Source organism: Colobus angolensis, unplaced genomic scaffold, assembly GCF_000951035.1.
Source record: "Colobus angolensis palliatus isolate OR3802 unplaced genomic scaffold, Cang.pa_1.0 Scaffold92, whole genome shotgun sequence".
Taxonomy (NCBI): domain Eukaryota; kingdom Metazoa; phylum Chordata; class Mammalia; order Primates; family Cercopithecidae; genus Colobus; species Colobus angolensis.
The window spans coordinates 4484028-4556116 of record NW_012123154.1 but is presented as its reverse complement, the minus strand read 5'-3'; positions in this window follow the sequence as shown (position 1 = coordinate 4556116).

The following is a 72089-nucleotide window of genomic DNA, read 5'->3' as shown; positions in this document are numbered from 1 at the left end:
AATGTAATGAACAAGGCAATAAAACTTATAGAAACAATATAGAAAAATAACTTTATGGCATCACAGTAAAGGATAATTTCTTCAGCAAGGGGAAAAAACACAAGCCACAAAGGGAATGATTGATTAATTTGACTTCATTTAAATTAAGAATTTCTGTCTTTAAAACAACGTAAAGAAAGTGATGTATTCCAAAAAGTGACGTCCCAAGGTGCTATATGGGCTGCTAGTGGCCGGCTAAGGTCGTTTATGTATCCAACTTTTGGAGAATATACAAATGACCTTAGCCAACCACTAACAGCGCATATAGCACCTTTGGCAAATTAGGAAAGGCATCATTCCTGAATTTTTTTTGTTAGTATCATTTTGCAGAACTTGAACAGTTCTAATTGGGAAGTCTTCCAATGCCTCAGTAGACATAATCTCTGGCTTCACATCCCTACATCCCATACTCTCATGTATACACACTCTTGCCTTCAACCAGATTATGGGACACACATACCAGCAATATACACACTTCATGCCCTCTTTTGACCTCCAGATGAGGCCATCATTTTAGGCAGAAGTAGAAACCAAGCCTCCAAAATTGGAGACAGCTTATAAAAACAACTGAAATGGATTAAAAACTTAACTGGAAAATCTGAAACTGTAAAACTGCAAGAATAAAATAAGAAAAAAGCTCCATGTCATTAATCTAGACAATGTTTTTTTTTAGCTATGACCCCAAAAGCACAGGCAACAAAAGCAAAAATAGAACGTTTCAGCACAGCAAAGGAAACAATCAACAGTGTGAAGGGACGATCTATGAAATGAGATAAAATATTTGTAAACTGTACATCTGATGAAGGGTTAATATGCAAAATACCTAAGGAACTCAAACAATTCAATAACAGTGAAACAAAAAATCCGATTAAAAGATGGCAAAGGACCTGAATAAACGTTTTTCAGAAGAAGACACACACAGGGCCAACAGTTATATGAAAAAATGTTCAACATTACTAATCATTAGGGAAATGAAAATTGAAACCACAAAAGTATCACTTCACACCTGTTAGATTGCCTATTATCAAAAAGGTAAAAAAATAACAAATACTGGCAAGAATGTGAAGGAATGGGAACCTCTGTACACAGTTGGCGGGAATGTAAATTGGATTTACGGAAAACAGTATGGAGGTTTCTCAAAAAATTAAAAACAGAATGACCATATGATACAGCAATCTCACTACTGGTTATATATCCAAGGGAAATTAGATCAGTATGTCAAAGTGATATCTGCATGCCCATGTCCATGGCAGCATGATTCACAATAACCAAGATATGGAATCAATTTAAATGTCCATCAACAGATAAATAGATTTTTAAAATATGGTATGTATACACAATAATTACTGTTCAGCCTTTCCTGTCATTTACAACAACATGGATAAACCTGAAGGATGTTATGTTAAATGTAATGTGCCAGGCACAAAAATACAAATATTGCATGATCTCACCTATATGTGGAATCTAAAAGAGTTGAACTCAGAAGCAGAGAGTAGAATGTTGGTTACTAGGAAAGTAGAATGCGGTGTGGTGGGATGGGGTGAATTGAGGAAGTGTTGGTCAAAGGATACAAAACTTCAGTTACGCAGAAGAAATAAACTCAAGAATTTGTTGTACAACTTGTTGACTATAGTTAATAATAATGCATTGTATACTTGAAAATTGCTGAGAATCAATTTTTCGTGTTCTCACCATAACAAAATGAGGGTAAGAGGTAATGCATATGCTAGTTAGCTTGATTTAACCATTCCTCAATGTCTAAATACATATTTTCAAAACATCATTTTGTATACAATAAATATAAATAATATTTATTTGTCCATTAAAAAAATTTTAAACAATAGTGAAAACTGGCTATAATGGAGTATAAGTAGGCCTAAACAGAGGCATGCAAATTGAATTGAGTCATAACAGGAATACACTGAATGATGGACTCCAACAGGGGCAGGAAGGGGAGACTTCCATGATAGAATTGGATCTCAGAGGATAAGAATTTTCAATCGTATTCCAGATTCAGGGACCACTATGAATAAAGACATAGTTCTGAGAAAATTAGAAAAATTATGAGTAGTTGAGCATGATGTTGTGTACAGAGGGTAGAAGACTAGTTGACAGGGGTGCTGGGAAGGTGATTTATAACCAGATGATTAAGTGTCTGAGTGAAAAAAATTTAGAGCCAAAGGAGACATATTGATCCTGAGGTAAAGATGTGGACAACAGTTTTAAGCAAATGCCTACCGAGCCTAGTACAACCGTAGGCACAATTGTAGGCGAAAATGTATGAACAGGATTTGCTTTTATTTTTTTTGGAAGAAAAGCAGAATGTGGAAATTTTAAGGCCCGCAGACACTATTGATATCTGTCCCATTTCACACACATGCTGACTTTAAGGGCCTGTGTCTCTGAGCTTCTCTGACTGAGAACTTCCTCTAGTGCTACAAGTACTTATGCAGTTGATGAGCAGGGCTGCCTAGATGTGAAAGATTTAATGCCACGGGGCAAACTTCAACAAAATAAGAGACAGAAAACTGTGGATAAATACTCCACTTCCCTACCTATTGAGGGAAAATTCTGAGGCAAATTCTAAACGATTTCTGAGATCATCCTCAGTGGAATTGAGACCCAGTTGCTCACAGTATTAATTCATCCATTAATGTACAATATATTGATATTTCTCCCTTCTCTGTTTCATTTCCCCACTCCATCACTAGTACTTCCTGAGATCATTTTCAAATAAATTCTCTGCACCCTTTCCTCAAAAAACTTGGAGGCAGGAGAGAGAAGCAATAGAAATGACTTCAGGTGAAGCCCAGAGCTCAGTAAATGCTTTCATAGTATTTACTTTCCCAAGTGTGTATACGGTTATTTGTAGTAGCTGTGTGTACTCCTGTGGGATTTTGAAGGAATTGGCTCTCCCTCACTATTTCAGGACTAGGCCTTGCCTGCACATTGATGTAATTGATCAAATATGAATGGTGTGTCTTCAGATGTGCCATCTTGTGTAATATATCACCAATCCTGTATGTCCACAATATGTGTATGCTGCCCCTGTAAGCTTCTTATAAATCAAGAAAAACAACCTAATAGAAAATGGGCAAAAGACATGAGTAGGCACCTTACAAAAAGGAAAATGCCAAATGAACATATGAAAATACGCTTAATCTCATTAGTAACTAGGGAAATGCACATTAATACCATATCACGATTCTAGTTCACACCCACCGATTTGGCAAAATTAAAGTTTACCAAATTTTCGCAAGGCTTGGTATAATGGGAGTGCCAATGGCAGGAATGTAAATTGGTATATTCACTTTGGAAAATAATTTTGTGTTAAAGTAAAAAATATGTTCATACCTTAAGACTCAGCAATTCTGTTTTGAGATATAAACCCTTTCCCATGAGCACCAAAACAATGTTCAAGAACGCTCATTGTAATGCAAATTATAATACCAAATAACTAAAAATGGGAAGATAATGTCATTGAGCAGTAGACAACTGAGAAGTCTGAAAATGATGCTACTTAGTGCCAGCCTTCTGGGCAAGGCTTTGAAAGGCCTCACTCTGACCTTCCTTTACAGGGTGATAAGTTCATTCAGTTAAAGCTAGAGAATATGTTCCACCCTCATATCATGCTCAGGGAAATTGGCATTTTACAAAATCCCAAGACTCCTTCCATGGCCCGTGCTGGTATTTGTCTATGTCTGAACCAAGGTGAATAATGCTGCTCAATAAACTGAGGAATGATCAAGGATGGCTCTTGGGTGAAAGCCAGGAGGGTGGGTTTAGACAGAGCTTGGAAGAGATCCCATTGTGGTGGACATGTATGTGCCTGTGAGATGCGGAGAGGACACAAAGAAAGCAGGCTCCGGAGACCAAGGGCTAGGTGGCAGTCCTTCTTCTTCTCTATGCTTTTGGTGAGGGAGTCTGGGATTCTAAATGTAAACTCACTCTTTCAGTTCCTATGAAGGTATATTTGCCAAGAAAGTATGATAGAAAGTTTTATGACTTGTTAGCTTGACTTACAAATTTCAAATATTAGGTTAGATGGTATGGCAGTCTCTATTTGTATCCCTGCCCTAGGCTTTGAAAAGATAGAGATAGACCTGATTGTGAAAACTAAAAAGAGACACTTTGTTGGAGAATTATGAGAAAGTTCGTTATGATCGTTCAGTATGATACAGACTACATAGTGATCACATTAATTGAATAAATAGAAATATAGAAACAATAGAAAATAATAATAGAAAGAATAAATCACTCACAAAGACATAAGCTCAAGAAATCCAAATGTTTTCACCTCTCTAGGTATCTCTCCAAACCTTTTTATCAAAAACATTAAGAAGTTAGACATAGCTGAACAATTACATATGAAAATAAGTGCTGTGAATTTGGCAATACAGCTTTTATTGTGTATTAGATACAGTGTTGAAATCTCTTCATATCCAATTTCACAGGTAAAAATATGGGTCATTAGCTCAAACCAAGAAATGTAGAATATCCAGTCTCCATTTCACCTATTTTTAATTTTCAAAATCATGTGAGTCCTAAAAACTCTATTTGATTCAGAAAAGGTGACTATTTCTTTCAGTTCAACATCTCCATTATCCTTTATGGAAAAAGTAACTTTTCCACTACAGACTTTTTAATTTTTTAATTGACATATACCATGTATGTTTTTATCATGTACAACATGATGTGTGTATATATATATGTATATATATATTAGGGAATAACTAAATATAGCTAATTAACAAATGTGTTACCTCAAGTAGTTACTGTTTCATGATGACAGCACTTATCCTTTCTTTTTACATTTTTGAAGAACACAAAGTCATCACTGACTATAGTCACCTTGCTGTACAATGGAGCTCTTGAATTTATTCCTCCTGTCTAACTATAATTATGTATCCTTTGACCAACATATCCCCCTCACCCCCTTTTCCCTAACCACCAAGCCTCTGGTAACCACCTACTACTAGAGATTTTTGACTCGGAAGTCTTTTTAAAAAGAGGGTAAAGAGTAAATGTATTTAAAGGTGAATTGCTTTAATAATCGCCAGTGTTCACCCTAAATTTGGAGTTATGTCACACACAAAAAAATACTGCAAAATGTTTCTCCAAGTTCTAGGCATAAAGAAGTCATCAATCAATCTACATATATGAAATTCAAGTAAATAAATGGCAAATGATGGCAATATGTCTGAGCTTTTGCTAAAATATGCTCAAGAGAAAACAAAAGGGAAATAATAGACGTTTCAGCATTGCATTGGGAGGAATTTTTAAAAAACATCTGTTTGCAACCCAGTCCCTGACATTCACTCACCATCTATCTCCTCACCTAGAATAAATGTTTTATTATTGCAGATGCCTTCATGTAGAATAGTCTTGACACTTGGTAGGAGCTCAGTGGTAGATAGATGTTAAATAAATCAATGAATCAACAAATCAGTTAATCAATGAACAAATGTATTTTATTTCTTAAATTCACTTGCTAGTTCTCATTTATCACATTTTTATTTATTTTAGGCTATGAGCACATTAATTAATATTTCTTACAGCTGCCAAATTTTCTACTTTAACGTTTGTTTTGGTGTTTCCTTTCCATTTTTTCCCATGTAAAGCATTTTCATATATAAAATTTCAGAGAACTTAAAAAAGTGAAATGTCATTCCAGATAACATAGTCACAGCCACCACCACATTTATCCTTTTTAAGTAAAGCTAATATAATTCCATATATCATATTTTATTAATAGTATCCTAAATAATTTTTTTCTTTTGAAATTTTATTTTATTTTAGATTCAGGGGTATATATGCAGCTTTGTTACATGGATGTGTTACATAATGGTGGTTTTGCGCTTCTAGTCCAATAGTCTATCATCCAAGTAATGACCATTGTACTCATAGGTAACTTTTTAACCCTTACCTCCAAGAAATGTTTATTTTGCTTTCTTTTTATTGTTCTATATGATACAAACTAGATCGTGATCACTTTAAATAAGTTAAAATGATAGAAAACAATAATTGAAAAAATAAATCACTCACAATGATACCATCCCAAGAAATTCAAATATTTTCACCTCTCTGGGTAACTCTGCAACCCTTTTATCAAAAATATAAACCTCTTATTTTACTTAGTAGGCCAAATCTGCACCAAGTTTCAAGTTGGAAGGGCAAATCACAATTTTCAAATGCTTCTAATGGAACAACATATTCATGTATCTAGAAGTGGACCATGTCACATCTAGCTTCACTTTTTAATTGCTCTTCTTCTGAGTTGGAGTGCTGTGCTGTTTGCCAAGAACTGAGAATGAAGAGGAAAATAGCAAGAGCCTCGTTGAGAAAGAATAGAGGAGAAAGCTAACTAAAAGAGAAATCAAAACTAAGAACTGAGGATAAAAAGAAGATGTGTGAAGTTAATAATGTTTCATTACTATGAGTTGAAGTTTAAAAAACAGTGAATACTTCAGACTTCTGTAAACAAATGCAAAGCAGTATCCTATCCTCACAGATCCAAAATATGAGGTAATTAACCTTCAGATTGTCAGAACTGATACTCAGTCATCGTCACTGTGTTTCTAGTGGTATAAACCCCAAAGGAAAATGTAATTCTTGTTGCTGTCACTCTCATTTGTGGCCCCAAATCACAGAGAGAAGGTTCTTTTCTGCTTCTTTTCCAACGCAGAATGCTGCCTATGAAACTTATTTGTGCAGAATAATAAACCAGCTGAAATGTCTTCTGAATGATATCATTTCAGAGTCCAGATTTAGGTATCACATTATCGCATACTGAAATTCAATTCATACATGTTACTGATCAATTGAGACACTGTCCAAATTCCTGTGGTTGGTTGACATACATTCAAAATAACTATTGTGAGATTCTTAGGAATACCAAACTGATAGTTGACCTCCATATATTGAAGTTATGAGTTTTTAAACATCATTTCTCACCATATGCATTTCTCAGTTTCACACAATAAAAAAATCATAAGTCCTCAAGTTATCTACATAAACTTGTTCTCCACCCTTGATATAGAGGGAGTTGAATAAATAAAATCTCTTTACTTACTTGGAATAAACCCGTCAGCTGTCTGGGCAAAAAATTGTAAGACATTTATGTTGTTTTCTTAATATACACAAAAACTATAAAATGAGTATTTTCCTCTACAAACTTCATGAATTTCCTTGGTACTCATTTTCTTCATTTTAAATAACATTTTAATAAGATTGTGATCCTTCAGTCTATATGCATAGAAATATGCTGCTATTAGTTACATGAAGATTACCAGTGCAATCCTTATGGCTTTGTCTTACCCATTAATATATTAAGCTAAAATAAATGAGCACGAAAAAGCTTCACCTTTTAGGACAAATGTGTCTACCTCACAGAATCAATAATGTATTATTAGTGTGTCTAACAGACTTTCTACCTAAATACTGGTTCTGTTACCACTTTTCAAAAAGAGCATATAAAGGGTTTGTTTGTTTGTTCACTTTTCACTAAAATATTTGTCTCACATTGGTCCTTTTATTAAGTTACATTCCCGTCTTAAGATACTTCAGACACAATGACCCTGCCAAAAGACGTAGAACCACAATAGAAAGTGAATATTTAGTAACAAATGCAACATGAAAAAAAAGTTTAAAGATTTTAGATAACAGGCAGCATTTTTAAAATTTTATTTCTTCTTTGGAAGATAACAAGAGCCACATATTTGATTCGAAAAATGATTTGAGGGTAAGAAAAGGCTTGTTTTATCTTGCCTGAGTAATAGATTTTTTTTCTTTTGCTGAATTCTCTGCGTGAATAACAAGAGTGGCAGCCATTTTCTCCCAGCTCAACATCAAAACCCCTTTCATCTGCTGTCTAAATGCAAACAAAGCAAACCTTCCACCAGGCCTTTCTTTCCAGATAAATTAAAACTCTCATGTCCTGGGGCCTAAATCAAGCCTACAGGCCTTCCCTAGATAAATCCGCTCTCAACCTGAAATCTTCTTGCCACACGTGCTCCTTGTAAGATAATTTTGCAGTAGCTAATCAATAATGCAACAGTAAATTGCATTTAAATAAACATTAGCAGCCCCTCTTAATGAATAAAACCTCATCTGCAATTTGTCAAAGTCAGAAATATTGGACTCTTTTGATATTCATTAGAATATTGGAAATTGGAGCTTTGACAGGTTTTACGTACATTGCAATTACCATCCTGTGGGGGTTGGGGGGGATACTAAAAAAAGGCTTACTTTTATACATCCCGGACGGAATATAGTGGAACATACAGCAGGTTTCTAGACTGGAATTCATATGTCTGCTACCACCCTGGTTAAAAATATATTGAGATAATCCTGCTTTCCATTGCAAATTATGAGGCAACCAAGTTGTATATACCTCATTTGAATTTTCTGACTTTAGAAGAAAAAAAAGTAGAAATCTTTATTCTGCAATGATGAGGAAGAGGAAAACTACTCTTGATTTGATATTGCGTATATGATTATTTTTATATTTCACTTAAGAAAGTCATTATTGCTAAGAAATTCTGAAATAATTATAGAAATTAAGAATAATCATTGACTTTAAGATCTAATATTTTAAATTTATAAGAATCCTTTCTAATAATGTATATTTTAATATAGATTATGAATGTTATGTCAGGCTTAGTAAGTATAATTCATTGACACTCTCTTCTATTATTCTACAGAAAGCTCACTTAAGAAAAGAGAATGACTATTATTTAAAAAGGGCTTTAAACAGAACTGAACAATGCTAAGACATATGTTTGAGCTATACTGTGGGAGATGGAGCATAAAGTTACATCCATTTCTTGTCATATTTTGAGGTATTCTGTAATATTTTAAAAATGATATTTTTTCTATATCCTAAATGAATTATATTTTAGAGGTCCAGACTAGAACACTCACAATCAAAATTAACATCATTTTAAAGCTATGAAAATAATTAGTGCCTTCTATTTTAGAAAAATTCCAAAGCAATTAGCATGGGAATATAATGGAATAATACTATAACATAAGTATTTGCTTGAAGAAGGAAGCAGTTATTTGGAAATATCATTAGAAACAATGACATTCTAAATTTATGTATTCTTTATGTAATGTCATCAGAGTTAAAAATCATTTTACAGATGGAAAATCTGAGTGTCAAAGGACAACCAATCAGTCAGGGTTACGCCCAAGCACTAATCTTCAAAGTACACAATCAGGGCTTATGCCATTTCCCCAGTTCTCATAACAAATAAACGTTTGAACAAATGACCAAAATAGGTTGACAAAGAGAAATTAAGGCTGAGAATGCAAAACTGAGTCAGTATGGTCATTTTGATCCTATACAAAGCAGCTTTTGAAACATTCACACTGTCATACAGCTAACTATTGGTAAGGATAACTCTAAATGATATATATGTTCAAAAGGATTTAACTTAAACATGAGAAATGGTTAGTGTTTTAATTTGTTAACCTTTCTATCAGCCTCAACTCACGATGACAGGTATTCCAACATACCTGCAGAGACCCCAGTGGCGTTCGATATGTCAAGTATCATGAGGCATGCCTATTGCAAGCAACAGGCATCATAAAAATATCTGCTCATGTTTACCTAACTCAAAGTTTAAAAGTAAATGAAGATGCAGAACCCAGAAAACCTTACAATGGGCAATGGTTATAAGTCAGTCAAAAGTATTGGAATAAGTCAAAACTTATTCCAATTAGTTGTGCCCTTCTTACCTTCTAGAAAAGAAAAATGGATGGAATAATACTTACCACAGCATAAAAATTTGAAGCTCCATTCAAGACTACATTAAAATAACTTAGAAAAGCACTGTATTTTAAGGGACAAAGCAGTTATTAGGAATACCCTGATCCTTGACTATTGAGAACGGAAGTAACCTAAAAGATGTGTGCTTCTATTAAAAATTTAGAAACTCAGTATTATTTTCAAAAGCCCACACATTTTAAATATTAGAGCTAAAACTCTAAAACTCTTAGGAAGAAACACTGAAGCAAATCTTAGCAAACTTGAGTAAGACAATGATTTCTTAGATAAAACAACAAAAGCACAAGCCAAAAAGAAAACATAAGTTTGACCCTATCAAATTAAAAACTTTTGCATGTCAAAGAGCTATCATCAAGGAAATGAAAATATAAACTACAAAATAGAAGAAAATATTATAAATCACAATAAGAATAAGTAAAGAACACAACTCAACAGAGAAAAAACAGAAAAAAAAAAAAAAACAACAGTTAAACCATGGGTAAAAGATTTGAGTGGACTTTTGAATAGAGGGGATACACAAATGGCCACTAAGCACATAAAAGGATCCTCAACATCATTTGTCATCAGAAAAATCCACAACAAAAATCATAATGCAATACCCCTTCACATCACTAGTTTGAGTCTAATCAAAAATAAGAGTAATAACAAGTGTTGGTAAGAATGTAGAGAAGTTGGAACCCTCAGAAACTGCTGGTGAGAATGTAGATGCTGTGGATTTTTTGAGAATTCCTCAAAAAGTTCAACATGGATTTATCATACGACCCAGAAATTCTACTTCTAGGTATACACCCAAGATAAATGCAAACATATTTTCACACAAAAATTTGTGCACAAATGCTCACAGCAGCATTATTCAGAATAGCTAAAAAGTGGAAACAACCCAAATGTCTATCAACTGATGAATGTATAAACAAAATGTAGTATATTTATATTATAAAATATTATTCAACAATAAAAAGCAATGAAGTACTGATATATGCTAGAATACAGATGAACCCCGAACACATTATACTAAAGTAAATAAATCCAGACATACACATACACACACACACACACAGATAAAAACACATATTGTATGATTCCATTTACATGAAACATCCAGAATAGGCAAATCCATACAAACAGAAAGTCAGTCAGTGGTTTACAGGGGCAAGATGGAAGGGGAAACAGGAATGACTACTAATGGGTATAGAGTTTCTTTCCAGGGTGATGAAAATGTTCTAAAGTTAGATCACTGTAAGGGTTGAGCAACTCTGAATATTCTAAAAACCACCAAATTGTACATTTGTAAAGGGTAAATTATATGGCATGTAAATGATATCTCAATAAAGCTATGATTAAACACACACACAGAGGAGGTGGGGGAGGGGCTAAATTCAAGTTATTTCTTAATTCAGAAATTGCTCAGATGCTCAGCTTTTTCATTCATTAACTGGGTCATTCTGGGGATGGGATCTTTTGTTAGTAATAAACCTAGAGCCCCTACGATCTGGCCAATTATAAGTATTCAAGATACAGGAACATTGCAGTTAAAAGTATGGACTCAGCAACTAAACTCAATGAAACCCTGATTGAATCACCTAGAGGCTGTCTGTCCTTGGCCAGGTTATTAATCATTCTGTGCTAAAGTGTTCTCATCTGTAAGATGGAGATAATAAGAAGTATCTGACTCATGGGAGTTGTCATGATTTAACTGAGTTAATATAAGTAAAGTGCTGGGAGCACTTGAGATGTTTAAGTCATCGGTATCTGAATGTCAAAGGGGTAATAGTTTCTCAAAATTCCTCAACTGCCCCAGCACTATAAATTCTAAATAATAACTATTAGATCACAATGTTTATATTCAGCCATGAAGACTTTTAAGTAGAGACATTAGAAAGTCATATTTACTGCAATATAGAAATGTAAACAACATGTTAAGATATAAGTCATAGACAAAGTTTGGCCTATCTATGGATGGCGTGTTCATATGGAAAATAGTGAGGGGGCCCCTGTGCAAGGATAGGAGAAAGTCTGATTCAGGACTGAAAAATCAATTTGAGTTGAAACAATTATTTTCTAATTATGTGTTTAAAATGCTAGAATTTCCTTAAAGTAGCAATTTACCCTTCGATGCTTATTGTGGGTGTTCGATTAAAATGTCTCATAAATGTGATTGAGCCCATCCTGGCTAACACGGTGAAACTCCGTCTCTACTAAAAATACAAAAAATTAGCCAGGCCTGGTGGCGGGTGCCTGTAGTCCCAGCTACTCGGGAGGCTGAGGCAGGAGAATGGCGTGAACCTGGGAGGCAACTGCACTCCAGTCTGGGTGACAGAGCAAGACTCCGTTTCAAAAAAAAAAAGTATCCTAAATGTTAAAAAGTAATGCACAAGTAATTTTTCAAAATCATTTAACTTGTTTGATTTAATTTTTCAGTCCCAAATAAAGCTTGTCTCAGTATTTGGACAAGACCATTTTGATAATTTACTCATAAACAACAAAATATTCTCATACACTATACATACTAACGATATAAATCAGAACAAAATACTTATTTTGCTATTCCCAAGTAATAAGGAAAAAAAGTATAGGAAGGGAAGAAGAAAGGTTGATGAAGGTCACATGGCTTATAAGTGGCTAGCTCAGGACTCAAAACTGTCACCTATTAAATCACAGACCCAGTGTCTCTCTGTTGCACCAAGGATCCCACACTTTTCCAACAAAAGAAACTACTTACAACAAAACTGTGATGGTATCATGGGTCACACATCACATGACAGTAATTTTTCTTTTTGTATCTGCTGAGATAAAACAGAGACGAAATGCTGCATAAGCTTCACAGCACTATTAAATTATATTTTATTAATTAAATCCATTTTTACATATATTTGAAAAATATATTAATAATAACATGTGCAATTAATTGTACAGAGTAGGCTACTATGGCTGTAGCCCATTCAAAACTCTCTTCATAATTCTCTGGTGATTTTCACCATCTATCTTCCATATCAAGGAATGGATATTCAAGTCACTGAGTTATGATCGGCTTTATTTCAAAGACTGTAAGCAGATAGAGTTAAAACAGGCCAAGCAGAAAGGTAGCTTGGGATACTGTTTTTAACCACGACATATGAAATCTTAATGCACCAGTAGGTGATTTAAGAGTTAATAGGCTAATAAATGAAGAAGAAATAAGAGAATTAGAATATCCTCACTTTTCAGCCCTTAATGAATTAAGGAATCTAGGCAATGTTCATCAACTACCACTAATGGCACAAACAGTCAGATATGTGTGTGTCCTGATAAAGTAGTGTTAATACAGTCAACCAATAACAAAAAAATCCTAAATTTGGAAAAAAAAAAAAAAAAAAGAGTTGATAGGGCCAGCTAAGCTCGCTGGGATATGTCCAAAGTGAAGCTGTATGGCGTTTGCCGTGGGATTTGGGTTAACTACGCTTACTTGTGGCCCCCAGATGACTCGCAACCTAGAGGATACCTAAGACTTGACTATGAAAAGTTCAATAAAGAAGGAAAGAAACAACAATTAAGCATTCAGCATAGCAGGTGAATCATATACCTTCTATGGTATGAGTTTGCCGTGGCTACTCTGTTTTTACAGTTAAGGAAACAGCCTTGGTGGATTTCAGTAGTCTTCCCTCAATGACACAAGTCATAAAATGCAAAACCAGGATTCTAACCAGTCCAGCTACACTTGACTCTAAATCCCATGATCTTTCTGCTATCCCATGCTGCTCTTCAACAAATCCATTTATGAGGGAGCAAGCAAAGTAACTTTCAAAGCCCACCCACAGTTCTCCAAAATCGAAGCCAACTCGAAATCACAGTTGAGTAACTTCAATAAAGGTATGTAACTAATTCTTCTTAGAGGAAGGAAAAAAATTCCCCAAGGATTGTCAAGGCTAGATTACGGAATGTGACTGAGAGTTAAAGGCTTGGCCTCCTGTACCGAGTTCAGTAATTGAATGTCTTGGATGAACTCATTTAACTCTTGGGTACTGCAGTTTTCCCAGCTATGAAATGAGAATTGCCAAATGAAAATTTTGGACCTTTAAATCTTCACTAGGTAATACAAAAAAAACTTTGCCATATGAAATCCCATTAATTTCTATAAAAACCACAAGGATAAATACAAGACACCAAAAAACACATTAATATGACTTAAATATCTTATAAGGGGAACATTTTAAAATTTAACTTAAAGTTAAGGACTTTCTGTTTTAGGGTGTTATGATTAAGTGAACATTTTAACCAACAAGAATATAAACTTATCTCTCTTTGACTAATAAAATCATCATTTCTGAAAGTATTTATATTACACACAGTGACATAAATTTTGAAGTTTAAAATCTATAATAGAAGCAACTTTAAACATAGATACAACAAATAATGGTAAGTAGTATTCAATTCCTGATGGACTCAGCACTTTATAATATTGGTTTCTGTAGAAATCAAATCAATAATAAATAATCTCAGAGCTGACAGAAGGGCTGCTAATATGTAGGTCCCAGAACAGCAGTATAGAGCTACCCTTAGTATAGAGCAGTATGTATATGATGTATATGTATCTACCTTTAGTACATTAACTTTAGCTTTATCATCCTTCCAAGCCCTTTTACGGGAAGAGGAGAGCTTTTGTTCCATCTGGTTTTCCTCATGTATATATTCGCCAATTCCTTTTGTCCAGAAATTGCTAGATCTAGTAATTTTAGTTGTACTTGGGACTAGCTACTAACAAATTCACATTGCTACTAGGTGACAAGATAAATGGATTACCAAGGGAAACGTTCCACCCCCAAATAATTTTTTTCTTACAGTATCAATCTATTTACTGTAAAACAGTATTATGCACAGTAATGAGAATTTATTGAGATGCAGATAATTTTCCAGACATACAGGGTTTCCAGGGGCACTGGGTATTCACATAACTATCAGTCTATTTTAATCTCCCAAACATCTTGGTGAATCCACCTAAATCCCACTTAAAGTACATAATATTTCTTCTTGCCCAAGTTTCCTTGTTCCAAATGTTATCCCTTTTGAGAGGAAGCAGGCATTTGGTGAACAAAGTTCTTGAAAGAGAGCAAACCAGTCTCTTTGGGGATTCTCATTGGAGCCTCCAGGAAACAGCTGGGAAGACTATGGCCATGAAACAGACCGGGACAGCTGGCAGGCTCTCTTTTCTCTTTTGTTGATTTTTTTCTTCCTATGCAGGGTGACATTCCCCACCCCCACATCTTTCTTTCCTTGAAAATCTTTTTAATCCTCTTTTATAATACCTGCCTCTTCGGTGGGGCAGAACTTTTCTACCCTACCATCAGCACCTACAGAAGCCAGGGATTCTGCTTTCACCTGTTTAAAAAAAAAAAAAAAAAAAAAAAAAAAAAACCTAAACACTTTTGAGTTTTGTGCACCCAAATTGCCATGGACTATCCTGACAAATCTGATAGACTTCATATACCTTCTGTGGGTTGTTCCCAAACTGTCCCTTTCTCCATTTCACCTGTCCTTAACATTTCCAGATGGATAAATATGGAATTAAGAATTTGAACTCTTATTTTTTTAAAAGTGATCAAATACTTTTCTTGGAAAACACTCCCAATTCAATAATCAACTGAGAAAAAAGGGAGTCAATTTATGATGATTCAGTTGAAAATAGTTATTTTTTTCCACTTTCTAACACAAACTTTTTGAATACATTATTTTGTGAGTCATTCTCATTTTTGATGAGTTACAGTCATATTTCATTATTGGTTTGCTAGTGAATCACTTACTAACTAAATTGTTAAAAATACATTGGCACAGTTAAATATATCTTTGTAATAGAAGGCATTCTTCTTTAGGGTTAGGGCTGCTTATTTATTTATGCAGGGTCTCTCGGTGCAGATGGGACATATCCTTGTCTTGCATAGTAATGATGATAAAACAAAAACAAAACCAACCAGCACAGAGATTGATGGCCTTCTTTCTTTAACCAAGACTGGTCTAAGCTTATCAGAGTTTTTAATTTTTGAGTAATAAACAAATATTATAAATACTATCAGTAAATAATATTGGGAGTATAAGAAAAATTACGAGAGAGAATATTCAATAAGAGTAGCTCGACCTTTTTACCAAATTATTTCACTCTGCTAGACCTCAGTTTACTTGTATGAGAAATAGGTGGTTGAATGAAATAATTTCTAAAGTCCATTTCTTACTAGGAAATGGGTCTCATCCTAAGCATCAGAAATGATTCCTTTTGTTATATGACCTTGACTCAATATGAATACGGAATTGTGTCTCTAAATGTAATGAAAATAGCATCTGAAATGGTCTTTCACAACACTTGAATAATAATATAGTAAAATCTTAAAGGTACTGGCAATTTAGGTGAGTTCAAATATTAATAAGTTTGTAGCTCTAAGTAAGCTTCTGTATAATACTCCCAAGAGGAAATTAGGGTGAGGGATTCACTGGTTTCTCCTGGCTATTAAGAAAACGGGGGCCGAACGCAGTGGCTCACACCTGTAATCCCAGCACTTTGGGAGGCCGAGGCGGGCAGATCACGAGGTCAGGAGATCGAGACCACCCTGGCTAATACGGTGAAACCCCATCTCTACTAAAAATACAAAAAAAAAAAAAAAGTTGCCAGGCGTGGTGGCGGGCGCCTGTAGTCCCTGCTACTCAGGAGGCTGAGGCAGGAGAATGGCGTGAATCCGGGAGGCGGAGCTTGCGGTGAGCCGAGATCGCGCCACTGCACTAGAGCCTGGGCGACAGAGAGAGATTCCGTCTCAAAAAACAAAAGAAAAGAAAATGGGTCTACATTCGTCTCAAGTAGTGGAGTCTCACACCTATGCGAGCTATAGATGTACAGGTCTGCATTGCAATGTCTTACACAGGACCTTTCATTCTATTAGGATGAATGTCTTTGGAATGCTGTTAGAACAAAGATATGTTTTCTCATTTATTCATTGCTTTAAAAAATGAACAGAGAAAAAAAGAGAAGAAAATGAAGAAAGAAAAAACTTTTGGAGGGTAGAGAGGTGTAGAAATTATTTCAAATTAGATACTCCTTTTTTTCTTTAATAATAGTTTATCCTTGAACCATAAGCTTTAGTGTATCTAGGATGTCCTGAGGTTACCAGCATGGAAAATTTCCTGTAAGCCAATTAGAAGTCCCAATCCTGATTAACTGAAAGAGGTCAGATACTAACAACTTTCTTTATCTCGTTCTACAAACACCTTAAGCTTAACTAATAAATACATTCACTTTTATAGAATGATGAATTTACTTATTTTGTTAAGTAAATTTTATGACTTATTTTATTAAGTAATTATTACTTATTTTGTTAAGCATATGCACTAAAATTTCTATGATAAAGGAACTTCCAAAAGAGGTTTTTATTAAAATGAGGAATGAAAATGCAAAGTGTCTGAAAGTGTCATTCTAAGATTTGATATGTTTGTTCTTAATAAACAAAAAATATTCTATTGCAAAGTCTTAATGTTTCTTAAATTATCTGTGAATATAGGCACTATGATAAACTTGCATAATTTTGTATAGGTGTCAACACCAATATGTTTCATACAGTTAACAACATAAATGTAAGTTATTAATATGGTTAATAACATAGCTATGGGACATGTTTGCCTGCATTCCTTAGCCTTACATAGGAAGGTCTTGCTAAATTATTAACCCAATGTCATCAGTTACTTCGCCTACTGCTTCCTTTTTAAAAATATATCTGCCTTGCCGTCTGCATCACAGTTTCTCAGAGGATGAACCAGCTGTGACTGGGCACTTGAAATTCTGTTAGTATCGGCACCTACCTAGGACCAGAGAAATTATCAATGAAGGAAAAGAAGAAAAGCTTAAAATACACCAACTGAACTTTTTAAAATAAGACAGCCATACCCTTTCTGTGAATCAACTAAGAAGAATGAGAATAGTATTACGGATGACCTGTGTAGACCAATAAGGAAAAACAAGATGATGAAATTCCCTCCCCATCTCTGCTATTGCAATGATGTCACATCAAAGGAAAAGAATCTCATCAATTCTCCTGCAGTCTCAGGGTTTATGACATCAGCAGAGTAATTTATAGCATTGTGTTTACTCTGGAGCCATTTGATATGTATTAATACATGCAGCAGCAGCTGTCTCTTTTACAAGAGAAGTGTGCTCACATGAGCTCTCTCACCCAAACTGAGAACATAAGCACACTCTAATAGCAAAAGAGGCAGCTGCTGTTGCATGAATTAATACATTATAAGTTACTCTCTCATTTGTTATTCTTTTTAAAATTTTACTCTATTTTAAAAATAAAAATACTTAAGATTTTAAAAGAAATGAAACTTCTACAGAGAACTCATATTATGATTAGAGACCATGAAGTAAATTACATCAGTTTTATTATATTTTTTACAGATCAATTCATTTGCATATCAAAATAAAAAATTTAAGTATTTATTATTTTCAGAACTGAGGCATCTGGTGTCTTTGAAATGCTCAAAGCAGTGAAAGAGAACAAAAGGGTTTCCTATTTTAAGTTTTGATACGAGGCTGAGAATGGATTTGTTCAACAACTTATATATAATTCCAGAAATAGAACTTAGCATTAGTATTCTATTTATTCCATTTACCTTGTAAACATAAAAAAGTTTTGCAAAAAAATGTTAAAAATGGTTTTTAATCTGTCCATGAGTTGCAAATAGTTAAATCTGACATCCATCCTTGGAAATATTTTAAGAATCTAAGTAATTAAGGAATTCCTGACTAGTTATGGCAAGATAACAACATAACAGTCATTCAAACTGCAAGTGAAAAAGAGGAAGAATTGTTGTTTTATCAGCTATCCTTAAACTAATATATAGCTCAGGTAAATCTACATATAGATACATGCTGGCATATATGTAGATATGGCTAATACATAGATCTATTTAGCTATTTAAGATAAATAGATGTAAATGCAATGAAATCCCAAAATTTCTAATTAATTGAGGTACTTCAGATAATACAGATTTTTGTTTTGTTTGGGGTTGTTTTAGTTTAGTTTATTGTCTGTTCATGTGTTGTTTTAATAAACAGGCTTTTAGAAAGCCAAAAGAGAAATTTCTTTTTAGACAAATGAAGAGTTGGTTCCATTTCCTTGATTCCTTTCAATTTCATTTTATAATTTCCTGTTCTCCTCAGTGCTAAGGTTACATTTCCATTTTGTAAATATTGTACTGTGTAAATCTTATACTTCTAATTTTATGCATTATTTTATCATTGTAAAATATCTGCAAATTAGTTTTCTGTTTATCTAGGAAGCTTACGTATTTAATATCTTTTTTTTCATGTTATGCTAGTTCTGTTAACAATATGGCTCATTATTTAATTCAGAAAGAATTTAAAAGGTGTGAGGTTTGTAACTGAAAGTGCTATAGTAATTTGCATTGACCTAATTAGTTCATTTACATGTTGACCTTTAAAACCAGTGAAGTTTTGTAAACCCATCTTGTGGCTCCACCTATTTTACAAAAGAGACCTGGGAGAGGGGATTAAAAAACAAGGTAAGATTGATAAAGAAATACTGATAGTAAACTAAGGGAAAACAAAATTAAAACTGTGCACACCATCTCAATGAATTTTGTAAAACAACCTTAGAAGATTGTTTATATATTTTCTTATCAACTTTTTAGAACAGCAGTCAACTGACTGTACCTTTCTAGTTCCTTATTTCTAATAAGTAATGGAAAAATAAGTATGTAAACCTCTGCATTGTAGTTGAATTTCATGTCTCTAACATTACATTTAAATTTCTGGAATTATAACTAAGCACTCTGAATCCACTATTCTATCATAGATTTGGAATGACATTACACAAAATCAAAATATTAAAGAAAATTTAAGTGTGCATAGCTTTTTTTAAAAAGTGGTGCAACCTTGTATCATTTGAAGAACATAATACCAGTTTTGCAGTGGTTCTAGCTGAAAAGTGATATGGACAGATCAGTTTGAACAAATTCCCGTGTCTGAAGTACCAGGAATGGTTATATTAGGCCGCCTTTCAAAATGCAGGCCCCTTTACTCATTCTTTGTCTACTAATCATTCATTTAAATGCCATATTTATCCCCTCTAATCCAACCCTCCTGCTTTTGTTGCCCACTCTTTTACTGCAAGTCCTATCCCAAGAAATTTCCCATACACCTCCAACCATGAGCTTCTTACCAAATGTCCTTGTTCTAGCTCTCCTGGTTATCCATGTGGACTCTTGACCTTGCTCCCCTCATGGTCCTCTCAAGTAAGGGCTGTCTTTCTCCTGCTCCCCATATTGCAAAGGATCTGAAAGGTGAGGGGTAGCATGGGAAATGATAGAATTTTTCTTATTGCCTCCAGCCAAAGGACTTTATATTAGTACATTCTCATGCTGCTATGAAGAAATACCCAAGGTTGAGTAATTTATAAAGAAAAGAGGTTTGACTCACAGTTCTGCTTGCCTGGGGAGATCTTGGGAAACTTAGAATCATGGCAGAATGCATCGCTTTATAGGGCAGCAGGAGAGAGAATGAGGGCCCAGCGAAGGAGGAAGTCCCTTATAAAACCATCAGATCTCGTGAGAACTCATTCACTGTCACGAGAACAGCATGGGGGAAACCCACCTCCAGGATTCAGTTATCTCCATCTGGTCCCGCCCTTGACACATGGGGACTGTTACATTTCGAAGTGAGATTTGAGTGAGTACACAGAGCTAAACCGTACCACATTGCCTCCTTCATTTAAAAAAAAAAAAAAAAAAACGGGCGCGGTGCTCATCGCATGTCTGTGAATATGACACTCTATTCCTCCTTATCACTATCATACCCTGTCTTGCTAGTCACTTTCCAGAGTTCATTGAAGACTGTAACAATTAGCTCAGTCTTTCTTTTCAGCTATCTCTCTGGGCAATTTAAGAGTCTATGTAGATTATCCCAAAACCTAAGTTGGATTTTTGAGCTTCTCAATTTCAATGCCTTTTGCCTTACTCCGTTTCAGCCACTCACTCCCAAGGCTTATCCTGGGATATGTCAACACCTGGAGCTGCTTTTGTCTGAAATCTTAAGTTCTGGTATACAACTACATGATCCACAATCCCTCCAGCTCTTCAAGCTCTTAGTGAACCTGTCCGTTCCTTTGGTTTCAACTATAAAATAGGCTTAATTTCTTCCTTCAGTTCTGCTACCGTGGGACATTTTAACCTGAATGCTCCACAAGTACTTCAAATTTGGCAGGACTCCAGTGAAATTCTATGTGACATAGGAGTTCAAAGAATGAATTCTCTCCAGAAGATAGTTCATCTTTTTGATGTTGACATTTCTATTAATAGTAGAACCTTCTATCAGTTATAAAACTTTATGATCATATTTGATTCATTCCTTCTTCTTTTGAAATGCCTCTTGAACCTATCCTTATTTTTTCAATGCCATTGTCTTTACCATGATTTCTAAACATCACCATTGACCTGGAAAGTAATTACTGGAGTAAACCTCTTAAATGTTCTCCATATCTAGGATTATGATTTCCATGGTATTCAATAAATATGTTTATGATAAATTTAGGTATGCATGATACCTTCCTAGAACTAACAAATGAGACATCTGAGAGTAAAATTTCAATCCTATCATTCAAAAACATTGTTATTTTCATTTTCTAAGGGACAAATATTATCTTAGTCACATAACAAACTCTTTTTTCACTGGACTAGAACATTTTTTTCCAGATTCCTCTCCTAATACTCTTTTATACATAACTCATTTCCACTCAAAGTCTACCCTAACTCAGTGGTTCTCAAAGTGTGGTTTCCAGAACAACATTAGCATCACTTAGGAAACCTGTCAGAAATAAAATTTCTGGGAGCCCATCCCAGACCTTCTGACTCAGAAATGTTGGATGTGTTTTAACAAGCCCACCAGGTGATTTCAATGCATGCCAACATTTGCGATTATGTTTTCAGCATCACACATGTTAGTGTCATTCTTACCACTTGTAATATACCATCTACGTCTCCTTTTTATAAAGATCATAGTCTATTTCAAGGCTCAAATCAACTAGTCTCTCTGAAAAGATCCCTGCTTTTCTCATAACTTTTACTTGCTAATTCTGCTTCCTAGTCTCTTCCTTGAACTCTCCTATCTCTTTCTGGAGAAAGAGTTAATGGCACTAATAACATACTATCAGTAAGTTTATACCAACTGTTACTTATTTCCCTCAGTCTTCCAACAACCCACTGTAATTTTTATTCAGTGCCACTATCTTATTGAAATGATTTCTCTAAGGTCACCAGTGATTATTCAATTTCACCAAATCCTGTGGACACCATTTTTAAACACCTGACTTCTCGGAAGCAATGTGCATTATTGACTATACCCTTCTTTGTAAAACTCTTTGCTCCATTGACTTCTATACCAACTGCCTCTCCTGATTTCCTCCTACATCAATAGTTACTTCTTTATATTCATTCACAAAATCTTCTCTATTTTTCTCTGAAATATGGCTGCTCCCAAGGAACTCATTCGTAGTCTTCTTCTTTTATCACTCAGTGTGCTCACTCACTTCAACATTCTTAGTTTAAAAACCATTCAAGACTCCCAATTCTGTATCTCCATCTTAGCACTCAGATATCTCATGGACATTTAACTGAACCATCTACTGGATATCTCCATCTTTATGCCCCACCTACAGGCATCTTACATTTAATACATGAAATTCATAGTTGTCTCTCCTCCTATATTCCAGAAACCTTAGATTTATCATAAGCTCCTCCCTTTAACTCAGCACGTCTCTCCATTTGATACATCTTTTAAGCCCAAGAAATGAAAATTGTGTATCTCTATTATCAGTTGCCTTTTCCCAATAATCCAACTTCTATTTTCAGATTCTAGGCTTCAGTTATTCATCTCCTAAAGGTTCTCTCCTTTTTTTTTTTATCATGGGTTGACATCTATGTCCTCCTCCCCATAGTCTTTCTTTCAATAATACAGTTTTTCAAAGTGATTTTTAAGAATTACAAATCTGATCATGATGCTTCCTTTCTTAAGACCTATTAGGTGCTTCCAACATCACTTAGGAGAATAATACCTTAGCTAATCACCTTAGATTCAAAATGGACTATCTGCCGCTGATTTTTCTAGTTCATCATCTGAAAATTTTTGCAAAGATGACATACTTTTTCAAATCTCCACTTGTCTCTTTGTCCTATTGTTTGTCTAACCAACACATACTCACTTGAGAAGGCCTCCTAGTATCTCTCCGTTGCTATATTTTATTATCCTTCTACATTTCTACAACACTTTGGGCATAATTTTATCCTGGCAGTCCATCTACTCTAATGTCCTTCTTCCACTCCTGCTGAAATCTTCTCAGGGCAGGACAGAGAGTATGCTTCATTAGACATGGCAGCTCCAGCTTCCAGCATACTTTCTGCCTTCTAGAGAATACTCATCAGATGTTTATTGAGTGAATGAATATGTGAATATAACTATATTGTCTTAAGGTGCAGATATAAAGTTCATTAAAGAGAAGCAACACTGAGTACACTGCATTCACCAAGGTAATTGGTACCCACATCAGTGTTAGATCTCCACGCCATTAGACAAACCTGTGATCTCAAACATTTCAAAGTTAAATGTGCCAGTTATCTATATGTTTTAGATGTGAATAAGAATGAAGATTTCCTCAGATTTATTTAACATGGTTAGATTTTATATTTCATCATATTGTTTCAACAAAAGTGCGTGACAGAACTTGGTAATAGGTGATTGTTCATGTCCAGAAATAGATTATCAACTCAGAGGCCGAAGCTTAAGGTATTAAAGGTAAGGCAAGCTCTAATTTAGAAGAAACCATGATTTTGTTTTTTGTTTTTGTTTTTGTTTTTGTTTTTTTTTCAGTCTATGGTAAAGCTGACATTTTACAGGTTCCCTCAGAAAACCCAGCTAAGAAAAGCTAGAGATAGAGACTCCAGGAAAGCCTGGTGATGGAGTCTGTGGAAGCCTCACAGAGCCCCACCTCCCTCACTCTGTTGCTGAAGAAACAAGTGGTAGGAAGGGCCTCATGGTTAAAATCTGCCCCCACCCAAATGTCAGAAACCAGTACATTTAAATTTGTCACTTGTACTTGGAACAGGGCTACAGATAAAATAAGTAGAGTTTAGCCAATATGTATAAGGCATATACTATCTGCCAGATACATTTCAGTACCTAGGAATTTAACATGGAAAAAAGTGAGTTAAGAACACATTTTTTATTAAAACAGGGAAAAGAGGACTTAATCAACAATTAGGGTTTACATCACATTCTTAATTCTTTTCCTAGGGCTTGAATATTTCTGGAACCATTCTTCCATTACCTACTTATACTGCAGGATAATACTTTCACTCACATCAACCTAGAGGTGATTGAACATGTGAATCCTCAGCCACTTAAACTGTAACAAAATCTTGCTAATTTCCTCTCTTGTAAATATTTTCACACAGCTTCTACAATCTCACCAGTACCTAACTTGTGATTGTCTATTTTATTAAAGAAGTGATGAATCAACAGACATTCTTCTACCATTCAGTGTCATTACCTTAATAGATTCAGAGGAGGTAGCAAAGAGCAGCGATCCCAGTACTGAAAAGTAGGAAATGTAGAAAAAGAGATGCAGTAACACTAATATGCATCCGTGTTAATCTCTCCTCACTTTGTAAAATGAAGTGCTTCTGCGACTAATCTATGTGATTCCATGACTTGGGTCTGCTTGTTCTTTTGGGCTTGTTGGTCCCAAAATGGGAGTTTAGAGGAGCATCTTGCATAGGTGTCCCATTGCTTTCCAAATGGTAGAAGTCTCTGTATGAGCTACTGTAGAAATTCAAATAATTTTTTTAGGAAGTCAGCCCTTTGCTAGGCTATGGGGGCACCATGGAAGATTCGGAAGGCACATTCAAAGATTAATTAATATTTTCTTCTCATGTTCAAGGTTTTAAACACTTCCTCAGTACAATCTGGCTCTATTTAGCACATTTATGTACTAATATTAAAACCAAGCAAAACAAAATAAATTTTCCAATGCAAGACTCTTTGGGTCTGAATCATCAACTTCATACTCAAGACTGTAAAATGAAGCCAGCCATTGTTTTGTCTCTAACATTCCTAGACCATAAAGACTAAGTAAAACTAAAACAAGTGGATGTGGGAACTGTGGCATTAATTTAAAATATATGTTTTTATTTAAAATAAATATTTACATATTGAGAGTGATACAGCATTTTAACTCTTTCTAATGTCCTAACAATATCATCCATTCTAATCACTATAAAAATCACTAATCATTATTTTCACCAATAGTTACAATGACAGCTGAATTCCTCCATGACACATAAAGTCATAACCAATCCTCAAGGAAAATAGATGTTTTGATATGGATTCCACAAAGAGAAAGGTCCAGAAGCTTCAGGAGTTTAACTGCAGACCTAATACGTGGCAATTTGTTCTGAAAGATGGGGCCTAAAAAGAACTATATACTTTGGGGAGATCAGGGAAATATATCCACAAGAATTCATTTACGGACAATCCAGTCAAATTAACTGCAGGAGGCTATAATCAATCTCAGCCATCTTCCTTTTGGCCCACAGAGTCATTTCTTCATTAGGCATTCTTCCACTTATCCACTTTTTTTCAGAGACATTCCTATTATTCTCTTTTTATTTGGGCACAGCTTCAGAGGGTGTGCAAGAAAAATAATGGAAATGAAATTAAACCCAGTCAGATTTTCAATTCGTTAGTAGCTCTGGATTTCAATTGGGGATGAGGTTAAAATTACTTGCCTTAAAATGAGTCTTGGTAATTAGTTGTAAAATTTAATTGCCCGTGCTTTTCCTATTCCCAATTCCCAGACTAAACAAAAGTTTGTTGTATTTCTTTTTGATTATTCATTTCTTCCTATTGAATGAGGGAGAGAGAAGGGCATATCTGTATTTAAACTTCAAAAAAATTAATAACCCTTTTTAACCTCTATCTGTATCTTTTTAAAATGTAGCATTCCAGCACCTATAGTTTCAAAATAAGAGAAATGCTTCCCCCCAGTATCCAGTGTTCTACTTGTCATTTTTCATTCATATTTAGTAAATATGGTTTTTAGTTATTCTAAACTGCTAAAATTTTAACCTACTAAATTCCTATTTGGCTTAGGAAAAAAATTTTATCAGGCACTAATTTTATCTCTGGAAATATTTTATAATTCCTAAAACATCAATTTAGCTTTGTGGAAATGTCATTAATTAATACTCATTAACGGAAAATACTCACTTAATGATCCATCATCTAAGTAAGCTGTTGACCAATTTTTTCTTAAATTTGTTCATCTTTACCCTATATTTTATTATTAGTTACATTTGTTTACTTTTCTTGAAGACTTATTACATAATATCTGTTTAAATAAGGCCAAATAAACACTAAACCATTTATCATCTAAGACTCAAATATGTGCCCCCTAATGGCATATAAATAAGATCAAACAAGGAATGAAGTTTTCAGTCCTACAAACTGCTACAAGTCAGGTGAACATAACAAGTAGAGAGTATTCCTGTTGTTCAAGAACCTGGTTTGGAAAAGCACTGGAGATCTGGATGATGCTCCTTAATTCAAGTTAATTCGATTTAGTTCAGTTCAACACATATTCAGCACTTCCTGTTCCTGTTCATAGGGGCCAAGGTGGTAGACCGCAGCCGATGTTTAGAAATCCAGATTTAGAGAAGACTTTAGGAATCTACTCATTTTGTTTCAAGCTCTGTTCCAAGGCAGTACCTGAAGAACCTTGAAGGAGATAATAGGGAGGCTGGATGGAGGCGATGCCAAGTGAGCTTCCTCACTCTTCAGTAGGGGATGCCTTGCTTTCGTCTGTTTTCCATACCAAATAAGACTTCAATTATAAACTGTGTTTTGTTACAAAAACATATGAAAAATCTCTAATTTGTCCCATTTTCCCAAATTTGTAGATGAGAAAACTAAGACTTATAGATTGAAGACATTGGGAAAGTACTTGTAAATAATTTATGGCAAAATTAGAAGCTCCATTTTAATACAGTCTTCAAGTCACCACAACAGTTTGAGTCATGGAGCCTAGATCAGCCCCTTATAAGTGTTAGGAGTTTACTAAATGTTATAGTGATAATGCAGAATTTTTTTAAATTTTGTAATCTCTAGGATATACTCTAATGATGATTTAGGAACATCTTTCTAGTGACACAAGGCCACTAGAGGTGATATGAGAACTATGATGTTAAATACAAGAAAAAGATTATTTAAAGAAAAATAAATGATAGTTCTAATTCTAGATGTATATAATTCTACTTTTATAGCACACTACAAGGGTCTCACAGAAAACACTTGATGGAAACTTATTAGGCTAACTGTATATATATTCCTAAGCACACTCCAAGACCTGGGAGAGGCAGAAAGAAAGAAGAAATGCAAGTTTAGAATATGAGATGCAAAGTTTGAATTTACTGGGAAAGCAAACAGAACACATCCGAACAAAATAAGAAGAAGAAACGGTGTGAGTATTGGTTTTATTGTGAATGGAATGGAGAACAATGAAATGAGTGCTAGAAACCAAACTAAGGATAAAGACAGGGTCAAAATGAGTAAGAGAATTTATCTTTAATCAAAAATAATAATAATCACCAGAATAATAATAACCATAAGGTAAGTGGATAACAGATGTGCACATATCAGCATATTACCTAGAAAATTTTGGCCTAATTTAGGAATATTTAGGCAGAAGCTTGATTTGATTCAACATCTATTTAACATCTACTTTGTTGCTGTAATAGTTTCGTTAGGATCACAAATAAAATGAATAGAAAACTTACCTATATCTCAAATAATTTGTCTTTATATATTACTCTTTCATGTATTTTGTATAGAAAGCCTATTTAATGACCCACTGTCTGTAAAACATGTATGTTCTGCTGTTTTTCTGGTGGAAATGAACTTGTGCAGCCTCATGTCTATCTCAACACCTGATTTACTTAGTGATGGGCCTTTGAAATGTATTTGGCTGGATGACAGATGCACTTGGTGTCTGCAGAACAAAGCAAAGCTATCTGACTCATGCAGGGATATTGGACCCAGGACTTTAATCTCATTAGCCTGAGCTAAGTAGCTTTATTTCCCCAAGTAAATAAGTTCTACAGAGAAACTAAAAATTCACCCTAAGTTTTTACATGCTTCAAAGAACAAGAACTCCATCATACATATGCATAATTCAAATCTACCTAAAGTAAATTAAATATACTATTCACAGTTAGCAAACCTCAGGTTTCAAAATATCATGAAGCAACAAATAACAAGATGAATAAACGTGGTTTATTCTCTACCCCTACTTATTTATACCACCCTGGCATCAGCCACAACTTCCATCTGACCTGGCCTATATCTCTTAGGTAGATGTTAGTGTGATTGCTAACAAAAATGATTATTTTCTGTTTGCCTATCTACCTGTTCTCACCCTTCCTTTCTCACCTTGACGAGGTCTTATTCTGAAATACACAGAGAACAAATACGATGGTCACATAGCATTAAGAACACTACAGGTGGTGCCAGAACTATGATGTAAAATACAATAAAAACTTTTTCTAAAAGAAAAATAAATGATAGCTCTAATTTTAGATTTATATAATTCAAAATTGTAGAGGAACATTAAAATGAAATGTTACACCTAAGGAACATTATGTAGCAATGGGAATTTGAATACACATTGCAATATATTAGTTTACACCACAGAAGAAAAAGCAAAAAAAAATATGAGCATCACAGAGGCACAAAACTCACTTTAAGTAACTGAAGACAATTGATAAAAGTTATTCGTAATTGTTGTAACTCTTTCTCAGTTGGTGAGCATGCCTTAGTGGCCTATTTTATTTAATGCTAGATTGACATTTAACACTACTCTAGTGACATATCTTGTTAAGATGGAATATAATGAGATTATCCAGAAAGTTCAAATTACAAACCTTTGTTTTTATCTGAGGCATTCCATTAAGCTACACATTCTCTGGAGAATAGCACCGTTTAAATACATGATGTTGTGTCACATTAACGCCATCCTTTATTGTGAAGAAACAAGCATTAAGTCTATTGGAGAGGAGCTCTTTATGAAAATATTTGGAATCTCCACACCCGTCCTTCACTCAGACTTTAAGTAAGAGTTTCATAAATCTTTTTGGATCAATAAACATTTTTCTATTACATTTCAGGAAAGTTTAAATTTCTTATATGTTCACAGTTCTCTGGCCAATGACTCAGATAATAAAATACATGATCATTAAATTCATGGCATCAAGTTGGGTATAATGTTTAATACTCTAAGAAACAGTATTATTATTTCAAATAATCTCAATATCTTGCAGAGGTCAGAAACAGAAGAGAGGTGAAAAGAGAAAGTCAATCTCAAAATCAAACCTAGTACCACAGAACCAGGGATGGGCATGGGGAAAGGTAAGTAGGTAAAATGTTTCTGGAAGACCTTTATCTATGATATTGGAGAACTTAAAATTGAGTGATTCAGGTAATGAATGCAGGAATCATTGAGTAGTTAGTTCTCTTAATGCTCCTTGTCCATGCCAAAATGGTGTTGGAAAGTTCATCCTCTAGAAGGAGAAAACAAGGTCTAGATCAAGGGTTGGCAAACTGCATAATACAGGCAAAATCCAGTTTGCTGCCTGCTTTTGTAAAGAAATAAAATTTTATTGGAACATGGCCATGCTCATTCATTTCGGTATTGTCTACAGCTACTTTCATGTCAAAAGAGCCAAGTTAAGCAATTGTGTCCGATCGAATGTCTTGCAAAGCCATTTATTTACTGCTAGAACTTCTGCCTACCCATAATCTAGATGATGTGTGGACATCAACATTACCTTTGGAGTAACCAGACTGGTCAATCTTCCAAATCATTCTAATGACAAGATGGCTTCTACAGAGGCACTTCATTGTTCACGTTGTTACTATCCTTTGAAGTAAACCTCTTCTATTTTACTTCAAATTTATAGATTTTTCTCTTCCTCCATGTATCACAGAAGTGATATGTCTTATTGAGTCCAAGAGTATTAACATTGTGGTAAATTCTGCTACTCACTAGCTGAATGATCTTCAGTTGGGTTCTCTGTGCTCTAATTCTTGTCATTATCCCGATCAACTTCAGTATTCATGGAGCTGATACATTTCACATTGTAGCCTCAAAATGACCTACTTATCTCCAAAATTCTTACTCACCTTCCTTGAGATGTTTCTTGCTCATTTACAAGATAGGAATATGGGGTCTATCACCTAAGATTGTTGTGAGAATCAACAAGATAAAATATAGTGATAACTTTTGTCGCATGGTAATTTAAAAGCTTTAAAATTGTGGTAGGTTCCAAGGTGCCGGGTGTAGGACAATATCTCTTCTGGCTCCTCCCACTACCATTTCACCTCATCTTGGCACCCTCACTTAAAGATATGCTTCCATTTATCTGATATCTGTTTACAATACATACTGTTGACCTTGCTTCAATAAAATCTGGGTTCCTTTCCATCTCCACCCCAGCCCCCTTAGTCCCCAAATTCTCTGCTGATATAGGGCAATCATTCAACCCCTCTTTCGCCATTTCTCCTACCTCCACCCTCAGCGAAAACTAAATAAAATAAATATGTATAAGACACATAAAATTGTATTACAATCTACCACAGCTCGTTGCCATTTTCAGACTTCTACTTTAACACTCCCATTCAAAGTCTCTCCTCTTTAAGTCTAATTCCATCCTGCTATACTATTTTCTACTTCTCTTTCTCTGCATAATCTGCCAATTAGAGAGCCACGTGCTCAAATTTGGTACTAGCTCACATTCTCTATATCCTGTCTTTGAACATTAACCTAGTAGATGTTACTCCTTTAAATAATGCATTCAATAATCTATTATCAAAATTTGGGGAACTTCTTAATACAGATTGCCTGCCTCAGCCACCCTAGTTCAGCCATACACTTCTACAGTACCTTTAGACTTTGTTATCACTTGGATCTGTTTTGCTTCTGAAATATTTTGCTTTGATATACTGCACTCTGATCACAGCCTTATATCTTCCCATTTTCTCAATCCCTTATTTTCACTTTACCTGCTCAAAATTCACTAAGACATAACATAAACTTATATTTTCTATTTTGTTCCCAGTTTCCTACCTCTCAAAACCTCTAGCTTCACGTCTTTTCCAATCTAGCACAGAGAACAGACATCCCTCTCCATCATAATATCTTCATTACCAAATATCATTTTGCCACATTTACCACAAATGCTCACACTGGAATCAATCCAAATGTCCACCTTCAAGGAATGGGGACCAAAGACAGTCTCAGTAAGAATGGACCCAGTGGAGGTAGGCAGTGGATTCTGGGAACAAATGATATAGTGGGCATATTATTTTCTCTTTAGCTAACTAATTCTTCTGTGTCCTCAGTATATATATACTTTATATATATATGTGTGTGTGTACATATACACATATATGTGTATATAAGTGTGTACATATGTATACATATATGTGTATGTACCTATATTTGTATATATGTATATATGTGTATATGCATGTATATATGTGTGTGCATACATATATGTATTTACTTAGGTGATTTATATGCACACTATAGTTTGAAATGCACTGTTATAGCACAACTCCTGCAAGGCAATGGTGCCTTGCATTACTTTGTGTGCATAATTTCATTAAAAAGGGTGTTAGAGGCCCAAAAATAAAAAAAAAAAACCCTGGTTGCAGTACTGCTTCTATCTTCCTATGTTATATTTTGGAAGTCTCTTAATTTTACTTAATTTCAGCTTTCTTTGCTACAAAAATGGAGAAAATAATACATAGCTTCAAGGGATATTTGAAGATTAAATGGCATTAGTTTTGTGAAAGTACATTTCACAGTACCTGATACATAAGTTTAATAAACATTGATTTTATATTTACCTTCCCTAGAGTGAAATTTCTTAGAATGGAGGAATTGTGTCTGATATATTTTTTAGGTTCCCCAGTGACTTAGGTCAGTGTAAAGCATGCTCCAGAAGGCAGGGAGCCCAGCTGTTTGTTCACTGCTCTATTTCCACATAGAAGGTGGTCAATAGTGTATATTGGCAGGGGGCGGGAGCATGGAATGTCTTATAGTGAATGACTATTATTTGAGAAAGTCGTGGCAATATAAAACCTATAAAAAGGGTTTAGAAGTAATAGAGTACTTAGTTTGGAGAAGGAAAAGCCTTGGATAACTTTAATAACTGAATTCTAACATATATTTACTAAACAGAGAAAGACATGTTCGACTTTTTTCTGTTCTTACTACTTCTCACAATGTATATGAGAAAACAAGACAAACTTTTTAGACTATCATATCCATAATACCACTATTTGTTTTAGAGACAGAAAGATGTACACAACAATAGAGTCACAACATGCTAAAAGTATGACATTGTCTGATTGTCCTGTTTTCAGTTACCCAAATGTAACTGGGAGACAGAGCTGAGTTGGTTACCTCTGAGGCCAAGAGAAAGGAGAGTCTTGTTTCTCTCCATAAGTACTTTCTTGGGAAAATAACAGGTAATTTTCTACATACTGAGACTCCCAGGCCTAACTCAACGGGAGAAAAAAATTTAAATATCTCCTAATTTTTGCCAACTAATTTTTCAGGTTAAGGTCAAAATAGTTAACATTGATAAACCCATTTTTTATATAAAATTAATTTTTTTACTAATATGTATTATTTTACGAACTGGTTGCAGTGAAAAGTTGTAATGGTTTCTTTCCTCAGGATCTTTGTGAATGGGACTGAATTTGATGCGTTTAAATTTGCTGCTAAGAGTTAAATTATTTCCTCTAGCCTTCAGCCCTAGAATCCTGTCATTCTGTATTTCAGCAAGACTAAGCTATGAACAGCTTAAAACATACAGGTAAATAGTTGGTTTCCTTTGTTTCCATGTCCCTATTCAACTGACATCAGCAATTAACTTTATTCCTATTCTTTAAGAGTCTACAAGGTTCCGTGAGCTGTCAGTGTTCACATCACATCCACTGTCCTAAGTACATCCTTAACCCAAAATCAGTATATTTTTTCTTTAGCCCACTGGGACTTGATATGTCACTTCACACAATGTAATTTCCCATAAACCATAAATGACCTTTAACGCGTCAGTGACTGCATCAAATGTTATGATAAGTTTTTAATGACTGAATAATTTGGGGACTATTGTAGAAAAATGAAATGACAAAAAAATGTCCAGAGGAAAATATGAATCATTTAGTAAAAAGAGTTAAAAGGATTTTTCTCCTTGTATCTGTGATGCCTATAAAAAAATGTAGGTTTATGTGCCTTCCTGGCCTCTATTTTACCTCTTCTTTTCAGCATTTAATATAATATGTAATCTACAAAAAGCTAACTGTCTTGAGGCCTAGACCTGCCCATCATCAACCATACCTCGAACCTCACAAATTCAATCCTAGATGCATGAAGAATAATGTAGTCCTTTGTTGCAGATTTTCCAGAAGGGGAAAGAATGGGTCACAGAAAGCTTTGAGCAGTGTTGAGCAAAACATGCTTAGCGCTTCACCAGTCTCAACCCCCAGGGACCCCCAAATAGACTGTGCAGGAACCACTCTGTCTCTCCTATGCACACCCTCTCCATGTAGCCTCCACACTGCTGAGTCTCTCCTCTTCTTCCACCATGAGCCCTATGCATGGTCTCTCCGTGAATACTATCCTCTGCAAAGTGCAGCCACGTTGCACACTCTGACTCTTTCCAGCAAGGCCCAGCCTCCTGAAGATGTGGGGAATAAACTTTTAACTACAATTCAATTTAATTTTAAAAAATTACAAAGTGTATAATCTGTGTTCAAGGCCCATGGCCAAGTGCTATGAAAGTCGGGAGAGGAACAAAGAACATTTGCATAGTTTTGGCCCACCAAGAGCATGCAATGTGGTGAAAGTGAAAAAAAAAAAGAGGAGGAGTGCTAAAGAAATGTGTAATTTTATGTTGCATATTGTGAAAGTGCTGAGAAAAAAACCCTAAGTTTTAGATAGGAGATGAGAGAAATAACTAATTTAAGTGGGGAGATTAGGAAATGAATATCAGAGAATGAGCCATTGAAGCTATGAGTATAATTTCAATAAGCAGAAAATGCATCTCATACTGAAGAAAGATGATAAACATAGGCAGATAAATTTGAAAGTACATTATGTGTTTGGGGAGTATCATATTGTCATTAAGACAAGTGGAGGATAAGGAGTATATGGAAATGGGAAGTTGGTGAGAGATGAAATTGGAAAGTGAGTTTGAATCCATTCAGTTTTTTAACAGATAATATTTGGGTGTCTATAGTGTGCCAAGGATACTGTGTTAGATGCTGTAGTATATGATGAATAAAGGTGAACACATATTTCCTGCTGTCATCTAATTATATCATAAAGCATGCCGTATATAAACAAGAACTGTAACTTGTGACAAGCCAGTGAAGAAGAGATTAATAGAATGAGGGCACATTGCATGGGGGCCTGGCATGAGGGCCTACCCTGCTCTGGGAGTTCAAGGGAGGCTTTCTTCAGGAGGGGTTACTAAAGTGGAGATACAAAGGATTATATTTCACCAGGCAAAAAGGTGAGAGGAAAAGAACATGATGGAATGGCACATTCAAAACAGCACAATATGAGGGTAAAAACTGAGACCTAAATCTGGAGATGTGAAAAGGAAACAATTTATGCATGGCCTAAAGTCTGTCATCAGAGGATTCAGGAATCACTGAAGGTGATGGGTAGTATTGATCTAAAAAAGAAACTTTTCCTTAGTCTACCAATCTAAGAACTTGGCATAGAAAAGATACATGCATATCCCATTTAGCATAGGGAATGCATTTTTATAAGCAAGAGTGCTGAATCAGCAATAACTGAACCATCCCTAGAGATGAATGCTCTCAGCATCATCTAGAGAGAAGGATGAAGTCACTCTTTCATACTCTTCCAATCCCCTGAAATCATGGTGTATCATGACTTTCTATGTTTGCAACTATATTTTCTATAATAGTTGATCGTTACTTCCATGCTGCGCTGATGTTTTTAATGCCCTTTATGATGCCAAAGCCCTAGTCCTTAATTGCCTACGATCTTTACCCGGTTTTTCTTACCATTTCATTAAGTTTCTTCATCCATTTACAAAAATTAATTTTTATGCTTGGTAAGATATTCCTTGCTTGTGTTTTTGGTGGGTGGGCAAATTCATTACATTTTCTGGCAGCCATCCTAAGTAAAAAATATTCGCAGGAACATACAATAATGACAAAAGAGAGACTGAAATTGAAAGCATTTGCAGGATGGTACACTGACATTCATTGGCTGAGAGAGTAAGTCTAGCACAAACTGTCACCCTAGCTCGTACTGGCTGAGAGGCTCTGCTAGCACACAAAGCATGGAGAGCTATATCTAGACAGTTTATGGTTGTATTATATATAAGTATGCATATAGGTTAATCATGGAAAGAAGATTTGGAGACAAATAGCACCATAGTATGTTAAGGAGTCTTATAACAAACAGGGACACCAAATTGAGCTTATCTATTTGGATAGTTTGTAATGATACAATCCTATATTTTTTATGCTTGGCAATATTTTTGTGTAATGTTAGCAGAACTATAATAACTAACTTGGTGCGTTTAGGAGAACATGTCTCGGTGCACAAAATATATGAAGGCATTAGTGAGGTGAGCCAAAAAAGGAAGATTTTTTTCAATGACAAAAAATGACAGCTCCAAGTTGAGAAAAGATTGCAACTAAAAGGAAATGCGCAGCATCACTCCTGATAACTTCTGTTACAGGATCTGCTCTTCAAGCCAATAACATTATAATGAACAAACACATATGCAAATGTATAACTAATAATCAGGGCTAAAGTAACGTGTGGTCTTGTGAGATTCACATGGAGGGGAGTTGGGGGTAGTGATACAAAGGATTTAAATAAAGGGAGGACAAAAAGTGAGATTACAAAAGGGGGATGACTTAAGTGATAAATACAGAGGAATCCAGAAAGCATGGGATATTGAGAACTTTATTATTTTTAATATGCTGCGCATTAACTCATTCATTTTTGGTAAATGAACAAACTCCAGGCAGGAAGAAAATGGCATTTATTCACCTGGTGGCTTTTGTTCACTGACTTAGACTACAGCAATTGTGGTCACTTCTCCTTTTGAATGTTCCTTCTACCCCTTGATACCTCCAAAGAAGTCTGAGCCAGGCCAGGAGAATTAGAATAAGGAAGTCTAACAGTATTAAGTAGTAAGATATGTGTTTTTGAGAAAAACATCCAGTTTCAGTTTGGAGAGGGATTTAAAAGAGGTAAGAACAGATTAAGCGAGACCAGCACAGATATTACAGCAGCAGCCTAACCAAGAAAGGATGGTTTCTTGGACTAGATCTTTTCATGTCATGATAAATAATTCTATGCTTATTTTTCTATCCCTGATCAGCCATATTGAAGTTCCACTGCACAGCAAAGCCTGAACAGCCTCTTATTGACTCAGCTTACATTAAGAAGAAGCATTTGCTTTTTTTTCCCCACTCCACGCTATTCCAATCTGTTGCCCTCTGATATTCCCAGATGGTTGCCGAGTCACATTCTCTACCACCCTTTCACCACACACTCCCACAGCTGCTGGGCAGTTCTCCAAGTCCTCTCCAGTCCTCAAGGCTCTAACTTCATCTGCAGCTTTAGCAGTAAGGTGGCAGGCAACAACTACTGATAAAATTGCCTTGCGGGTGCCTGGCATTATTCATTGCTATTTCATGCATCCTAACCATAATTCTTCAAAGAAAACCTTGTTCCCACTCCCTGGATGCAAGAAAAGGAGACTTGTGGGGAGCAAAAAGGTTTGGTTCAAATCATGCAATGACCGGACTGATTTGAACTCGCGTCTGTATGACCTCAAAGTTCTGGACCTTCTCACAACATTGTGCTGCCTCCTAGTGGAATGTCTGTCTTTGGCCTACTTTTGTAGTACAAAATACCAAAAAAGTCATTATAATTTTGAGCTGCTTTTAAAATAAAAAGAATATTGATATCTAGTTCCTATATGGGGCATGCCATGGAGCTTAAAAGGGAATTTACTTTCTTCTTAGGTTTTCAGCTATCTACTGTTGCTGAGAGAGGATAAATCAATAAGCTATCTACATCAAATCTTATGGTTACTTTTTGTGGGGAATAGGGCATCTTTTTTTATAATTCTAATATAAGGTATCACATGGAAGTCACTGGGCATGGCTTAATAAAATGATCCTAGGATGATAGATATTCAACAAAAGCAGGATGGAGAAATGAACAAGAGCTCAAAATAGCAATGTTACTGAAATAACAGTAACAATACCACCTACTCTGTACCAGCAGTGTTCACGTTACTTTTCAGATGCTGAGCCCTTTAATCTCCTATGAGGCAGGCATTCCTGTCTATTTTATATGTGAAGAACCTGAGGCTTAGAGAAATCAACTAATCCATCCAAGGATGCAGAGCTCATGAGAAGAGAAGATGGAATTATAATCCAGGGCTGCATTGCTTCAAAATTCTTGCTTTTTCTACTATGTGATTCCATCTTCCTGCTTAGAAATCTCTATGCAATAAATTAAATAAATTTTTAAATGTATTTCATAAGGCACTACAAGAAATACCATGAGGAAAACAAAGATGAATGAGACAAAAATAAATCGTGGTGGCTCCCCTCCAAAAACTCCCCATCCAGAAAAAGTCTTCTAAAATATTTAGCAAACCTTTCTGACATTCTAGTGGTCTAACCATACCTTTAAAAATCCATTTCCCTTATCCCAGTGAAGGGTACTTTCCTCATTATATGCTTCCCATTTTAACTTAAACAGGAAACCAGTTCAAAATAAAGTCATCGATATTTTTAACTTGACCTTTCTATCTGTATGTATATGATATCTGTCTCTCTCTCTCTATATATATATATGCATAAATATTCATTCTACATGTAGATATATGCATAGGCCTAAATTAATTAAAAAGTAATTAATTTTTAAAGCATTCATATATAAAGACAACAATCTTTTTTAAAAACAATTCATACTTTATACGAAATAGGAAAGTAGAGAGCTGCTTTTGCTTTGTATGATCAAACGAATGGACTTAATGTTATGAAAATATATGGCATTTTTGTTATTTCTTCCCTGTTCATTCAATTCACTAATCATAGCATCATATTCTACTCAGAAATATGTATAAGTCAAATTGACATATTCTACTTTTTAGAATATTAACAAAGTGCCAGAACAGTCTCGCACATGGTTCCATCTCAGTTAAACTTGATACTTTTTCCAAAATGATTACTGGGAAAACAAAAACAATGACTTCCATGACCACATTATATTGCAAGTATAGATAGTAATTTTGATGACTACAGTCATATGTCAACTAAATATATGACCAAGATGATTAACACATTTTATTTTGATCATCAAGTATCAATCAAAAGACAATGACTGGCACTCATGAGTGACTAGTTCTGGATTTGAACTGGTGACCTGAAAGTAACAGGTTCTTTACTTTCTGGTGTTCAAACTAGTCCCTAAAATCATACACTCCCCCAGTCTGATATCCCTAGATTAGTAATTGGACACGTAACAAAGCAACAGATGGCCTGTAGATTTCTAAAGACGTAATGTTGAAATGGTTTGTCTTTTCTTTTTGGTCTTCCTTTGCCTTTCTAGTGTGACGGTTTAAAAAAAAAAAAAAACACTTATTTTATAGCATCCTGTTTAGATGCTGCAGGTTGAATTTTTGCACAATCAACCATCAAATATGTTTCGAATGGAGGAGAAATGAATCTTTGCTGGAGAGCCTTTGCGGAGTAATGCGATCCCCAGAGAGTCAGAGCAGCACTCACAGACAGATGCTCAGTGAACTAACTATCTCCTAACTGCAGGGGTGGCCTACCTCCTGTATAAATGTAAAGTCCCATGAAAGCTAAAAATAAAGGGAACATAGAAAAGTAATGTAATGTGTTCACCATTTTGGGCTTCAGAAGTGCACTGGCAAGATTCCCCTTGGGATCACTCCACTTTAGTTTGTTTCTCTGTATGTCCTACATCATTACCTTCTTTGAGACACCTGAACAGTTCATGTTTCCTTAACCGGAGCTATGCCGTTAAGAGCAACCCCCAAAATCCTTCATTGCAAAGAAGGTCATTATATAGTAAATAGAAACCTTAAGAGGAAAAATCCTATATCAACTGGTGGTATAATCCCCAAGGGGAAACAGACTTTAGTTGAACAATCAGAAACCTGGCTTGCTTTATGGTGTTTACACTGCTGCTTGCTAATGGATCACCATAAAGGAAGCAAAAGGGCTCTTACACCATTGAGTAGGCTATCATGGGAGTCTTCTGAGTGTGCCTTTTTTATTTGCTGCAGTCAGGTTAATGAGCTCACCAGCCCACTTGATGTTGAGGACTTTGTAACAAAGCAATCTCTCATTAAATGCTGCCTGGCACCACTCTCTTGAAGCAAAGGGACATTCAGATTATTGAATGCCTTTGTACTCCTCATTCCTACCAGGCTATGGAGTCCAGCAGTGGCATCAGGCCCACACACTTCCTGGCAGGCATCCAGTCATCCGCCTGCCCTCTTCAAACTGCATGGGCATTTGCCAATCTAAGCAGCACTGGTAGGCAAACAAGCATGGCACACGACTCCTTTGGCAGAAAGCCAAATGTGCAGCTGAACAATCTAATTTGTTTCTACTGTAGAGGGAAACATTCTTCCCCATTCTTTCCTATTCAGTTGAATTTACACGTAAAAGTTTTGTTATGGTACAAAGGAATGTGCATTTATCTACATTTCCTTTCTGCTTTTACACCTTTTTAGTCTCAACAGTGTAGGTCATGATTTTGTCTGTGGCTTTATTTTAAGTACCTCCTGGCTGACAGTTTCTTCAATGAAGTGACCCCAGAGTGTTATCAGCTAGCTAGCAGGTGTGTCTCTATTCAGAATCTTGTAGACAGAAGTGCATCCTGGGTAAAGAGCAATCTATGCACACAACCAGATCTTTTCAACATTACTCGTGAGATTTAATGGCGAGCTGTCCTAAAGAAAAAAAAAAAAAAGCTAAAAAGATTTTTTTCAAGTTTGACTTTTTTAGAGTGTTGACAATGCCCCGAGACATACTAAGCTAAAATAGGATTATACAATTTTTTTTAAAAATGCATTTTGTTATATTTTAATAAACAATTGTATCTTGTTATTAGTAATTTCTCTTTCCAAGCTATTAAATGCTTACTTTTAAAAACTTCAGAGCACATTGAACAGATGCTCAAAAATTAAGTGTAATTTTAGCTGTGGTATCACATTTGAGCAAAGATGAACGTGTAGGGGTATTTTGAGATGAATTAAATAAAGCTATAGCCATAGTTACACACTCTTATTCTATTCAGTTTTCAAATAAAATCTGTACAAAATTCTTCTCACTATTTTAGGATGGCTTCTCAAAAAAAAATTTTTAATTATCATAATCTTAAAAAATCAGAACATTTTAGAGATCTGCACATACTCAGAAAGCGGCTCACCTATCAAATCTAGTGAAAATAGTCTACCTATATCCTTAAATTTATTAACAGGCTATGGAATGCAAATTCATAACTGCTCCCTGACAAAGATTCAAATTTCAAATCAAGCCAAATTAAAATGAAATATAAATATGTAGTTTTAATACTTATCAAATAGCTGTGAAAAATAAAGTCATCATAAAACTAGCACACTTTTCTCTCATGCTTTCCGAATACCACAATTGGGGAGATAGTGATGTAACAATACTAATTTAATTTTTTTATGCTTGCATGCTAAATCATGTTTCCATTTATATCATAAGATATGAAGTTTAAGAAATAGCAGCATTGTGGAATACAAGCCTGGAGTTCTGCTCTATAGATCATTCATACTGCTTATTGCATAGTTTATATCTGCATGTTTACAGTTTGCTTAAATAATGTTAATTTAAGTACTCCTAAATTTTGAAAAGTATTAGTAGTGTTCATGCAACTTGGTATCAAATCTAATGGTTATTAATTTTGTACATATTAAATTTTATAATAAAATTTCAAAAAACTTTCATTTCAGATCATTGTACTATAGATTAGTTTCTTGTTGGGTTCTAGGTATTGTCTGCTCAAATAATACGGTAAATATTTAAAAACAAATTTAGAATTCAATTCAGTCACTAATTTAATTTAACATCATTTGCAATCATCTTTATGAATTATCAATTAAGGAGAAATACTAAACAGAAAATGCATGTTAATAGTCTAGTATATCTGGTTCATGCTTTTAAGAAGAGAGTAGATTTAGATGAAATTTATGTTGCTCACCATAATCTTTCCTAATGGAGGGGATGGAAGTATTTTAAAAATACAAGCTACTGGCAACAATAACAAAACAATCCGAGATGACAGTAAGAAATTAGCTGGTTTGTAGCACGAGCTTTTCCTACTAGATGGGTGTTCTTTACTGTTCTTACGGATGCTTCAAACTGATGAAGGTTTATCCTATTTTCCAGGTATACATATTATATTCACATCTTAGGTTAGTCTGGATATTTGAAGTCTTGGAAACAAGGTATTCATGTACTCCTTTAACTAGGTTAAGTGAGCTAACCACGTATTTTTGTTTAATTGTAGACACAGCCTATAACAGCTTTCAAAGAAGTCTGTCTTGACTATCTGAAGTACTAAAATTCTTCATTACAATGACCTGGGAAACTTGCTATCATCTTTACTGGCACAAAATCTATGGAAAATTGAGAACTGCCACAATAACGGAACATTGTATTGTTATTATTCTAATAGAGTCTGCAATTTCAGAGTATTTTTAGAGGAATAGATTCATTTTAAATATAACTATGCAACCATCTGAGAAAATTTCATAGTAAATGTTAGAATATGACTTATTACATGTGAAATATGACTAAAGAAAATTCATGTACATTCTTGGTTTATTCTTTTCAAATATTAATACCTTTGTTATTACTTCAGCTGATTTTTTAAAACTCTACAGTATTATAATTTGTGATAGCCATCTTGTCTGACATATTATTATTTATTCACTAAATTTGTGTTGCTAAAGTAATAAATTAGATGATATCAAGAAATCTATATGTATGTGAACATGTATGATCAGATGTTATGACACAGCCTATGCCATTAGATGCTGGCCAATGCCTGTTCAATTTTTTTAAAAGGGTCTCACTATAATACAGTTACATATACATCAGCACATTTTATATGTATGCTAAAAAGGATTCTGCTATTAAAATAACAATTTATATTGAAAAACATCAGTATCAACTGAAGATGTTTAAAAACCAGAATCCTAGCCTATCTTAAATGATTCGAATAAGCAGATTGGTTGGCCAAATTCCCTGCAAGCAGTCTTCAATTTTTTATCTAGCTATTTATAGAAAGCCGAAGAAACAGCTGAGCTGACTGAAGTGATGTCACATTTGCTGATGGAATGGTTTGTTCCAGAGCACACTCAGAGGCTGCATGAGTCTTCTTAAGGTTTGGTACACAACCCTAAGCAGTGAGAAGGTGTAAACACGGGCATTTTTCAGCCCCACCAATCAATATTGCATTGATGACTTTCTACTGACCTTTAACCCTATGAGGAATACCAATAGCACCATACTGAATCTTCCCGTCTTTGAGGGCTGCCTAGCATAAGCTACCAATTTTACAATCGATCAAAAGTCATCTCTGTGAATAAAGCTTGAGATTTCAGGCAACAGCAAGCAATTTTTGAAAGGTCAGGGCTGGGTTTTTATTTGCTTGACCTGTGCTTTCAACTTGTATCATAGTTCCTTATAACCACTAAAAGTAGTAAGAAAATTTCAGATTTTTTCCCCGTGTATTTTTAGTAAGCCTTTGGGCATTTTCACTGTCCCTAAAAGAATATGGTTGCATGGCAACCTTCACAGTTGCTATGGAGACTCCATGTGTAAGCAGCTGCTGCAATCAGCATTAACTCCAGGCTTGCAGGTTTGTCATTCCAATACATAGGGAGGGGAAACAAATAGGACAGCACATTGCCATAAAGGGGAAGTCACCTAGATAATGTCACTCACAAACATATGTTCCACAATTATTCTTTCCACTGTTTTATTGCTGCAATTATAGCTAAACTAAGATTACAAAATTATATGGTTTTAATTTGCCTCTATTGACTATGTTTCACTTCCATTAAAATTAAGTTTGAACTCATTTACGTAGAAAACCATTGGCTTTCGGGAAATTTTTTTTTTTTTTTTTTTTTGCTTTCTCATTTAATGTCAACAAAAAGAAAAAAAATCAATGCCTATAGAAACCTTTGTATGAAACCAACAACTTAGTCAAAATATAAATTAACCTAACATATAAAGTATGGTCTCATCCTAAAGTTCCATCTGTATTTCTAATATTTTCAGTTGTTTCAGGCACGACTACAAAGATGGCTCTGATGACACTGATCCAAGTCTTTAAAATGTAAGCAGAAATGACAGTTAAGCCATCTTAAGCCCCTATCCTTAACTCATCCCATCAAGCTTAAATATTGCAGCATGTGATCCCAATATCAAACTCCTTAAGAAGAAAACTCAAGCAAAGAGAGGTAGGAAAACTATTGCCGACACTTTTTTCAAACTAATTTTTTTCTAACCCTGGTGAGCTGAAATATTGCAAGAATCCTTGCTATCACAATATCGGATACATTTATTACATAAAAGGATATCTTTATGCACAGATACAACATTATTAACTGAGGAATAGCTTGCAATGTAGCATTAGGTGCCCACAGTTTTTGCAAATACAGGCTTAACATCCCCAAAATAATAATCACTTACTTTTCTTATTCTAATATTCCAATTTCTCATTTGAAGATAGGATACTTCTACATAGAAAGCTAAGATTATCACTAAAAATTAGTACTTTATCTAAGGGCACTGTAACCATTTGCTAATTTATATAAAACTCACTAGCAGCAAGTAAAGAAGCAGGTTTTATTATATTTAATCAGATTATAGTGGTATTACAGTACTTTTGCTCTACCATATAGAATGGTCACCTTTTTATTTGTAGCTTTTGGAGTTTTTAAAATAATTAGGAATCCACAAAATAAAACATGTATCAAATTTATTTCTGTACTTACATAAATTGCTGAAATATAGCTGTGTTAACACAGAACTTCATAAAATTTTAAGAAAGACATAGGTTGTTTCTAGTGTTTAAATCAGTTATCTGGTTTTAATATTTATGTCAAAACTGATTCTTACTATTTTTATTATATATCACTTATAGGCTTACATCAGATATGTCAGACAAAATATTTCTTGAGTTAAATCCTAGTATACAAAAACCATGTATAGATGTATACATGCAATATTAGTGACATTACCTTTATATTGGTAGAATAGCACATGTTAATAAAACATAATTGCCCATTCTAAAAAACCTTAGTTAGACACATTTAAAAAGTGAAATTTAACAATAGCTAAAAGGTAGTACATTAATATGTTCATGATTAAAATAAAGCACAAAAATTTCAGAAACTTGTAATTACCATTTTAATGGATCTTTGAGTAGATATCTAATTGCACAATTCATAGATCCTTCTTAAAAGAACCAAATTTTGAGTTATCCAATGTTAGGATGATTTTTTAATCTCATGTTTTCGTTTTTCACCTCTTAGCATATATTAAAGCAAACATTTATTTTTTAATTGCAGTATAATAAAAGACATATGCATTCTCCTGCAGACCTTGTTCACTACCATTTGAATGGAAGCATATTTAGGTTTAGAGTATCAAGATACTGTCTAGAAACCCTGAAAATGAAAACTCCAATAGACCCTTAAACATAGCAGCATTAGCAGGTGCTGCTGTAATACACAAATCCAGATAACGTTAAATGACCTATTTTTAAAACCTGTCCAAGAAAACTGACATCAAGGAATTGAATTCTTTGCCCTTTACTTTAATAGTTCCTTGTCATGCAATCTTCCAATCAGAAAGGGTGATCACCACAAAACAAATTCCCAAGCTGATACATACACCAGGGGCATCTTCTGCAGTCCTGTAGAATGGTACTTAGGGCCTATTCACTGCAGCTTGCATTTCACTGCAATATAGGGCAGAGAACTCAAAATCAAGTAAATGCAAATTTACTTACCGGGATTTAAAACCAGGTCTTTTAGGTAATATGAAATGTAAAATCCTATTGGATTATTTAAATATTGATTACTTCTCAATACATTTTATATTAGTCTGGAAGATACTACATTTCAATTTGTATAATGAAGATACTTTAACAACAAGCATTTTAGTTTGCAGAATTTTAAAGTGAAATTACTATTTAAATTTGCCATTGCTAAACTAACCAAACCATTAGAGTTTTTGAATTCTATGTCCCCATTAATACAGCAAAGGATACTCCTATAGTTGAAACTACAAGCTACACTTCAAAATGGTTTTCTGATGAACAAGCCATAACTGCTATTTTCTGTAAAAGTGACATGAATCCATAGAGCAATTATTTGGATAATTTGAGCACTAAACCCCATGACTGTGAATGAGGAGGTTTTATTTGGCTTGAGTAATCAGAATTAGCTGTGTACATTGAGTTCAGTATGCCAATTTCAACTAAATCATTTTTATAGCTCACTAACGTAAGGAATAAATGTAACCTTTTTTCAAACTTATTCAAAAAACTTCAAAGCTATAGAAAATTTGAAATAGCATAGCAAACATTCATGTGTCCTTCACTTAATTTGACAATTGTTAACATTTTTGCCACATTTGTTTTTGTCTCTCTCTCAGTCCAAAGTAATTGAATATTGGCAAAATCATGTTTCAACCTAAAACATGTTTTCTTACACTGAACCATTTGAACTTAAGCTGCAAACATCATGACATTTCACCCCTACATACTTTAGCCTGTGCCTCCAAAGAGCCAGGGCATTCTTCTACATGAACTACAATACCATTATCACTCAAATTTAACATGGTTGCAATAGCATTCTCTATTATAAAGTCCATATGTATAATTTCTCCAGTTCTCTTGATAATGTCTTTTATAACTGATTTGAGAGGAGAGAATCTGAATCCAATCAAAGGTTATGGACCACACATTGCATTTAGCTGTATGGCTTTTTATTCACCTTTCATCTAGAACAGTTCCTCAGCATGTGTCTTCTATGCAATGAAATTTTTGAAGAACCCATGTCAGTTGTTTAAATGTCCCACAATTTAAATTTCTTCCAATTGATTTTTCAACAATTAAATTTTAGGTTAAACATATTTGTCAAGAGTACTACAAAGGTAAAAGATAATAAAATGTCTGGCCATGAAAGATTACCTTCTGATAAAGAACTGTACACAGCTTCTGTCCCTGGAGTGTTCATTTTTCTATTAATAACTTGAGTAAATTGCTAGGAAAGCATAGTCATTTGCTACTGTCACTGAAAATATGAAATCTTACAATTCATTTAAAATAATTTGGTTTATTAGACTTTGGACCTGGATCCCTTAGCCATTTCACTTGTGTTACTTACAATGAAAATGCAGGGTATCTGAATACTTTGTGATTAAATTTCCTTCCTCCAACCCACCCACCTCCTGACAGCTGATAGAATGACCAGACAAAAACTAAGGAGTTTCATGGCACCTTTGTCTTCAAAAGCTAACACTGATTTTTTTCTCCAAACATTATTAAATATATAGTATATTTATTATATCAGCATTGCATCTTTGGAACACCCAGCAAAAAAAAAAAAGCAGAAAATTAAAATTATCTTTTTTCAAAAAAGATCTCCCAGTCTAGTCCAGAGAGTGAAAGCTAAACAAAATTGTTTCCATTAATTTTTTAAATAATTCTATAATTTAACAATAGCATTAAATAAACTAATATAAATACATTTTATTATTTTAAAAAGTAGGGGGATACGTATTTGATAGAAAATAAACTCCAAAATGTCTCAAGAACATTCACAATCTACGTATTCTCAACCCTCCTGGCAATTTATATGTGCAAATGGAGTTTTGTCATTTTTTTAGAACAAAAAATCAAGAGAAGATCCTTAATATTTCCTTTCTAATCCCATTTGTCATACATTATCCAGTGCTTGGTTATGATTTGTAAATAGAAGACCACATTTGAAATACTTATGCCCAACAGGCCACTTACTTTGAATAAAATATGTGGATTTTTCATCCTGTATAAAGCCTTTCTATGAAATGTAAAATAATATGCATTTATTCTTTGTCAACCCATCTAGTGTGGAGCTACCCCAAATGCCATTACATTCATTTGCTTTTTAAGCATTTTAGAAATTTTTTGTTCTATTACAACTCATGAGCTTGGAATCTTTTATGTCAGGATGCTTTCTAAACTTTAAATCTTTATCCAAATGCTGGGATGAAAAGGGTGAGTGTATTCAAGTGGACATGGGTTAAAAATTCCATCTTACATTTATTAATTGCATTACCTTTGACAAATCACTTAACATCTCTGAGCCTTAATTTCCCTTACAAAATAAAGATGTACATATTTAGAATTTAGGAGTAAATGTATGAAAAGTACACAACACACAAAAGGTACTCAGGAAGATGTAACTATTTGTAATCTTTTGAAAACAATGACCACAGCCCTAATTTCATATACTAAGCTACTAATAATAGACTTGTTTAAATAGGTATGTAACATACATATATTATAACCTTTCTTAAAGGGTCTCCTTAGAAACCTATGTCTGATTTAGACACATATGTGCACACACAATTATACATACTGTGTATCAACAGGAAAACTTGCTTTAACTAAAGTTCTCCAATAATATAAGGAATGTAACTGACCTGAGGGAGAAAAAAAATAGCCATTTATTTTGTTTTCCAGAATTCTGGCATGCCTGTGTTTGATGACTTATGAAAGAAATATAGGATGAAAAGCTAGAAAATGGAAGCTCTGCTTATGTCCTACAGCCCTGAATTTTGCCCAAGATCACATGTACAATTTATCCTCTTAATATGCATATCAAACCCAAAGAGAGGAATTATCTAGAACATGTCAAAAGCCACCATTAATTCTGCATGAGTAATGCAAAGCAGCAATCAATACTAATGCATAAGAAAAGCCTTCTTGAATTCAGTTAATGTGTTTTGTTGTCGTTGTTGTGTATCCTCATTTTTAATTCAATTTTTAGTTTTACCTGCACCATTCAAAATAGTCAGGTGGTATTAAGTTTTTTCCTTCTAATCTGGCTTAATATTTTTCTTTTAAAAGGAAATCACAAGATTTTTTTACCATAGAGGAAATAAATGTTTTCAAATGTTTTCCTTTTCCAACAGATCTATGCTATAATGAATAAAAATAGTAGCAGTATGAAAGTAAAAAAATCTTACTTTGTGCATTTACTATATGTATATATGCATATCTATAGTAAATACATATTTCAACGGAAGGAAGGAAGAAGAGAAGGAAGGATGGAAGGAAGGAAGGAAGGAAGGAAGGAAGGAAAAATTACAGCAATTTTTGAAATAAAACTGAAAGTCTCCATAAGTGTTTAACTGTCATTTCCATACACCCCCTATAGCCAACTCTGAAATACAAATTTATAATAAAATAAAAATGCAGAGTATTCTTACATAAAAAAATCAAAAATTTATGTCTTTTTAAATAATTTTTAAATCAAAAGCTAATTTACTACAAGAATAAGACTTTGTTCTCTGACTGTAAACTTATGAATATCACTACTTTAGTTTATATTTGGAAAGAAAATAGCTTAGCTGATAGCCCTCTTTTATTATCTTTGATGTCAAATCTGCTAAACTTCCTACTGAGTGCAATTATATGAATTAAATAATATTACTATAATTTTTCACAATATGAAAACATAAACCGATTAAAAATAGCACCAAGTTACAATAGAGCAAAGTTTCTATACTTTGTGGCAAAATGCAGAGTATTATATATTAGATTACTAAAACAAAATATTTATAGCTGTGAAGAAACAAGCGTTTAAAAGCTGCCATTTTTTCCTAAAACAAATGGTAAAATCTTTGTCTACAGCAATATCACTCTAAGTTCTAAGTCAAAATTATTATGACTCAGTATATATTCCAACCAAACATTATTATAATTGACTCTGCGAGTGATTATACAAAATACAAATTTATTATTTAAAAACTACATTAATGGCATTAAAATACAATAACAATTGCAGTTAAAAGTATATTTATTTATTCTGATGCTCAACTCAAAGGCCCTAATCACATTCCAGTTTCTTTCGTAATAAGACAAGTAGGTTTGAACTAGAGATAACTCATGTGATTTAAAAATTGTAAAAATTTAACATCCTAAAGTAAGTACATAAAATAATTTTCTTAAAATACTTTTTCTCCTCTAACCTCTTTCTCCACTTAATTTTTCCAAGATGGAGAGGAAAAATGTTTACATTATCATCTACTATAACCATAAAAATTCACCAACTTGTAGTCTTTTGAAGTAGCATGGTTTCCTATTATTGTCATTTCTTGTCCTTTTGTGTTTTACAGAATAAATCCCCTCTGGTCCTAAAGACTATAATGCCCACACTCATTCGTGGACAATTTCCTCATTACAGAGCCCGGTGCAAATTAAATCATCTGAACAGAGGTGGAATAATGACCCAAACCCATCAAAATTTTCATGAAAAGCAGATAATCAGATTCTAGGCTACTTCTGTAGGGCTTTCATGGAAATTCCTTTTAACAAAAAGTGATATAAAAATGATATTCACACAGCAAGGATAAGAACAGCAACTAAAGGTTTGAAAAGCTCACCAGGAGAGAAAATTCAGCTCACTTATAATAAATCAACTGCTATATATTTTTCTATGTTTAGTGCCCAAAAAGAAGATGATATGAATCCATTTTCTGTTCAGATTCTTTTTAATTCTGTGGATAAAAACTATCCTACTGTTTCCAAATGCTGTTTTATTCTAACGGTAAAAATAACCACCAAAAAGATGGGGTTTCACTGTGAATCTCTTATCAAGTACACATTATTACAAAGTATAAAATATATCCATATACTTTTTTAAAGTAACTGATTGCTAACTTAGTTCTTTTAAACCTAAAATATTTTCATATCATTAGTTACTTATCAATATTCCCTCAATATAGTAAAACATCAAGTACCAAAATAGCATCAAAGAATTCCATGGTTAAACTGATTTTATGCACATGACACTTCTAAAGCAATACAGCTCTCATAATGAACACCAACAAACTGAGTTTGTTTGGTCAACTACTAACCTGCCTAATTTCGAATTCTTACTTCTTAGAAGCATGATACAGATTATTCATACACTCGGTAAAATACCACAGAGAAACAGGCTTTTGACAGTCTAATCAAATTGACTCATAATAATCCTTCTATTTGGGAAGATGGGAAAATTATGATAAAAGATCTTAAAACAATGTTCTGATACTAAATGGTATCTTCTACTTGTATTAATTGCTCTAAACAGAAACTTTAAAAAGAAATGAAATTATATCATCCATCCAATATTCCATAACTGTCAAAGTATTACCCTATTTTGTAGCATGTCTTTTTTATTAAATATTTAAAAATACTTATTTAAAACATTTAACTAATAAAATATATTATCTTAAGAGTCTTATTTTATTATTTTAGAAAAGAATGACCCATATTGATGTTTTAGAAATTATTTTGACAAATAGAATATTATAGAAATCTTACAAAATATATATTTTATTTTTTTAATTTTTAATTTTTAATTTTTATTTATTTTATTTTTATTATACTTTAAGTTCTAGGGTACATGTGCACAACATGCAGGCTTGTTACATATGTATACATTATACAAAATATATTTTTACTTGAGATGTTAACTGTAATATTGTGAAGTTAGTTCTCTAATATGAGAATTTCTTCTTTTAGCAAGAGTAACAGCCATTTTGGTTTTGCTCTCAAGCTAACTCACTCATTCACTTCATTCACAAACTTATTTCTCATTTCTGAATGGCAAAGGTCTGCTTTCTAATTTTTGCAGAATTGCAATAAAAATTAAAAGCTATTAATGCAAAAGTCAAATTCTTACTTTATAATATTTTTAAAGACTTTGTGATAATCTAAACTTACAACTCCTAACATTAACCAGTGTTTATCTTTTAATTCCTAACTACTTACAGGCTTTAATCCACTTTTAAAAGTGAAATGATTACATCACTATTTTGGATTATCCCAAATCATAATTATGAATAGCCAATTTTTACTTTACTCTTATAATACACCTTATCTGCTAGCTGCAGCTGTTTTTCTAAATTAAAAGAAAATACTGACTATTAATTATAGCATTGTATCTCACTCGTATACATGACCTTTCTGACTACTTATCATTCTGTGTTAAAGTAGCTAATGGTTTTCAGTATACGTTTAAATGTATGTACTCTAAGAGTTACAGTAAAAAAGTTATAAAATTATGGTATTTTAACAATTCCTAAGTTTAAAGCTACATCTTCCCTCATAATTAGTCAATGTTTGTAAATCGATTTTTATACTCCTAAAGAGCAGGAGGCAATTGGAAAATTGAAAATATGAGACAAAACTTTAAAGTAAGTTAGATTAAAAAGAATGTGTTGTGCTGTGTTGGATGTCTTGAAGCATGCCACTTATTGACCATGAACATTAGGTATCTTTCTTTCCTGGTGTGTCAGCAAAGCTACACACATTCTTTTTTGCTACAAATCTGTAAATCTGGAAAGGAGTAAAGAACATGAATAGAAAATCTCTTTATAGAATAAAAAAGCCTGCGGTGTTATTAAGGAGAACTGTAAGCCCTATTCTATTCATAGTAATTACAGGATCAGATCAGGTTAATGTGGGGACCTCGGTCAATAAAGTACTGTGGGTTCACTGCTTTAATCTCTTTCAGTCCTATAGTCTGCAGTGTTAACTGCTCTGCTTGACTCACCAAATCACTATAGGTAACATGGATGTCATGGGAATTTTTGGCATAGTGGAAATTTATATATTCAGTCAGTCACAAGTTTCAGAAGATGAAAAGAAAACTAATTTCTCAGAACAATTTGACAAGTTTTTTTCTCTTTCAACTGAAATAATAAAGGTCAAATTTCATTTCTAGGTAATGCCATTTTTAGCCCTCTTTTCACAATAAAACCTGTTTCCTTATTAAATTTTTCATCCACCCATTATTCACAGAAGATATTATACAATCTTGATAAACATATAAATGAGAACTAAAATGTACTAGAATTTGGCCTCATGCACCTTGAGATAATCTTTGTGGTTTTTTTCCTACAATTTTCTCTAAAATTTCTGTGGAGGATGAATAACCAAAAATTTAAATTTGATATCTCATGCACGCTTAGAAATAATTTGGTAGGCTTTTCTTTTGCAAGTGTTTTTCAGGTTATATTTCTCTCCTGATATTGTAAAAATTTTCTGCCAATAAAGGAGTCAAAATCCTTTGTTATAAAGTATTTAAAATTATGATTTGTTAGGGTTATGACATTTGGTGGGTTTTCTTTTTTTGTTTTTAATGGTATTGGGGGTTTAGCACCAAGAACATCTTACTCTTAAAAAAATTAAAGGACTTTATGCTAAATGTACAGTTCTTTAAATACTTGTCTCATTGCAGTGATCCACATAATAACGTATATTTAAAATTTTAAAGACACTGTAATTTTTTAAATGTAGTTACTTCTTTGATTTTAATGTGAATGTAGCTATTAATGAAATATATATTGCGGTAAGACTCAGTCTAGGTCAGTGGTCTTTAATGATTCTTTTTCATCTTCAGGGTTTTGGTAACTCCTTTTTCTACTGTTTCCATCTTAAATTATCAGTTACTATAAAACAGCTTATATTCAAAACTTATAAGTACTAGACCTTGAGAGTAACCTATATGAAAGGTAAAGTAACCTTGAAAAATAACCTTTAAAATAACCTCAAAAAGTTAAGGCAAGAGAATAAGTGCACATGTGATTGTATCAACTCCTGTACCCCAGCTCTTGTGTATGTCACACTTCTCTTCCTCTCTCCCTTCAACTAAGAAGAGTGTTGATGAACAAAACAGAGAGCCCCAATGAACGAGGATTTGTCAAAAATACCCCAAGAGGGTATTAAGGTATTGTTGTTAGAATGGAATAGCCTATTCCAGACTCTGGTCATTTATGTTTTCACTACTCAGTCACTTAGCTTTTGTATAGATTGCTAGATAATTATATCCAGTATTTGTATATAAGTACTTATGACACCAATATTAAAACAGACATGTTACCTGTCTTCTTCTCCATGCTAGTAAGCAGCACCTTGAAGGTAGACACTGTGTCTTCTTTTTTTCTTGAAAGTTATTGTGTACTTATTGATTTGAATAATAGTTATTATACTCTATGGATTTCTCCTCAAAATTTGAAGAGGTAATTATTTTGTGAATTTTAAATGTTTATCACTCAATATGAGTAATTTAACTGATGAGCACGAAAGAGTATAATGACAGTATAAATTGCTTTTTCTAAATTTATGAAACTTTTTGGAAGAACTGACCATTTCATATAACAACAACAACAAAAATAGTGTATTTTAAAGCAGAGATCATCCCAAGAAAGTTTTTAAAGATGGGTAACAAAGAGAAAAAAAAAGAAACCCACAAACCTACCAAATATGCTAGTACTTGAATGATGTGAACTCTGGTAAGCGCCAGTGTGCAATATGGCAAAAACGAATCAATCAGTTCAGCTTAGTTCAGCCTCTGCAACTGGCCATCTGGCACAAAATCAACCGAATGTATCCCTGCATATTCATCTTCATTTTCAGAAATGCTCAAGAGAATGTCATTCTAGGGCAAAATGAAATTAAATCACCATAATTTTTAAGACATCTTTCCTTTCATACCCTCTTGAGAATACTGTGTTTATATGTGAATACTTATTGCTATAGAGTTGTTGTATAATTTTTAGTTGAATGTATTCTTTCTTTTCTAAAAGTTAAAAGTATAACATTTAATTATGAAATATTCAATTTTTCAAATAAAATTATTTTAGAAGAGAGAAATTTCTATAAATAGGTCAGTGTACTTTTAGTTGAGTCAATAGCAGATCAAGAGACCTTAGTTACTTTCACGGACCATAATAATTTCAGAATTGAACTAAAATGAAGCTGGCCTAACATATGATTAGTTACTGTTCAACATGATCAAAATACATTAGCTCACATTTCAATTTCCATTTGCATAAAATCAGAAACTAAAATTTCATTTGATCAAAGAAAATTTTACATAATAATCATATTATTACATAAAATTAATCAACCAAACAATTTATCAAATCCTGAACAGATAAGGCTAAGTGCTACTTACTGCATCATTTTTGTAATAATTTTGTAATTCTATTAAATGTTTGTTTTTCAAATGGAAGATAGCAAACAGTTTACATTTGGACTCATTTGGTAACTTAGAATTAAAATAGCAGAGTAAACTTCATACTCTATTTTTAAGTGTAATACTGAGTAAAGTACTGGATCAAGTTTATGGATGAATTCAGCCATTTAATTTTGTCCTAGAATGCTTTGTTTAAATAAAGTAAATGAATGTTAATTAACAAATCAAAACATACTAAATAAGTCAAAGTTTTAAGTAACTTTATTTCTCAAATTATGTTTGTAAATATAACAGACCTATAAAAAACATTTAATTGTAAAAGAATTGTATTTAAATTCTACTCACTATAATTTTGTTCTTTAAAATAAAACATCGTGGGAAGTATTTAATTTTCCAAGAATGGGAGGTAATCGATTTATTCTTTGTGTTTTGCTCTTTTTTACATTATAAAAAAGTTTAAGTTGCAAATAATTTATTCTGTATTTGAGAAAAGAAGTTTGTTAGCAAATAATACCTAAACTCAATGTATTATTAGATAATGTTTCTTTTGAGAATTTTATACCGATCTACATCAGTCATGGTACTTTTTTCCATTTTTTTTTATCCTACATCCTTTTCTGTTTTAAAGGTACCTTGGCAATGTTTCCTCAAACAGTTTCAGAGTAGAGCCAGCTAATGGTTTAGGATTGTTTCTATAGATCTTGGTTTGCATTTCTGCCTGTGTGTGGCCTTTAAGAGATGTTACAGTTTGCTGTTTTGTAAATTGATTCACAGTTTGAAAGCATTCTTTTGTTACTAAAACACACATGCAAAGTGGGGACTCTTTCCAGGCAAAATGCACCATCATATTGAATGGACAAAAACTTGGAACCACAATCACTATTAAGAATCCTGGACTCGTCATCCTCAATCTGCTCACGTTGGAAAAAATCAGAGTCAAGTTTACTGTGGCTCATTTTTCTGTTGCATCATCTCTTTAGAGATATTGCCAAGTGCATGCAAATATAAAATAAAATTAAATTGGCTATAAAAGATTTTGCATTTATTTATCTAGTTGTGAATCACTGTGCCCATATTAGTGGAATCTGTAAGGTTTGAAACTTTGAGTTCATAAATCTTGCAAGTTTTAGTCTCTGAACATTAAGTTTTTATGCTACCAAAATTCAGTAAATATTGATGAATAGCTTACATATATGTATTTTCATACTTCTTTTAAACAATATAAACATTCATTCTCTGACTTAATCTTCACAATAACTTGCAAAAGAGTAAGTGCCTTTCCCTTCATTTAAAAAGCAAAGATATAGTCAAAGAAATTACCCAGCTTGTTCAAAGTTATTTTCTAGTTAGTGGGGGAGCTCAATTTACAATGGGCATATCCAGACTATCAGAATTTCCATTGTACCACACTTCTGAGCGTTTCTGTGAGGCCAACCCCACAGATGAGTTTATTAAGCCCCCATGTCCTTGTTTATCCACCAGCTTTCTCTGCCCATCTCTGAGCTGGCTATAGCATAAATGCACTATCATCTAGAGTCCTCTTCGCATTCAATTACTACCACAACTACTTCCAGGCTTTTATAACCAATGTTTTTGAAAAACTTTAAAAGTACTACCTTCTTTGTCTAATACAGTCACTGCTCACGCCTCTCAATCTGGCATTGTTCTACAATCTTAGCCTGGTGGAGCCACCCTCTTCCCTGAGCTCTTTTAGCATCATCAGCACACTTTTTCAGGACACATCTTTGTCCCCCACCAGACTGAGCTCTTCAAGACACAGATCCCACCCTCTTAACCAACTTCTGTGTTCACTACACTTAGCATAGTGCCTAGCCCATCACACACCTTAACAAATATTTGTTGAATAAAGAAATGAGTAAGATCATCGCAATAAGCTGAAAACAACATTATTTTAAGAAAGGAACTGCCTTGGTAAAACAGCTCAATAAAGTAAGGTAAAAGTGAGATCTGAATGTGTGGATTACATAGCAAGAGCCAAGGCAACAAGGTTAGAGAATGACCCAACATGGGAGAAACTTGGCTTTTACAAGAAAAGCAGAGAAAGAACGAGTAGAGGAAACAAGCGAAGAAAAGTCAGTGAACATTGCCACTGACATGGGCCTACCAGAGACCCCTGTCGGTGGCAGGTTCCACTGGAAGCTGTTTGAACTGCTAGACCCTAAAACCCTCCATCTCTCCTACTGAACCCTCCCACCCCTTGTTTCAGCAAACTTTCCCACACTCACCATTATTACACATAAGGCTCTCTGAAATTGCAAAAGGATCTGACTTTCTTATCTGGGCTTACTTATTGCAGAAACGAGCTAATAGTCACAAGAACTGGAGATAAAGTACTCATGAGAGCAAAAGCCTACCAGAAATTTAATAGAAATTCGAGCTCAGCTTTGAATTTCTAGTAACACACACATATGGGTTTAAGTCAATCTTAGATAGATGTTAAGATTAGAAACCCTAGCTGATATACAGATTTCATAATGAATGAACAAAGTCAGTCAATATAAACAGAAAAGGAGGAATTTAATTTACTATTCACACAAACATTCATTCATTCAGTAAACTTTTGCTGAAGTTCAGGGCCTACTGCCCCAAAATGTGACTCCTTGGCATTTAATAAGACAGCAGAAGCAGCAAGTTCTCTTTGCCCTTTTCCAAGCCCTTCTCCCCTAAAGCAGGACATGAATTCTCCGACCTTCCTCTAGAGTTGGTCAAAAAACTTTCATTTCAGAGGTGCCCACCCTGTACCTGGAGGGAAGGAGCATCCTTCTCTCTAAAGAAACAGAGGCACACAGAAGCATCTGAACAAGCAGGCCTTGCCAAGTTTCCCCCAGTTTATTACCACTGGGGAATACTTTGTCTTCTAATTATACTTCTGCATGACTGTCCATAAAAGTACACAGTTTTCCCTGTTTCTTTGGGTCTTCATTTCTGAAGACTCCAATGTCAGGTAAAACATATTAAATAAATTTGTATATTTTTTCTTGTTAATCTTTCTTTTATTGTCAGTGTCTCAGGCATGAACCTTGCACTGGATGAGATATCTTTTCTCCCCTACCCTTTCAATAAGCATCGGTGTATTCCAGTAGATAGAAATATAGCTGCAAAACAAACATGGCTCACTCCATACAAGCTGGCAGTATAGGGGAAATATAGATGAGCTCTGCTAGATGCTGAAATAGGTGAAAGTACAGGATGTTATGGAAGTATATAAGAATAGCACCTAAATCTGACTCAAGTCATTAGGAAAGACTTTTTTGTAAATGACGTCTAAGCTGAAAACTAAAAGCTCAAGTCAAGGGATTAGTAAGAATATTTCAGGCAGAGGAAACAGCATATGTGAAGTCCCAGAAACAGAAAGGAACCTGGCATATTGAGGCTTCAGAAGTAGGGCTGCAGGGCCGGAGACTAGAGAAAGAGCTCAAATTGGTGAGAGATGAAATTGCAGTGATAAGCAAGGGAATAAATGGTGAAGGACTCATAAACTGTGTTAAAGAGCATGAGCTTTATTTTAAAGGCAATGTGGAGTCACTAAAAAGTTCTAAGTGCGATTGCACATGATTAGATGGCTGAAAGATATTACTCTGGCTGCAGTGTAGAGATGGGATTGGAGGAAGGCAAACTGGAGGTGAATAACTCAGTTGAATTAATTAGTTATCCAAGTGAGAGGGAGGGTGCTGAGTAAAGGAGGGAAGGAATGATGTGCATTGAGAGAATTTGAATGATTTGAGGGATATTTAGAGGCAATATCCATAGCACTGGGTGACTGACTCACTGTGTGCATAGGAATGGTGAAAGATGCATCCAAAATGATGCACAGGCTGGATGTACTGTTCCTCACTGCTAGAAATCTCAGGAAAAGAAGCATATTGGGCAGTGGAGGGAAATCATCATTTTTTTGAAGTTACACGAAATTTGATGTTAGTATGAGAACTGCAAATGGAGGTCTCCAGAAGACAGTTGGATACAAACAGAAGCTCAGAGGAGAGATCCGGATATAGATTTATATTCAGATATAGATCTGGATATAAATTATATTATAGGTGAAAAGTTATAAGCAGGTAAATAGCGCTTCAAGGCCACATAGTGAATAAGGTCAATAAGGGAACATGTGACAGGGTCTTGGCCTCATCTTTAAGGAAAACACTTAAGGGAAAGGCAGAGAAAAAGAAGGTAGCAAATCAGTCTGATTTAAAAACCCAGAGGGGTCAGAGGAAAATCAGGAGAGAGAATTATCCAGGGAGCAAAGAGAAAAGTTTTAAGAACAAAGAAGTACTCTACAATTCCAAACATCACTCAGAGATCAATAACATTAATCCCAAATGGTATCCATAGGGTTTTTCTACAAAGAAGGCATTACTGGTTTTTCTGAAGGAGTTTCAATGGCAGAGTTAGTTAAGCTGGAAAACAATTCAGCATATTGAAGAGTGAAAGGAGGATGAAGGTGCAAAAATAACGGGAGTACATGACATTTAAAGGATGCTCAGCTATGATAAAGAAAGTATAAGCTAGAAGAAATGTGAAGATTTTTAATATATGAGAGATTTGAACCTGCATCAATGCTAATAGGAGCAAGCTAGTAGAGAAGGGAGACAGAAGAAAGATTATCAATAATATAGAGATCCTCCTACTTAGGTAAGAAAAACGCAAAACAGGGACAAGAGGAACTCAGAAAAGGGAAAAGACTTTATACAATAACAAAAGCAAAGGGTTGGGGAAGAGAATGAGGACATTCCTGCCCAAAGATCTCTAATTTTTCTGTGGAACAGGAACCAGTGATCATCTGCTGAGGTGAGGGATGGCAGAGAAGATGATACAACGGGGATTGGTAGGGTTAAAATTTTAAAGAATGCTGACATGAAGTAACATTTGTGGAGAGTGTAAGCACTGACTAAAAAAGATGGGAGCACTCCACAGTGTCAAAGGTGCAGGTGAGGGTGGAGACCACAAATTTGTGTGTTATTGTACCTAATTCATTTTCTCCAGCAGCATTAAATGGCTTAGAAGTAGGTATCGAAAAGGCAGATACTTAAATTAATTCAGAGTGGGGGGATTATTTGCCTTAAAAATGCAATAGAAGGAAAACAAAGCCAAAGAAAATCATGATTTTGTCAAGAAAATAAGGTGATAAGCAATGATGTGTCAGTGAGACAAGATACACAAGCACTTGGCCCTCAGGAGGTTTCAAGGAGAGTAGGAAGAACCGATGCCAAGATATTCCTGATGCCATACACTCTACCCATTTGGAAATAAATTTAAAATGGTGAAGCTATTTATTTTGAGGGAAAAACCCGCAATTACCTCTTGGGAACATTATCTGAATAAATGGTATCTCTATGACTGTGTAAAACTTAATTATATTCATTTAGGTAATGGACAACAAAGAAAACAAGTTATCAATCTTCTCTTAGCCATGGAACCAGTTAATCAAATGCACTTCCATAGGTCTTTAAGAGTGTCACCTGCTTAACACTGTTCAACATGAAATGAACTAAAAAACTTGTCTCTGTTATGCAAACAAATATACACTTTAAAGGCATTTACTGAACCTATCATTAATAATGCCAATTAATACTGAAAACATTGCAGATGACTATAACTACTGGATCCCATAATTCCGATTTTATTTATTCATTAATTGAACAAACACATTGTACCTTGTTGTCTGACTCTACCTCATTAAAGGGATCAAGGAAGATTTTCACTACAGTTCTAAATTCATTTATAGTTAAACTTATTTTCAGTTATGCACATAGTTAAGGCCACATTACAAAGATGAGTTGAAATCATATTCTGAGAGTCTTACAATAGTAGATACTGACAAATCTAGATCCATAATTCAAATATCACAATATTCTACTTTTTTGTCTATGATACCATAAATCAAACACCTGAACTTAACCTGAAATAGGTTTGCAAAAGCTTATCATTTTTAAAACTCAGGATTAATCTTTCTCTGTTACATTATTATTTGATTAGAGTCAGCCATCTGGTATTTTTGAGTTATAGTGAATTGCAACATTTCTGGGAGAAGCAGAACCCATAGAAAATCTACCCTTGCCAAACACTAAATACTAGAAATGCAAGGTGCTGTACACATGAACAGTGCAAATGGCAGAACTAAGAACAATTAAATGGATTTTTTTTTTTTGCAATCTTTATTTGAAAGCTTATGTTCCAATGTTGTAGGTCAAGGAAGGTACTAAATATACAATTCTCTGCCCATTGTTATTCAGTGTTTTTAAGCTCATCTATAAACAGTTTATTAAAAAGTACAAGGGAGATATAAAATGAGCTGGTAAAGCAAATCTTATATTGGAAAACATTTATTAAATACAACATGTTATCATGATAGTTGAAAACACATTAAGTCAGACTTTCTCAAGTTCCTACACAATAATAGAAAGTTTGATACTTGATGTAGTATATTAATTCTTTCATAGTAACTTTTAGTGAGTTATTTCTTCAGTTATTGTGCGTTAGTAAATACACCTCATAAAACTGCTTTCATCCAGAGAAATTTGAATTCTATTACCCGTTAGTAGATAATACTATTTTGACAGTCAGTTGTAATTTCGTGAAAATAACTAATCTGGTCTCTTAAAATCTTACATTCCCTATTCCTATAACTTAACTTCTAACACTGATGAAAGAAAATCATGTAGTTGTACAAATAGGTGCAATAGTAAACTCATAGTTTTCAACCTTAGTTGAGTTCTGAACACTTCCTCATAACAGTTCTATCTGTTTAATTAGCTTTCCTAACCATTTGCCACAATATTCTTTATTATCTACAATTGACATACAATGAACTGTACACAGTTAAAGTGTATGATTTCATAACTTTTGCCATATATAAGCACATGTGAAACCATTAACTACAATCAAGATAGTGGGCATACCCAGCACCCCCAAAGGTTTCCTTGTACCCCTTGTTATTTCTTTCCTCTTATTCCCTCCATCCCCAAGCAAACTCTGATCTGCTTATCTGTCATTATACACTATTTTACATTTTCAAATTTTATATAAAGAGACTCATACTGTATGTACACTCTTATGCCTGGCTTCTTTTACTTTACATAATCATTATAAGATTTGGTTATACTGTATTGTATATCAGTGGCTCATTCCTTTTTACTGGTGAGTAGTATTTTATTTTGTGAAGAACCAACAATTTATCTGTTAAACTCTTGATGGATGATTGAATTTTTTTCAACTTTATGGCTATTGGAAACCTAGCTGCTATGGATATTCATGTATAAGTCTTTGTATAGACATATGCTTTCATTCTCTTGCAAAAATACCCAGTAGTGAATGTCGGGATCATATGGTAGCTGTATATTTAGCTTTTAAGAACCTGCCAAAATGTTTTCCGAAGTGCTTGTATCATTTAAAATTCTCATCAGCTCTCCTTTGATTAGTGTTAGCATAGTATATTTCTTTCCATCTTTTTACTTTAAACCTATTTGTATCCATGTATTTAAAGTGGGTTTCTTGTAGGCAGCACATAGTTGGGTCTTTGTGTTTTTATCCAGTCTGAGACTCTCTGCCTTTTAGCTGAGGTGTTCAAACAATTTAATTTTAATGTGATTATTGATATGGTTGTGTTTAAATGTATCATCCTGCTATAGGTTTTCTATCAATCTCATCTATTTATTGTTCACTTTTTCCTCTTTTGTGCATTCTTTTGGACTAATACAGTATTTTCTCATTACACTTTGTTCCCTTTGTTGGCTTACTGGCTGTAACTCATTTGTATACGTGTATGTGTGTCTGTGTTAACAATTGCTTTTGGTTTATAGTGTGTATCTTTAACTAATCACAGTCTACCTTTACTTGCACTTTGCCCTCAGAACCATCATGTTATTGTTTCACATGTATTTTTTCTAAATATTTTATATACCTCTTATTAATTTGTCATTACTTTTATTTTAAATAATCAATTATCTCTTAAAGAGATTGTTAGGATAAGAAAAGAGTTTTATATTAACTCACATTTTTAACATTTCTAATGCTCTTAATTTCTTTGTGTAAATCCAAATTTCCATCTGGTTTCATTGCCTTCAAACTGAGGACTTTTAACACTTCTTTTCATGCAGGTATGCTAATTAATATTTTTTCAGCTTTTATTTGTCTGAAGAAAGACTTTATTTCACTTTTATTCTAAAAGATATTTTCAGTGACAGTTTTTTTTTCAGTATTTCAAAGGTTCAGCTTTCCTGATCCCTTGTTTGCATTGTTTCTACCAAGAAGTCTGATGTCATTTTTACCTTTTATCTTCCGTATCATATATGTACTTTTGCTATGAGTTCTTAAAGATATTTTTCTTTAACATTGATTTTAAATAAGTTTATTATCATGTGCCTTGATGAAGTTTTCTTCCAGGATCTTGTCCTTGGATTTATATTTTCCCTCAATTTTGAAAAATTTCAGCTATTATTTCTTCAAATATTTTTCTGACCCTTCTTTCAGAAATTCCAATTTTATATATATATTTCAACTTTTCATTGTTCAACTGTTCATGGATTATTTAACTTTAAGTCATTTTGTTTATCCATGTACCACCTTGGAAAGTTTATTTGGTTTTATCTTCAAGCTCATTAGTCTTTTTTTCTAACAGTTTTGATCCTGCTATTAACACCATTGAGTATGTTTCTCATCTCATACAATGTAGTTTTTATTTCTATAGATTTGATTTGAGTCTTTTTTTTTACATTGTCCATGTCTCCACTTAATATATTCAATCCTTCCTCTACTTTATTTAACATATGGAATATAGTTATAAGTGTTTTAATGTCACCTGGTGGATCTATTATCTGTCATTTTGGGGTCTGTCTCTATTTACTGACTTTTTCCTTATGATGTGTCACATTTTCCTGCCTTTTTGCATACCTGGTAATTTTTTATCATATGCCATGTGAATTTTATCTTGTTGAGTACTAGATGTTTCATAAATCTGTAGATATTCTTGGGTACTGGATATTTTTGGATTCCTATAAATAATCTTGAACTTGTTTATGAGTCACAATTAAGTTAGTTGGAAATAACCTGATCCCTTTGAAGCTTGATTTTATAAGTAAGACTGTATCAGCCTTTAGACCCGGGCAAATTTTGCCTCGCCACTATACTAATACACTTTTGATTACTCTACCTGATGCCCCATCAATTATAAGTTTCCCACTAAGGCAAATAGAAATAAGTACTTTTCCTGGTCCTGGATGAGTGACAGTGATTGTTTCCTTAGCCCATTTTAAGTGGCTTTTTCCCCAGCCTTGGCTACTTTCCTCATGTGTAGCAGAAAAATGGAAGGAATTCTGAAGATCTCCAGAGCACTTCATATCTCTCTTATCTTCCCTTCCTCTCTCTCTCTCTCTCTTTCTCTCTCTCTCTCTCTCTCTCGCTCTCTCTATCACTCTCTCTCTCACTTTTGCTCTCTTTCTGTCTCCCTCCCTTTCTCCCTCCTTCCTCCAGGACTCTAGAAACTCTAGTTACTTTGACCTCCTCAAAGTTCCAATTTTCTTTCTACAACTCAGGGATTTTGCTAAGCTCTATGTAGGTTCTCCCACTTCAATTATGTCTAGGAACTCTCCAGACAGCAAGCTGGAGCCATCACAGGGCTCACCTTACTTCCTCTTCTCTCTCAGGGAAGGAATTACCGAACTTCCTTACCTGATATCCAATGTCTGACAATTATATTGATTATATTTTGTGCATGTGGTTAATTATTTAAAGCAAAAAAGTGAATTCAGCCCCTATTACCCCATCATAACCAGAAGTAGAAATCTGCAACAACTATATAAAATCTTCAATATTTTCTTCACTTGTAATTAGTGAGGAATCAGGTAGAGCACTCAAAAGGGTATTAGTATAGTGGTGAGGCAAAATTTGCCCTAGACTAAAGACTGATACAGTCTTGCCTATAAAATCAAGCTTCAAAAGGATCAGAAAGAAAGTTTCTTACCCCACCTCCTTCTTCCCACTGCGTCTCAGATGACAGCCTTACTCACAGTTTTATGTGTAATTCATTAACTTCTTGTCTCTACATTCGACAATTTATATCAAATTGTAACACTTTTCAAATTCCTTCCCTTTCTCCCCATAAATTCTAACTTTTCAGATTCATCAGGGTCCTCAGTTTCTAGTCAACTCTTTCCTTTGCATCTTCAGTGTCTCCCTCTTTCCTGGTTCTTTTCACTGGCTGCTCTTTCTCAAGTATAGCTCTTCTTCTGTATGATATTATCCTCCAGATTTCTGTCTTTGGTTGTCTTTTCTTCTAACTCAAGATTCTTCATGACTGTATTAGTCTGCTAGAACTGCCATATCAGAACACCAAAAACTGGGTGGCTTAAATAACAAAAATTTATTTCCTCACAGGTTTGGAGACTGGATGCCTAAGATCAAGGTGCAGGCTGGGTTAGTTTCTTGTGAGGCTTTTCTTCCTGGCTTGAAGATGACTACTTTCTTACTTTGCCCTCACATGGCCTTCTTACGGTGAATATACATCTCCGGTGTCTTTCTCTTATTGTAAGTACACCAATAATATTGGATTAGGGTTCCGCATTTTTTATGTCAGTTAGTCTTAATTACCTCCTTAAAGGTTCTATCTCCAAATGTAGTCATATCGGGGTTAGGAGTTCAGTATATAGATTTTGCAGGACACAATTAAGCCCTTAACACTGATCTACTTCATTCTTTCTGATTATTTCAATTGCTGACTGCTACCAAATCCAAATATCTACTCCAATCTTTCTCCTGAGCACCGATCCATATGTCTAAATCCCTACTGAACATTTTCATGTGCCTATTATACCTATACTTTATTCGCTATGTTTAAAATTAAACCTTATTATCTATTCCCTCCACATCAAGTATCCTGAATTCACCTTCTTAGTAAGTTGCACCACCTTTCATACAATCTACCTGCCAGAAAATGTGAGAGCCACTTTTTATCCTCATTCCTCTCACTTACTCACTACATTTGTTTACCAACTCTTAGTAAGTCTATCTCCTTAATATCCTCTGAATCTGTTTCTTCGTCTTTATTGCCCTGTTACCACCTTAGTTCAAAAGTTCATACATTCTGATTGAGTTGCAATTATTTTTCCCCCAGGCTCATCTCCTTCTTACCATGTTCTACTCTCCTGTCATAATAATGCCTTTAAAACAAAAGACAAATTTGAAAATATTATTTACATATTAGCATTCTTCAGTGATTGAATACTATCTTTAACCTCAGGATAAACCAATCAAAAGTCCCTGTCATGACGTCTAAAGCTGTTTAATAACATAGGTACTGCATGGCCCATGATTTTTTCTCTGCATTACCTGTTTTTCTCCCAGCTTTCCAACTCCAATACCTTATATTCTATAATGAGTTATTTATAACTTATTAAGTGCATCTTGCTGTAGTAAATCTTTGCGACTTTGCCCTTGTTACTTTCTTTCAAGTAATATTCAAGGGAGACTATTTTCTTCCTCAAAATTCAACATGGAGGTCATTACCACCAATAAATAGCTACTGAAGTGGACTTCTTTGTATTTCCCAGTCTGGAGTATGTTCTTCCTTACAAGCTTCTGTGACATTCTGTTCCCTCTATGACAGCTCTAATGGTTTTCACCATTTGCTTGCCTTGTCCTCTGATAGACATAACCTTCTGTAAAGTGTATATAGTCTGTTCCTCATTTATCTATAACTAGCATCCAGTAGAGTAGCAGTTATAAATAAAAGTTTGTTGAAGGAATGCCTTAATAAATAGAGAGATGTGTTTGATCCCATTGATTCACAGATATATTCGATATAACCACAAAAACTCTAGAATACATTTTCATGTGTTGTATAAGAAACTTGTATTTTATATTTCTGTATTAGGAAAATAGCAACATTAGAAAATGTATTGCTGAAACAATACCACTTAAGTTTTAGTCAACCAGTATTCACAACTTTATTCTCATGTAAGAAATTTCCTTACACTTTTGTCTTAACTATAGGTCAGAGAGCTATTCATTCGAGAGTAGAAACAAAGACATTCATGTTGACTTGATGCAGCTTGTCATAATAGTGAGGCATTTGAAAAGCTATTCATCCAGGTTTCATTTTCAAGTCACCTGGCTGATTACTTGATCCCCAATCCTCAGGAAATACTGCTCTTTGTAAGGCCTCAGGGTCCCTTAGAATCTTAGCTTCAGATTAATATTACAGTGTCATCCAATACCAACTCAGTGATATTTTCCTACCACATTTTTTTAAATCAAGCAACTCTTCTTTCCAAAATGCTGCCCAAATGCTTTTCAGACTCAACAGCTTCTTTTCTCCTGCTGCCTAACTTCCCAGATATTCACAGCCAATATGAGCATTTCTTTACCCATCTGTGCTTTTCTTGCCTTTAGTCTCCTCACTCATTTCTAATCCCTTCCTCAGACTACCCTTGTTCTTCACATTATCTTCCAACTTTAAGTGCAAAGTTGCTCCGCTCCAGGTGAAATTATCACTACCACACAGGCTGCCTGGCACAGAAGTCCTACATAGAACAGAATACTAGCATTCTGAAACCTAAATAATACCATGACTATTCCTGCTCAGGGAAACTATCTCCTCTATGCAAATTTTTCAGAGGAACATTTTCAATAAACCCTGCTTTGAGTGTGTAAATCATAATGAAAGTCAGTGCTGATATCACTTATGCTCAACTCCTCCCCTAGTCACAGGGAGAGCTGTTACTGCTGCAGTCCCATTCTGACAAGTCAGAATCACTTAGAGCCTTATGTTAACTGTGGTCTATCAGGTCTTGCAGTCCTTTACTTGCCCAAGCAGCAAGGAAAAGAACACAGACTATTCCTAACTGTGAGACCAAATCAGACCTTCAGCTTCAATAGAAAGTTACTTTTGTTACTTCTCTGACCTAGAACCTGGGCCCGATATCTGATGTTTGAGTTTCTGGTCTGATACTGGAACTCTATCTAACTCACACCTTGCTGTGATGGTTAATTTTATGTTTCAGCTTGACTGAGCCAAAGGGTGCCCAGATATTTGATTAAACACTGTTCCTGGGTGTGTCTGTGCAGGTGTTTCTGGATGAGATGAGCATTTGAATTGATAGACAGAGTAAAGCTGATTGTCCTTCTTAATGTGGGTGGGCTTCATCCAATCTGTTGCAGCTTGAACAGAACAAAAAGACAGAGGAAGGAAGAATTCACTCTCTCCTTTCTCTCTCTCTGCATGACTGGTTGAACTAGGACATTTATCTTTTACTGTCCTCAGACTGGGACTTACCCATAAACTCTCCTGGTTTCAGGCCTTTGAATTAGGATTAGACCTATGCCACCAACTTTCCTGGTTCCCTAGTTTACCAGCTGAGGATGAAGGGACTTTGTCTCCATATTCACATGAGCCCATTTCTTATAATAAATGTGTGTGTGTGTGTGTGTGTGTGTGTGTGTGTGTGTGTGTATCATGTTACCTCTCTTTCCAGGGAGAATCCTGACTAATAAATTTGCCTAGTCTAAGAGTTTGTTCTATTTCCCCATAGCTGAGTCCTTATCTTGACAAATACATGTGGCTACTACTCCATACTTGGACCATACTTGCTCTTGCCAATACCCTCCTTTCACCCTGGAGCCTTGTTCCCATTCTCATTGGCCATCTGCAGTCTGACTTCTTTAATGCCAAATGCCTGCTGACATTACCATATCTCCCTTATTATGCTTCTCTGCTCCACTTCATGCAACTTCCAGCGAGACCGCTTATTGAGAGACCATTTGCCTCCCCTTTTGATCTTAAGATGCTGAGATCAGAATGGATACTCTCCCAGGCCTATACCTATTTCTATTCTGCTAAGACCTAACTCAGTACCTGTTCCCTCCAATCTATAATGAGTATAAAGTGTAATTTGGGAACCAGTGACTACCCAATCCCCAAGAGTTACATAACATATTTTAACAAAATACCATACGGAACTTTTTAAATGAGCATATCTTCAGTAAATTTAAGAGATGTCAGTGTAATTTAGTTCTTGAGAATAAAGTACAAGGTATGACAGCTTGCTGAGTACAGTCCACAATTCAAAAACTAATAAAAAATTTGACCTTTTCTGTTTCTAAACTTATTTAATTTTCCCTGTATAATTTTTATAATGAAGCACTAATTACTTAGTGGGTTTTTTGTACTTGCAATCAATACAAAATAATGAAAAGGGCCTAAAATGAGAAATAGTTATTCTGTAATGATGAAAGACTATATTTAAAACAATTTCATTTCAATGAATGTATACATATACAGTGATTATGTGTACACATACTAAAAACTAATCTAACACCTTTGACATGCTGTTTTTCAGTAATATGGATATACATATAATTAGCATTATATTATATATAATTATAACATATTACAATAAATATTATTAACAATGAATTTTGCATTAATATAACATGTTGAACTCTACTAAACACAAATATCCTGATCTACGGAAACAACATAGAATAACATAGTAGAAAAAGTAAATTACATTAAATGCTTTAAAATAAATAAGTTTTTATGGTGAACAAGGTAAATTATGATATGATGAGATAATAACTAACACTAGTCTTCTTGACTGCATTTCCTATCCTTAAAGATTTAGGGCTCCCTCTTAGTCCCCAATATCAGAGATGTACAGTTCTCTCTCACTTTGTATGATCTCTCTCAAAAGAACTCATCAACAACCATAAATTCTAAGACTGAGTTGTTGTTGTTTTATTTATTTAGCTTTTTGGAGCACTTAACTACAAGGATGAAGAAATAAAGGGAGTGTGCAAATACGGATGAAGGACAAGAAAGAAAAGTGAAAAGAGACAGAAAATAACTACCATTTATTAAAAGTCTACCATAGGTCAGGTACTATATTTTATTTAATCCACAAAACTATCTTAGCACTTATAATCTCCATTTGGTAGTTAAAGAAACTAACGCCTAGAGAATTAAACTGTCTTCTCACAAATGGCATGGTAGGTGAGTAACAGAAGCAACAGAGGAATCCAGATCTCTGTGATTATCAAGTCTATGCCTTTTCCACAAAACTATTTTGTGCATATCCATACATAATCCCAAGGTACATCCAATACATATATATATATCCAATAGACATACATGAATATTCTTTGTTAGAAAATAGATGTGTAGCACTACCCAAAATAATAGAGGAGTCTTGCTGATTGATACATCTCCTTATTCAACACTTGTTTACCAAGCTGTTACTATTGTGCTGTGCTAGTGTCTGGAAATACAAAAATGAAGGAAATCCTTCACCTCTGAAAGATTTACAGTCAAGAAGGGAGGAAAGGAAAGCAAATCCACAATTTCAATACAGTGTGATAAGCACTGGGGTTGGGGCACATACAGACCGCCATGGGAAAGTCAACAGTTGACTTAGAGACAGACATGAAGACAAAAAGAGAGAAAGTTTTAGAAGATTCGGGTGATGTTCAGACTCACAAAGAACAGATAGAAATCCTCCAAATGGATAATTGTGAGGGCATTTGGGATGGGGCATATGTGCAAAGACAGGGAGGAAAGAAGGACCAGACCACTTGGAAAATGCAGGTTTGTTCATATAAGAGATATGAGAGATCAGGTAGATATGAGAGAGAGATATGAGAAATCAGGGAGAAGGTCAGGAGGACTCCCATTCTGTTGGTTTGAATAACTGAGTCAATGATGGCGCCATCTTTGGGGGTACAAAATTATGTCATTCCTCCACTGAAAACTCTGTAATGACTTATGTTGCTATTTGACTAAAGCCTAAATTTCTGAACATGCCCTGTAAAACTTCTGCCATTTTTCCAGCCTCCCCTTCAGTGCTGTCCCTCTCTTTACAAAGCACCTGCTTTTTTCCCAGCCCAGGGTCTTCACACCTCCTGATCCTTCCTCTTGGAACAATCTCTCTACACCCCTTCACACACACCCTGTCAGCCTAAATGTTACCTACTCAAGAAGGCTTTCTCTGGCTTCTAGATTCAGACAGATTACCCCCATGATATCTTCTCTTAATACCCTCACCTTTACCTTCATAGCTGTTACCACAATGGACATTTAAAAATCATTTTGATTAGATACTCAATGCCTGTCTGTCAAAATATATGCCTATTTTGGTCACTCTTTCTCTATAGTGCTTAATCCAAAATGAATTATTTATGAGGACACTCTATGGAGTGGTGGGTTGTGACAGTAATACAGAGGGAATTTGGCAGTAGGAATCAAGTTTTGGGATACTCATGAGTATAACATATCTGTGGGCCATCCATGTAGAAATGTTTATAAGGCAATTTATCTTTTTAGAATTGTTCTTTTAGTATTTAGTTAAAACTTCTGGACAGAGCACAAATTTAAGAGAAATTGGTAAATAGGCAGCACTTAAAAGTATGGGAATTGAAGAAATAAGTCAAAGAGAGAAATAGAAGGAGGGGAAAGCATGATCATTAAGTACAAAAGCATAGCAGGGGCGAGTAGAGAAATGAGATCTAACAGGAGTGGCCTGAAAGACAGGAAGAAAACTGGGGATGTGGCATTGGGTAGTCAAGGGGAGAAAACTTTCTGATATGAAATACATAGTAACACAAAAGACTTTTTCTTTGCACTTTAAAGGAGTCAAGTAACAAGGTCTGAATATATAGTGTTGAGTTTTGCAATTCTGAGGGTCACTGACAACAAAAGAAATACTTTCCAGGGGCTATGGGAGGAAAATCCAGTGCAGTAATTTATGTACTCAATCATTTCACAAGTCTTATTGCCTACCTATTAAGCACTGGGGCTTGTGCTGCTTGATGGAGATACAACAGTAAACAAAATAGGAAAGCTTTCTATCTTCATGGAGTTCAATGCACTAAGACCAGGGCATGGATTTAGCTTTGTTTCAATAAAAGCAGTTTAATCCTTATTTTCTTATACGCACCTGCTTCAGACATTTATGTGGCCTGCCTGGTTCTGATGGGCATGGGTTATCGACTCCAGAAAAGAGTGTAAAAAGTGTTATAGTCAGTTATAATTGTACATGTAATTGTACATACAAGAATTGACCCAGTCATGAAGGTCAAGAAAGTAGTGAGTCAGGATAATTAGAGATGACAATAATCAAAGAAAGAAAATGGTGGCTATAATCAAATGGCACAATCTTCAAAATTGAATGGGTTTTAATAGGAGTATGCACAGATGAAAACAGCAAAAGGAAAAGTAAGTGAATTTAACACCTACCACATGTCTGCGGTTTGAGGATGGGGGAAGAAGCAGCCTCCACTTAGTGCAACAGCAATATTTATTCATAAAGCTCAATATATTTTTTGTAAATAGACCATTTCTCCCCTTTATAGCCTCCATCCACTCCTTTATTCTTTTTTTTTTTTTTTTTTGACACTGAGTCTCGCTCTGTTGCCCAGGCTGGAGTGCACTGGCCTGATCTCAGCTCACTGCAAGCTCCGCCTCCCACGTTTACGTCATTCTCCTGCCTCAGCCTCCCGAGTAGCTGGGACTACGGGCGCCCGCCACCTCGCCCGGCTAGTTTTTTGTATTTTTTAGTAGAGACGGGGTTTCACCGTGTTAGCCAGGATGGTCTCGATCTCCTGACCTCGTGATCCACCCATCTCGGCCTCCCAAAGTGCTGGGATTACAGGCTTGAGCCACCGCGCCCGGCCCCCCTTATTCTTAAGGAGAGATCCATCTAAGCCTGTGGAGGATTGGGTGGACTCTGCAAGGCCAGTTGTTCTAGGTGTCCATTGAAGAAACACACACAGCTAAGAG